Below are 72089 nucleotides of genomic sequence, written 5' to 3'. Positions count from 1 at the left end.
CTGAAAACATAGTATAAAGAAGTCAGATTTTCCTGAAAAATAAAGCTGACCAAAAATGTCTTTGGAATCAATATAGTAAAATCCAAGAAAGGCAGTATGGCTTAATGGCAAGAGACTTAGGTATCAGAAGAATTGGGTTAAAGCTCCATGGCTTATGAATTGGACAACCATTTGCAAGTCACTTCTCCAAGGCTCAAGTTTCCTCACTTGTGAACTAAGGAACGACAAAACCTAAACTACTTACTTCATGAAGTCACTCTGAGGGTCAAAGGAGATAATGTGTGTAAAGTGCTTTGCTAACCTTAAAGCACACTTTAGCCCTGTAGTGCTGTAGAAATGAGGTGTGGGTTACCTCTGGCTCAGAGCGACACCCAGTGGTCCTGCTTTTCTCTACCACAGTTGAGTCACAGCTACTAACCCAGAGCACAAATTGTGGGTGAGATTTTGGATAGGACAGATAGGCTCTAGGGGTATCAATTATAAGATATCAGCAATGCTCAGTGTTTAAGTATTGTAGGTGCAGGGCATATGTTCTAACTCAAATAGTGAGGCAGGGTGGAAAGAGCACTTAGATTTAGTCAGAGGATCTGGGTTCAAATCTTAATCCTGCCACTTGCCTTGTGTGACCTCCCTGGGCCTCGGTTTCTCCTCATTCATATGAAGGGGTTGGCCTACAGGGCCTTTAAGGTCAGGACTTAGCATAGTACTGGGCATATATCAGGCACTTACTAAGTGCTTTTTGATTTTAAGAGCCCTTCCAGTTCTAAATCTATGATCCTACGAATCATTCTGCTGTCATTAATTATATGTTCAGATAGTAGACAATTTGTACAAAACAAAACCCTTAGTTAATATTTATCTTGCCAGATGCAACAATTGGTTTGATAGTTGTGCCATTATTCCTGGTAAGGCTACCCAATGTGATATGATTGGTTGATTTGACAACGTCTTGAACTACAGAATTTGGTTTCAGTAAATGTATTTTCAAGAAAAGGGACTTTTGTGCAGTTTATTTCCTGAGCTGTCCCACCAACAGCGTCAGCTCTTCAGTGTAGGTGGTCTGAGGGGTCTTGTCAGGCCCTATTAGAACGCTCTATCTCCATAAGACTACCTCCTTTTAACTGGTGAGAAATACAAAGAGAACATAAATGCTCATTCTTCAATGCCAACTGTGTCCCTGGCCTTTATAAAAATATATTCATGTTATGCCTGGGAGTAGTCCCTTGCCCTTAGCAGTTATCAGATGAGCTAGCAGAAAAGATGAGTCCAGAACATATTACTGTGGTGACATTGCCAGCTGGAATAAACCCTGGTGGGGATACAGAATCAGGTTCTGGGAGTTGGGGTGCTGAAAATGGTAATCAAAAGATGAAGGGGATAATAAAGAATAATTTTTCCTAGGTCAGGTCTACCTGAGACTGACCTGCATTGCAAATTATATGGATTGTCGGCCATTTAAGATTCACTCATAGATCAACTAGACTGATAGAGTTGTCATGTTTTAGAATAAGCTTATGCAATAGATAACAAGAGTTTTACTGGCTCTATAAGCATATAAGTGTGCGGGGGCTTATATGCTAAGTATAGTGTTACCACAGAAGAAAATGCTTTTTAAAGAATATGGTTGATGTCCATAAAATTGGGGATTGGATGAAAAAATTATGGTATATGAATGTAATAGAATTTTTTGGGACTATAAAAAAATGACAAAAGGGATGGAGTCAGGGAAACCTGGGAAGACATGTTTGAAGTATGTAGAACTAGAACTATTTATACAGAACTACAACACTGTAAAGAAAAACAGTGAAAGACTTTGAGGACTCTGATAAATGCAATGATGAACTGTAACTCCAGAGGACCAATGATGGAACCATGCTCCCGAACCCCTGACAAGAGAGGTATGCAGCCTTGGTGTATAGATATATTTTTCAGATATGGCCAGTGCATGATTTGTTTTGCTTGACTACGCTTACCTGTTTTAAGGGTTTGTTTTTTCTTAAAGGGGAGGGGGGTTATAGGGGAGAAGGTGGGTATTAAGAGTAGCATTAAAAAAGACAGAGGGAGAGAAGGATTACAGAGATAGTAAGTAGGGGGAAGGAAATAAGCATTTACATAGTTCCCACAATATGCCAAGCATTGTGCTAATCACTTTATAAATATTATCTCATTTGATCTTTACAACAACCCTGCAAGATAGGTGGTGTTATTATCCTCATTTTATATTTGAGGAAACTGAGGCAAACAGAGATTGGGCACAAGATCACATAGCTAAGAGTGTCTAAAGTTGGATTTAAACTCAGGTCTTCCTGACACCAGGGACATTGCTCTATCTACTAACCACCTAGCTGCCTAAAAAAGAGGGTCACTGAAGCTTTAAAAAAAATGAATAGAACAGAGCAGAAGGAAATTCAGAAGGAAACATAAACAGAAGAATTTTGAAACTAGTCTGCTGAATTTATGACATGCTTTTTTAAAAAGCAAGTTGTATGTAGTAAGAAATACATGCTTTCACTTACAATCCTTTTTCTGTTCTTTTTTGTATATGTAAATGCTCATGTTAGTTGACGTTTGTCTAATTCAGAACAAAAATTTATCCAAAATATTTTAAAAGGAAAAATTGTTTAAAAGGAAAAATTCATATTTTAACTATCATGTTGTACTACGTTGTTTCCCATTAAACCTAATTTTTTGCTTCTGAGTTTAAGACAGGAATGTTACAGAATAGCCTGTTCTCTTCTCTCTGGCCAGGATTATACCAAATATGAACTGACAGCTGCCATATGCTACACTTCAATGGTGCAGCTTTGAAGATGAGTGGAATGCCACCATAAGGCACCCCAGAGATTTCATGGGATAAGACCTTAAAGCTTAAAGGTTAGAGGTACTCCTACTGGCCAACTCTCCCAAGACTACCCTATGAGTGGGTAGAGGAGTGTAGCACAGCTGTGTAACAGAGCTCTATGTAAGTATGTAGAGAAAGTGACACACTGGCCTGGGTTAAAAAGGCCTTTAATATTAAAGAATGGGGCTTATACAGTAAAGGCCTTAATATACAGAAAAAAAAATTCACTATAAAAATGGAAACTTACGAGTAAAGGCCAAAACAAACATTTCAACAGTAGGTCAAGTCTTAGTATATACAATACTATGAAAAAAACCACACTGATGGCCTCGAAAGCTGTGATTACTATGTATGGTTCAGGGGCTTGAGCAAGAATATATAAGATCAAGGCTATTACAATCAAAATCTGTAAGAAAAAAAAAGGATTTACGTCAATATAATTTTGTTTCAAGTTGTAAACATTTCTAACTATGATTGTTTTCTAAATACGTAGGCATGAGGGGTGACTATGAAGTATTAAAACTGATTTCTTCTTTTCTTTGCTGAGGCAAAGTCTTCTAGTACCTGTGCCCTTTTTATCTTTTTCCTTTCTTTCCTCCCTCCAGCTCTTTGCTTCTCCAATTCTTCCTCTCTCTTCAATCCACAGGCCCTCCCATTCCCCACTTGGTGGGGTATGCCATAGCAAATTCCTGCCACATACTATAAATCTTCATAAAATTACACACACACACACACTGCTTCTACAGTGTGAGAGGGTGAGGGAAATCACTGAAGCTTTCATCCTCAGATTGCCAGGAACACTGATTAAGTGATTTGCCCAGGGTCAGAGGCACTACTTGAATTCACATTTTCTAAGGCCACATCTCTTGTTACTATGCCAGCAGTTCTCAGAATATGGTCTGAAATCCTTTCAGGAGGTCTGTGAGGTCAAAACTTTTTATAATAATACTGAGATGTTATTTGCCTTTTTCAATCTCATTCTTCTACAAGCACAGTGTTTTCCAGAGGCTACATGACCTATGTGTTAGATTTTAGCTGTGAATATGGAGACTGAGTTAATTATTTAATCTGCAGAATTGTACTTTTGCCTTACAAATGGAGAAATCTATAGACATGTAAATGGAGTAGTGGGGGTGAGGAGAAGGGGAATAAGCATTTCCATAACACCTACAACGGCTGGCATGGTGCTAATGGTGCTACTACTCTGCAAGCTAGGTACCATTATTATCCCCATTTTATAGTTGAGGAAACTGAGGCAAACAGGTTAGAGTGATTTGCTCAGGGTCACATAGCTAGTAAGGGCGGATGTGAACTCAGATCTTCCTGACACAAGGCACAAGGCACTCTGTCCGCTGAGAGCAATAATGACCAACAGACAAACTTCAGTTATTCAGACATAGATATGTGATAGACATTTTCTCAAAAATGAAGTAAACCTGTCACTTCAAGGAAAAAAAACAGTATTTGCTGCCAGTGACAAAATTTAAGCTTTCAAGCAAAAATTGGAATTTTGGAAAACTTGGATCCACCACCATAAGCTTAACGGTTTCCTAAATACTTAAAAAAGCTTTTTTGATGATGGGTGGTGATAGTAACAAATGTGATTTTTGTACTGTTTAATGAAATGTGTCATTATTTGGGGAATCTGCAAAACACAGTGGATACATTTTTTTTTCCACAAATGACCAATGCATGTTATAGAATTATGCATGGGTAAACAATCCATTCAAAGTACAAGATAAAATCAATGAACTTTAAAATAAGAGTACGAAAAGTACATTGATATGGTTTCAGATTCCATACTGCTACTAACACTTATCAAGTTTCAATCAACTAGTATCAAAGGATAGTATTCACAATTATCTGAAAAGGTTATTAAAATACATTTCCCTTTTCCAAATACTTATCTACGTGAAGCTGGATTTTCTTCATATACTTGAAACAACATATTACAATAGACTCAATGTAGAAGCATATTAGAGAATATAGCTGTTTGAGACAAACATTCAAGAGATTTGCAAAAATGTAAAACGGTAAGATGGGTTTGTTAATATTATTTTAAATGAATTAATAAACATTTAAAATATTTTCCTTTTTAATTTCTAATATGGTAGAGATCTACAGACCATCACCCACAAAAACAAAAGCTCTTCAGAGCTCTCAATAACTTAAATTTAACAGTATAAAGGGGACCTGAGACAAAAAAGTTTGAGCACGACTTCACTCATAAAAATACATAAATGCTTATTATTATTTTTATATATATCATCACTAGCATGTTATAATGGAAACTAGTATATCTGGGCTTATGTCGATAGACTTGAGTTTGAATCCTGCTTTCAACATGTACTTCTAGTTACCTATAAGTAAGCTGCTTATGTATATTGCTAAATTCCTTTTAAAATAACCTACATTTACACCTCGTAACTCACCCACTTTAAATGCTTATAATCTGACTTCTGGCCCCACAACTCTGGCAAATGATTACTCCAAAGTCAGGAATGACCACCTAATCACCGAAGCCAACAGCTTTCTCTCAGTCTTCATCCTTCTAGATCTGTCTGCAGCCTTTGCTACTGTGAATCACCCTCTTCTCCCGATCTTCTCTTCTAGTTTTTGGATACTCCTTCTACCTGCCTGACCACTCCTCAGTCTCCTTTGCTGCATCCTTATCCAGGTCACACTCACTAACTGTGGATGTCTCTCGAGGCTTTGTCCTGAGTCCTGTTCTCTTCTCCTTCTCTACTATTTCACTTGGTGATCTCAGCTCCAATGGATTCAATTATCATATGTATGCTAATGATTCTGAAATCTATTTATCAAACTCTAACCTCTCTGCTGACCTCCAGTCTCACATCTCCAATGGTCTATGGAAGCTCTTGAACTAGACATCACCTGTGCTCTGGACAGCCTTTCCAGCTTCTAAATCTCCCTATTACTGTAGAGGGCACCACCATCTTTCCAGTCACTCAGGCTCACAACCTAGGAGTCATCCTGGATTCCTCTCCATCCACCACTCGAAAACTCTAGCAGCTCCATTATTACTTCTAGGATCAAATAGAAACTCCTTTGCTTCACATGGGCGCCTTTCTTTCTTTTTAGTGTTCTTACACATTACTCCCCTCCACTCACTCAAAGGTGCAGCCATACTTGTTGCCCCTCACAGGACTTCTACCTTTTTCACTGGCTGTCTTCCATGCCTGGAATGCTCACTCTCTATTTCTCTTCTTGGAATCCTTGGCTTCCTTCAAGATTCACCTCAAGGGTTGCCTTCTCTAAGAGGCCCTTCCTGCTTCTCAGCCTTAGTGCCTTCTCTTCTAAGGTTACCTTCCAATTACTCTGTAATGTAGAGGTAAGAACTGAACCTGCAATTTCATCAGTACAGGAAACTCCTGAATAAGAAAACTTCCTCTAGGGTACAGAAAGATTGTGACTTGTCTGGGGTCATACAGTAAGAGACAGGACTTGGGAACCCAGATATTCCTGGCTTCCAGGTTCTCCATCTTGAATGTTTTCTCTATATACCTGCTGTCTCCCTCATTAGAATATAAGGTCCTTGAGGACAGGGACTATGTTTTTTTTTTTTTTTTGGGTATCTCCAGTAATTAGCATAGTGCTTGGTACATAGTAGTTTATATAAATGCTAACTAGTTGGTTTATATAAATGCTAACTAGTTGGATCACTGCCAAGTCTTCTTGAGGTGCTTGCATAGCTCAAGGAAACTATGAGGATGAGTTCCAAAAAACTGTTTTTCTTTACCTATTCAACCAGTGACCCTTGCTAGGCCTTTCAAGGACCTCTTTCCATACTCCCTTGGCTTCTATTTCGGTAGCACAGGTGAGATAATGTACCTTGGGGCCAAAGGAAAAAATGATAATTTTTTCCCCTGAAAAAAAGAGCCCTGAAGGCTCTATCACCCAGAGCTATCCAGCTCAGGTCTATGAATCATTCCACAAGCCTCATCCCCTCAGGGCAATGGTTTATTAGAATCCAGGTTCACAATATGAAAATCGGTTAACATATAGTAAATAACAACAAAACAATGAAAAACAGGAGGATGGCACCATAACCAAATCCAATACATCCAAAGACAACTCATTATTTTCAGTTTCTTCCCTTCCCTTACTCCAACTACATTCTCCTTCTGATTTCTCTATTCCCTTCCATCTATTTCAACAGCACCACCATTCCTCTCTCTCACCCTGGTATGAGGCCTTAGTCTTTCACCCTTTTCCTATCAGTCATATTTCTTCCTAATCCCTTTCCCTTTTCCATTTCCATTTCCCTCATCACGTCTCACCAAAATTCTCAAGAAAATCTCAAAAGGTCTGATTGCTGTTTCTGCTAGTGAGCAAGTCGTTTCAACTCTGACCTTCAGTTTTCTCATCTACAGAATGGAGATAATACTTGCTGAACCTACCTCACAGAGCTGTGAGAAAAATGTTTTGTAAACCTTAGAAGTACTACATAAACAAATGTGAGCTTGTATTATTATTACTTCAAGGCTCAGTTCATATGCCCCCCCTCCTCCATGACACTTTTTCTGGTTGACCCAGCGGGAGATGACCTCCCCTTCCTTGGAGCTCCACAGCACTTTTTACCTTTCCAATGGTACTTATTATATTCTATGTTATATTTATGTTATCTGGATAGATGCCTCTTCTCCCCTACTGGTTTGCAAATTCCCAAAGGTCAGGGGCTTTGTCTTATCCATCTTTGTAACACCCACAGTGCCTAGTACATATCAGGTGCTCAATCAATGTCTGTTGCCCGAGCATAGGAAAATCTGTTATATTACTTCATAGCCACACCTTACAAGTACCTGTAACTTCTATTATTAAGGTCTTAAGGTCTCAACTTCCTTAAATCTAATACTACTTTCCTGATGTTTCAAGTTAATCTCAAACTGTACAGTCATGATCTCACCGTCCCAAAGTATTCCAACCACCCACGCCCTCGAGTTCCACTTCCTAATACGCCCGGGCATACTCCGCCATAGAGAGTGAGGCGCATTAGGAGCCTGAGGTTACTTTCTCCCCTTTGGCTGTCAGGCCCTCCTCCCTTTCCCGATTCCGGCCCGGTCTCCCCTGCCCTCCCGCCTAGAGCTGACCAGTCCAGACTCCAGAAACGGCCGCATGGGGCGGCGGAAGGAGGCCCTGCTTGTGAGGCCTCCTTCTTCCGGTCCCTGGACAAGTCCTCCTGCCTGCTCATCTGGAAAATGGGCGTGGAGGGACTTGATCCAGATGGCCTCGAGGCCCCGACCCCGGACGCGGAGGCGGCTGCAGGGCACCCCGTGGTGCCCAGCCCCAACCCGGGCCTGAGGCCGAAATGCGCCCCCCTTCACGGACACCCGCTTCCTAGGCCGGACCTCCCCCTCACCAGCCGCACTATCTTCACTATGCCCTTGACGGAGGTCAAGAAGTTGACCAGAGTCCGGGCCTCCACCTCCGAGTCAGCCTGGGAGTCCATGGCACAAGCTCGAGCCTCCTAGGCGGCTCCGATCCCGATCCCGACCCCTCCCCAGCTTCCTCTGACTCGGATCCGGAACACCCCACCCGCCTGTGGCTTCAGTCAACGGCAGTGGCCGCGCGATCGCCCTCCGGTCCCTCCCCCTCAAACCGCCCTGGTATCCGCCTTCCCGATTTTGGGATGCCGCCCCCCTCCCCCCTCGGAGCCTCACTACGCATGCGCGCCCTCCTCGAGACGCGCGCCTTCCCAGCCTCGTGACGCCCTCCAGAACTTCAGATCCTCTGGACTCACGCCTCCTCTTGACGCCCTCCAGAGCCTCAGAGTCACGTGAGGGCCCTGTCTCACTCACTACGCATGCGCGCCCGCCTTGTGGCGCCCACCTCGTGACGCCCTCCTCCCCGGCCTCGTGTCTACCTCCAAAGCCTCTCGAGGGCCGCCTTTCGTACCTCACCACGCATGCGTGCCGGCCTCCCATCGCCCACCTAGACCACTTGTTTATTGGGAATATATTGTTTTGGTTCATATGTGCATACGCCCACATATCTATGCATATATGTTAATTGTAGATCTGGGTATGAGATATTTGATAAAAAAAAGATTTTTTTTTTCCCATTTGCTTGCTTTTTTATACTAGGTTGCATTGATTTTGTCTTCAGAAGCTTTTCAGTTTGATATAATCAAAGTTATCCCTTTTATCTTCTGTAATTGCCTCTATTCCTTGTCTGGTTATGAATATATTCCCTACCCTTAACTGTGAGAGGTATATGATCTGCTTTTCTTTAAATTTTTTTTTTAATATGCTCTTTAATTTAATTAAGGTCACATATCCATTTAATATTGTGGAATATGAGGTAAAGTTTTTGTTCAGACTCAATTTCTGCTTTCCAGTTTTCCCAGCAGTTTTTTTTAATCAAATAGAGAGTTCTTTCCTAAGTAATTTATGTTTTCTATTTTATTAAACACTAGGCTATTGAGTTCCATTGATTCTGCTTCTCCTTTGTCTAGTGTGTTCTATTGATCTACTGTTTTTTAACCAATACCAGATGGTCAGTCAGTCAATAAACATTTATTAAGTAACTACTATGTGCTAGGCACTGTTCTAAGAGCTGGGATACAAAGAAAGGGGAAAGTCCTTGTTCTTAAGAAGCTCACAGTTGAATGGAGAAATGAGTTATATGCAGGATAAATTGGAAATAATCAATAGAGGAAAGGCACTAGCATTAAGGGGGGTTTTGGACGGGATTTTAGCTGGGACTTGAAAGAAGTCAAGGAAGCCAGGAGGTAGAGATGAGGAAGGAGAACATTCCAAGTTTGGGGTTCAGCCAGTGACAATGCCCCAGGAAACTGAGTGTCTTGTTTGAAGAATAGCAAGGATGTCATTTTCACTGGATGGAAGAATGCCTGAGTTGGGGTGGGCTGGGGAGATAGAACATGTAGAAGGGGGTTGTAAAGTGTAGGAAGATTGGGAATTTAGGAGGGGGCAGGTTATAAAGAACTTCAAACCCCCAGCAGAGGATTTTATATTTGATCATGGAGGTGAAAGGGGGCCAATGAAGTTTATTGGGTGTGTGTGTGTGTGTGTGTGTGTGTGTGTGGGCAGATCTGTGCTTTAGGAAGATCACTTTAACAGCTGAGTGAAGGATGGACTGGAGTGGGGAGAGACTAGTGGCAGGAAGACCAATCAGAAGGCCATTGTAATAATCCAGGTGTGAAGTGATGAAGGCTAGAACTAGAACTAGAATGGTAGCAGTATCAGAGGAGAGAAGGAGTTGTATAGGAGAGATGTTAGACAAGTAAAATTGACAGGCTTTGGAAAGAAGGAAAGGAACAAGCATTTATTAAGTGATTACAATTTGACAGGCAATACTACAAATATTATTTTATCTTCACAACAATCCTGGGAGGTCAGTGCTATTGTTATCATCCCCCTTTTACAGTTGAGGAAACTGAGGCAGATAGAGGTGAAGTCATTTGTCTATTGTCACATAGCTAGTAAGTATCTAAAGCTGGATTTGAATTCAGGTCTTCCTGATTCCAGGTCCAGCACTCCATCTATTGCACCACAGAGTCTACTTCACAAGGTTTAAATACCATCATTACCATTCTTAGGCTTTGCATTAGCTATGTGAGAGGATGCTTCCAAGTGATCTTTTCTTGGTACACAATGTTGATGGTAAGCATGAGCACATTTAAAATCTTATAAATTTGGCTTATAGATAAGTGATCCATGGGAGGAGGGGGCTAGCCTCCTCCCCTATTAATCAAAGAGAGAATTGTGGGAATTGTGTGAACCACGCTGACTCCATTTTATACAACTGACTCCATTTGGAGACCTAAGTTTCATTTTCCTGTAAATTCCACCTGATTGCTAGTCGTGGGAATTAAGTGACATCCTATTTCACAACTGGAAAAGTCCGTTTGCTCACTCTCCCCGCTCCCAACTCTCAAAACTCACTCATCCCCCTCCCAACTGGAAAAGCCCATAATCTTTCCTCCAATAGAAATCAGTTTACCCGATTTTGTATCCTGGTTTATATACTGTTAACTGTTTTCTTTTAATGCATAAATAAATCTGTATCCCCCTGTATTCAGGGTCCAATGTTAAACTGAGGAGGCAGTTGTCATGCAAGTGGCACTCTTTGCTTAATAAATTTGTGTGTTTGGAAACTTGAATCTTTTGTTTTCTCGGTCATGTCAGATTTCACCCATCACACCAGAGACTGAGGTGGTGCAAAGGGTGAGGGAGATTATACCTCCCACATATGGGAGGGAATATAATTGTATATTTGTTATTATACCTTCTGAAGTAAATATGTCTTTGTAAAAGCTCCATTGTACTAAATTTAGAACTCCTATAACAGCCATTTATAGCACCCTACGAAGATGAATGGATGAAAAAGCATTGATTAAGCACTTACAGTGTTTCAAGCACTATACTAAGCATACAAATACAAAAACTATACAATCACTGCCCTAAAGGAGACTTTATTCCAATAAGGAGAAACAACACATTTTGAAGAGTAGTGACCAGGGAGTGATATTTTGGTTTGAAAAGTCACAGGGTTAGTACATGAAACCAAAGAAGGTAAGTAGATTAACATACTTTTCCATTGGCAATGGCAGTTCCTGATTTGGTTATGATTCCAAAGCTGGAAAGCTGGGGAGTGTTTGGTGGCTGGGTATATGGCGAGAAGATGCCCAAGGTATAAAGTGAAGCATGACTGGGGCCAGCCAGTTATAATGCAGATATGTGCTGCAGTTATTTATTGGCCTTCAGCTCATTCTCCCCTATTTCTTAAATAGTTTGGTAAGTATTTGTCCCATAGTCTTCTTCCCCTCCCCAAACCCTGCTTTCATTCTTGGGGACATCAGTATCCACATTGACATTATCTCAAACATCCTAACTTTCTATTTCATCAACCTTCTACACTCAAATGACATACATAGTACTTTCATTTCATCTCAACCACACACTGGACTATATCCTTGATCTCATCAATTGCTCAAGTGTTCTTCATACACCAGAGCTCTGGAATTCCTTTTTCAGATCACACTCTCCTATCTTTCCTTCTCTTCTTCTGCATTATTCTTCCTTAGTTATTGTGTCAGTCTGTTTGCTTCACTGTACTTTATTGTTACAAGGAAGGTCAATTGTGTGTGTGTGTGTTTTTTTTTTTCAGCAATAATACAGTTACATAAAGAAAGAAAAAAACATTATGACTCAACTCACATTACTTAAATTAATTTTCATGTTTAGAGCTATGCCAATCAATTACCAAGGAATTACTTTATAGAAATAGAAAACATAACATTTCATTTGGAGGAAAAAAAGACTTAGATTTTTTTTAATCTAAATCTGAGTGGGCTTATCATGACCAGATTTCAAACAATATTACAAATCAGTAATCATCAAAACTGTTAATTGTTAAAAAAGAATTACATCACCAGTAACAGGAACAGGACATACATCATCAAGAACAGACTAGATGAGCAAGAGCCAAAAGAAATTGAACATAGTAACCCAGTGTTCATTAAACCCAGGAACACAAACTAACGTAGGAGGGACTTTCTATTCCATAAGAGCTGCTGGCAAAATGGGAAAACAGTTTAGCAGAGATTAAATTTAGCCCACTATCTTGTACCAAATAACACTTTAAGTTCTAACTGTATATTTGACCTAAATATAAGATGTCATGTCATTTATCTTTTACAACACTATGAAAAGAATTCTTAAATAAACCAGGCATAGAGGTGGTCATGAAATATAAAATGAACAATTTGGTTATGTAAAATTCAAATCTTTTGCACAAACAAAAGCAATTCGATTAGTACTAGGAAAAAAAAACTGTCAAATGAGAAAAAAAAATCTTTACATCCAAAATCCCTGAGAAAAGTCTAATAATCAAGATAGGTAGGAAATTGACCTAAGAGGATTCCCAAAAGAAAAATGGTTAAATATCATGAATAGTTTGCAAAGAAGAAATGCTAATGATCTTATAAATATAAATAATAATGACCTTATAAAATAATACATATAAATAATAATGATAATAATAAATATGATAAATATAAATAATGACATTATGAAAATTTGTCAAATCACTAATTATAAGAGAAATACTTTTTTAAAAAAAAACCATAGGATTTTACTTCAAACCTAGCAAATTGGAAAAAAAAATGATGAAGAAATAGTCAATGTTGGCAAGGCTCTGAAAATATAGGTGTACTAATACAGTGTGATTGGAGCTGTGAATTAGTATAATCATTTTGGAAAACAATGTGGAACTGCTTAAAAATTACTAATTTTTTCATAATTTTTGATTCACCACTACTAGACATATACCACAAGAAAGTCAAAACAATGAAAGGTCCCATGTATGTTAAAATATTTCTAGTGCTAGTAAAGAATTGAAAACAAATTGCAGAATGTGACTGTAATGGAATATCATAAAATGGTGACTATAAGAAATTCAAAGAAACTTGAGAAGATTTTTATGAACTGATCCAGAATGAAGTAAGTAGAATCAAAAGAACAAGATGCTCAAGGAACACAATAATGTAAAGGAAAATAACTTTTAAAAATATAAGAACTTGGAATATTGTAAAGGAGGTGGTACCTCAATATATCCCTGATTTCTGGGATGTTTCCTTAGACACTGGAGAAGGAATTTTCCCTTGATTAACACTGGGGACACTCTTTCTCTGTGGATATACACATAACCTGCATGGAAAACACACATGCCCCTATATACAGTATAACTTACATATAGTATAACTGGCAGTGCCAGTCCACCTGCTTTCTTACTTCTTTTCCTTATTATTTTCCTTGATAGTACAAACCTTTGTATAGTCTGGGAGAATCTACATTACCCTCTTCTTTTGTGGAGATTCTCTAGACTCAAGGAAAACGTGAATAGAAACTGATGGAACAATTCTTGATGATCTTAGTTCAGGAAGAGAATTGCCTGTTACCTCCAATTATTCCCAAGATCTTTCCTTTTTTTTTTTTTTAAACAATAGAAGCAGAATCCAGCACAATAGGATAAAAAGGGTGATGGCTGTGCTTTGGGGTCTCTCTTTCTTTTCCCCCTTTTAAACTCTTCCTGTGAGAAGACAACAAAGGAGATCAAGACTGGCCTCAGGCTTTTGTGGCCTGAGCAGCAAGTGCATGTAGCATGCTAGTGCATTCAGGCCAATGCAGGCTGGGAAGACTGGAACCACATCAGCACTGTCTGGTACTAACTGAAGTCTAGCAACTTGTAAGGCGAGGAGGGAATGCATCTTCTTAACTTTGTTGACTAAGCTGGGGAAAGTGAATTCCCCTCTCCACATTCCTTTTCTTCATGAGCCTTAGATATGTGCTTGGTCAGGGGCAGGGGCAGGGGCAGGGGGGTGGGGGGGGATTTACCCACCAAATAACCTGGAAGAGGATGGATACACCTGATAGGGCTTTCTGTATTTACGTTACATTTTATTCCATGTTTTTAAAAACTATATGATCATGACACACTAAGTGAGTTTATGTGGAGGAGACAATGTTGTAATTAATTTGTACTCATTTTGTATCTTTTTCTATGCCTGCATGTTGTTTCTTCTCCTCTCCAAACAGAGTGTAAACACCTAAAAGCAAGGGTGGTTACATTTTGATGTTTGTATCTCCAGTACCTAGAGCACTGTACCTGGCTCTTAGTACAAATGCATAGAGTGGGCAGATATGTGGCACAGTGGACACTCTGAATTGTAAACAAAGATATCCATGAATTGGGGACTGGTCAAATTGTGACATGAATATAATGAAATATTACAATACTGGAAGAAAGGCTGAAGTTATGAATACAGAGAAATACTGAAAGATCTATATGAACTGATGCAGAGTAAAGTAAGCAGAGTCAAGAAAACGATATATACGACTACAACAATGTAAACAGAAAGTACAACCACGGGGGTGGGAGGGATTAGATGTTGTGAAATTATAAAGAACAAACATGACTTGAAAGAAGAGATATGAAAGAACAGTCCTAGCCCAAGGATGGTGGAGGTTTATTGGTGTTGAACATTGCACATGCCTTCCAACTTTTTCAATGTGTTGATTGGTTATGCTGATTTTTTCCTTCTTTGTCTTTTATTGTTTTTGTCTTAAAAATACTATTTGTTATATGGGATGTCTCTCTGGGAAGGGGAGAAGGAGGGATACTAGGGAAAACTATAAAGATGTAAAAACCCAAAAGATCAATAACATTTTTAAAAAGTGCATATATTTATCAAATTTCAAAGTTATTCTGCTTGTCAGTGTTTCGTTCTGAACATTCTTCTACACACTGTAAATGGTTCAATGATGTCCCTCCACCACCCTTTTTTGGCAACACACTGGGGCACAACGAATGTCCCATGTTTTGGCTAGTTTGTCTAGTCCCCATCCCCTGCTCTCTCAACACTGAGAAAAACCCCCCAACAACCCACAATCCTTATAACAAATCATAATAGTCAAGCAAAATAGATTCACATATTTGCCATGTCCAAAAACGTATGTCTCATTCTGCATCTTTGGTCCATCACCCCTCTGTCAGGAGGTAACATACTTCATCATCAGATCTCTGGAGTATTGGTGATTATTGCATTGATCAGAGGTCTTAGTATCTCCCAGGTCATTTTCTTTTTCTCTTTTTAAATTTATTTTCATTCTGAACTTAACCAATACCAAATAAAATGAGTACTCTCACATACATGGTAGAACAGAGGAAGAGGATTTGGGGGGAGGGGTCAGAGTCAAGATAGTGGAGGAGAAGCATTAGAGTCTACGTCACTCACTGCACCTTCTTGACACAGATCTAGAAAACTCACCAGATCTATTTCTGCTCCGAAAAGCCAAGAAGATGGTATGCGTGTGATGGGAATTTTTGATTTTTAAATTTCCTTTTATTAGTCTATTATCCTGGGGTCAGGGCCACTCCTCCTGCAACTTTTGGCTAACTGAAAGCCTGTCTTCTTTTAACCTCACCTAAACAAAAACTGACTCATGGAATAGTGTGAAGGGAAGACTGATATTCCTCATACAGAAGCTAAAGGGAATTTTGACCTTCCCAAAATGATACGTTATATGAAGAAGAATCTCAACTCTCTCCAATTTCTTGGTTATCTTGTTGACATGAAAATCCCCGTCCCCTTTAATCAGCCCATTGTGATCCCTCTAAATGTAGTTTAATCTTTAACCTGACTTAGTTTACCTGTAGAGTCTGTTTAATTACGTTTGTTTCCTTTAGGGATGTATGAGATCATGATTCTGCTTAACTAAGTTTGTTCAACTTTTATATTAAAGGAGGTATGGCATTATGAATCTATCTTTTAAAACTTTTATGGCCTAAGAGAATATAAGAGATTGCAATATGTAAAAGAATAATTTCTCTGTCACTCTAATGTAATTTTGTCTGAAAAGTCTTCTTAGAATTCTGATTTTTGTTCAGGGTTATTTTTCTCTGAAGCTTGAACCTATGCTTAAGCATAATACAAAATAGATTTTTACCTTTATAATTTCTGCATTGTGGTAGATCTACTTTGGCAGTAATAACCTACCATGTGAACTCTCATAACATGAAACTGCAGATCTTTATTATATATAAAACTTGCTTTTCTTTTTAAAGGTAGTGTAGTGTGTGTGTGTGTGTGTGTGTGTGTGTGTGTGTGTGTGTGTGTGTGGTGTCCATGTAGGTTATGTGTACCTGCATAGGTTTGTTTAGCTGTAGCTTGAAGGCATGAATAGATCTAGAGACTCTTCTGTCCATTTCTCCATGGGAGACTGATTCAAAGTCTCTAATGAGGTAATCTGGGGATAGAGAAATGAGAAAAGTGTCAGTTCCTCTGCATGTTAGCTTTTTCCCAGAGTCCTTCTCTTTCTTCAAAGACCTTGCTGAAGAGAATCTGGAACTGGGTGTCTTGAAGCTGGAAGCCAGAATCAAAAGCATCTCTTTTCTCCTTAGCTTCAGACAACTTTGCCCTAATGCAGGCACAGAGCACTCCAACAACAAGTAGTATCTTAAGCAATTAAAAAAAATACTCAGTGACTCTGATTCCCACCCCCCCAAAGGAAAACAAGCCTTTGTAACATATAAGCATTATAAAGTAAAATAGATGTGCAAATGTTCCATGTCCAAAAATGTATGTCTCATTTTGCACCTTGGGTCCATCATCCCTCTGTCAGGAGGTAACATCATCATCATCATCATCATCATCAGATCTCTGTCCAGTCATTGTATTGATGAGAATCCTCAAGGCTTTCAAGGTTGTTTTTCTTCCTAATGTTGCTATTGAATAGTTCGTTCTCCTTGCTCTGTTCATTTCACTGTGCATCACTTCATATTTCCCAGGGTTCTCTGAAACTGTCCATTTCCTCATTTCTTATGGCACAACAATATTCCGTCACAGTCATATCTCACAAGTTTTTCAGCCACTACTCAGTTCTTTGCTACAAAAAGAGCTGCTATAAAATCGGGACTGTGTTTTATCTAAACTTTTGGATAGCTAGTGCCTAGCACAGAACTTTGCATACAGCAAGTGCATATTTACTGATTGACCTGACTGTGTAAACCTTGTGGAAGGTTCCTATGCTGAAAGGTTTCAGGAGTGACTAGTTTGACTAATATCACATTGGTTCAGTCTGAGTCAGAAGGCCTGGACTCCAATCCTAGCTCTGTCACTGCAAAGAACTCTTGTGTGTATTCGCTTAGGATCAAAGAATCAGAGATCATCTAGACCTCGAACTTGGGTGTTTCTAAAAAAATTATTTTGACAACTGCATTTCATTATAGTCCTCCCCTCCCCCCCTCCATTAGAATGTTAGGCAGGGATTGTTTTTGCCTTTCTTTGTAAACCCAGCGCTCAGCACAGTGCCTGGTTCATACAGCAAGCGCTTAATGAATGCTTTCCGACTTGATTCTCCTTTGCAATCCTATATATTTTATTTTATCCATTTAAAAACATTGCTCTTTATGGTCATTTATTTTTATTATTTATTAATCGCCTAAAGGGGAGTCAATAATCTTCACCAGACTGTCAAAGGGGTCCATAACGCTATAAACTTCGGATCTGGTTCAACCCTGAAAGATGCAGCCAAAGACTTGCGGCGGAGGGTGGGGTAGGGTGGAGTGGGGTGGGGTGGGCATTGCGATGGCTGGCTAGCTAGTAGCAAAGCTAGGATCTGAAATGTGTTCCTTTAAGTCTCTGCCTTTTACTTTTTCCCCTGAATTACTTAAGCTGCGTCTTTGGGGCTGAAAACCTCGCGCGGCTTTTAGGTGGAAAAAGCCACGGAAGTCTCGGAAGCAGACAAGCCTGGGCTTGCTTTTCCTCCAGCGGGTGAAATAGGGAGGTGCGGCCTTAAGAGCCCGCCCCTCGAACGGCCCCCACGGCTGCCGCCGGCCACTGACAGTGGAAGGCTTGGCCCTTGGCAGCATCCCCCTCCGCCTCTCGCAGGAAGCCAAGCCCGCGTCAGGAGACTCTTGCGGAAGCATCGAAGGCTGGCAGCTTATGCGCAGGCCACTGGGGCTCCATGGTGCCAGTGCGCGCGTGGGTCCGGCTGCTGCTGAAGCCCCTGCATCCCCTCGGGCCCCAGCTAGCTCCTGCACCAGGCCACGGGAGGCTCCGCTCCCTGGCCCCACTGGTCCGGCTTCAGCACCTCTGGTCCCCGGGGCTGACCATGGCATCGGGCTCCGAGGGGAAGCTGCAGCGCGCTCCGCCCTATGGTTGGCCCATGGGTAATCCCCCTGTTTGTTTAGCTCTTTTACCCTGCTGAGGAAAGGCGACTCCCAGGCTTTCTCTGCTTTTTAGATTTGGAGCTGGAGAGGGCCCTTAGAACACAGATGGTTGGAACATAGAATGTTAGATCTGTTTGGAACCTGGAAACCGGATTTGTTAGAACTGGAAGGGCCGTTGGAACAGGTGTCGCAGATATAAGAGACGTTAGAATATAGAATGTTAGCGCTGTAAGAAACCTTACAACGTGCATTGTTAGAGCTGAAAGGGCTCTTAGAACTTGAGTGTCCCAGGTAGAAGGGACTTGACCTGTTCTAAAAGTATTAGAACATAGAATGTTGGAGCTGGGAAGGCCCTTAGAACAGGTGAAAGTATCACAGATATGAGGGACTTAACCTGTTCTAACATTATTAGAACCATAGAATGTTGAAGCTGGCAGGGCCCAAAGTGTCCCGGGCATAAGGGACACCGGCTTTATAGTTCTGGGCAAGTCACTTAAGCTGTCTCAGTTTTAGTTTTGTCATTTGTAAAACCTGCCTCAGGGCTTTTGTGAGGATCAAAAGAGGTGACATAGAAAATGAACTATGAAAATGTTAGCCATTATTATTATTAGTGTAGAAGGTTAGTGATGGAAGGAATCCAATCTTCCTCCTTTTTCTTGATGGTGCAACAGGCTTAGAGAGGTTTTATGGTTTGTCCGTGGTTACAGACATAATAAGTAGGAGGAAGGAAATATGCATTTATATAATGTCTGCTATGTGTCAGGCACTGTGCTAAGTTTGCAAATATTATCTCATTTGAACCTTACAACAATCCTGGGAGGTAGGTGCTGTTATAATCCCCACTTTACAGCTGAGGAAACTGAGGCAAACAGAGGTTAAGTTATTTTCCCAGAGTCACACAGCTAGTAAGTGTCAGAGGCTGGATTTAAATGTTGTAGAACCTATTTCCTGTTATATCTGGGCCAGGTTACTTAGACTACAGTTGATTCGTTGGTGTGGGTGCACCTTTTGAGTGCATATGGCAATCCCTTTGTGCCTTTTTGGCCTGTTCAATTCTTGTCCATACTCTTCTCTAAATACTTAAGAAAGAACTTATTGAGCGTGCTAGATGCCTCCTTTTTTTTTCCCCTTAACTGTAAAACCCACTTTACAGATGACAAAATGTGGTTGAGTTTTGCCTGAAGCCCCATGGTGTTACAGATGGAGCTGGAACCCCAGTTACTTCATATTTGTTCCAGCCCGCTTTTGAATGTATCACTGTCGCTTGTCCCTGTAGTCACAACCAATTTCAAGTTAGTTTGAAATGAATACTGTCTGGTGGAAAGAACACTATACAGTCTTTTGGGTGTGAGTCCTGGGCTTGAGTCCTAGCTCTTTTTATATGCTACTTGTATTACTTTCACTAAGTTATTTTTCCTCTCTGAGCTTTATTTTCCCCATCTGTAAAAAGGGAATAATAATAATTGTTTTATCTACTTAAGAGTTTTTTTGATGATCAAATGATATGAAGTATGTAAAGCTCTTTGTAAAAATGAAAGTCACCATGTAAATGTAAGCTATGACTGCTTTTTCCTATTCTCTGTACTCAACAATTCACTCACTGAATTGAAGGGGGTGAAGGTAGGGAAGGAAATAAGTATTAAGTGCCTCCTGTGTGCCAGGCACTGTGCCAAACACTTTACAAATACTATCTAATTTGAAGGGAAGAATAGTATAGCCTAAACATATAGTTCTGTCTTTTGAGTGCCTAGAATAGGCCCTTGTACACAGTAAGTACTTAATAAATGTTTATTGAATGGTAAAACTCTCTCCTTAGTTTATTTGTATTTTTAATGGACCCCAGCCTCTGAGTGGGGAGAAAGGAAGATATTTGGGTCTCATGGAGTCCAATAGTTTCATTTTATAGATGAAGAAAGTGAGGCCCAGGGAGATTAAGTGACTTGCAACTAGTCTGTAGTAGAGCAAAGATTAGAGCCCAGGTTCTGGGACTCCAAGGCCAGCGCTATTTCCATGAAACCATAAATGTTTCATGGTCTGTATTCCTGGAGCAAGAGTGATTATTGTCATTAATCATCATTTGGCAGTTTTGTTGGGTTATTTTCATGCTCCCCTTTTGAAGCATATTTTGCTTTACTCATTGGTGTAAGTTTAAATTCTGGCTTCAAAAGTAAAATGTTGCCAAGTCATGCCTTTCATGGGCTAGAGCAGAGGTTCTCAAACTTATTTGGCCTTCCACCTTCTTTAAAAAAAAGTACTCAGTGTACCCGTGGAAATCTACTTTCTTTAACCCTTTAATGGTTTTAAAAAATGTCATTTCAAAAAAAAAAATAATTTTTAAAAATGCTGCATTTTAAATTTAATGATTTTGTTAATTTGTGTTTTTCCCTGCATTGAAATTTTGATGATGCAGTATTACATCATGTAACCATATAGTTTTGTATTGTAAACAAGTAATTACACACACACATTCCTGCCGATGCATGCTGGACTTCCCCAAGATACACTTGCCTGCCAACACTTGCTTGTTAAGACCTGTTGTCGGACTTGACCACTGATTGGTTATAACTTGCATTTTGTGTGTTTATTTGGAAAATAATGTAATCACTACAACTTGACTCTGTTACACAGCACGGTTTTTCAAATTTTTCTTCTCTTCTCTTCTTTCCTTATGCTCCCACTGCCCCCTTATTTTTATTCAACATCCCTCAATTGGCGTGAGGCTACTACGACTCTGGGCGGGGTATCACCTACTTTGGGAACCTCTAAGAGTACTTCTTCAGAAGTAACCTCCTTGGGTGCTCTCCTGCTGAGCTGCTAAGTAGTGCCTGTGGTTTCAATGATAAACTGCTACTTGCCATAGTGGTTAAAGTGCCGGCCTTAGGCACTTATGAGCTGTGTGACCCTGGGCAAGTCACTTGACCCTTTTTATTTCAGTTTTCTCATCTGTAAAATGAGCTGGAGAAGAAAATGGCAAACCACCCCAGTGTCTCTGCCAAGAAAACCCAAATGGGGTCACAATCAGACACAGCTGAATGACAGCAACAAGGCCATGCTGGAACATGGAAGGCCATGTGTAGTTTTACATAGTTTTTCCAAAATTTTGATTAGGGAGGTGAAATTTATTATTATTACTTTAATAATTTGTTGTTGTTGACTCATGTCCAATTCTGTGACCACATGTACCACAGCACACTAGGCCAGGGATGGGGAACCTGCAGCCTCGAGGCTACATGTGGTCCTCTAGGTCCTCAAGTACGGCTTTTTGACTGAATCCAAACTTCACAGAACAAGTCCCCATAATAAGAGGATTTTATTATTTTAAATAAAAATAACTTAATTTAAACTCAGGTCCTCCTGACTCTAGGGCCAGTGCTCTATCCACTGCACCACCTAGCTGCCTCATTTCGTGTAGACTTCATGATATAATAAGATAAACCCAAATACAGTGATATTTAGCCTCCTTGAAATAACTGTTTCAACTATGATTACTTCTTTTCTTTTTTAGATAAACATGAGAAAAATGAAAGGGACCAGAAGTCAGTGGTAAGTACTTATTTATATCCACACCCTCTATTGTAGGGGATATGTTTATACTTTGTCTTGAGATTTTTAGAAATGTAATTCAGTGTAACACACATTTATTAATCATCCACTGTGTGGAAGGGATACAGAGATACAAATAAGAAAGTCTTTGCCAACCAGGACCTTATAATTTTACTGAAGGAAATACAACATAAACACTGATAAGTAAATCCTAGAGAATTTGAGGAGGAAAGCATTAATGAGGGCAGGGAGGTGGGGAGGAATTGGGTCAAGCTTCTCTTAGGAAGCTCAGGGGGATTCTCAGAGGTGGAGGTGAACAGAGAGTGCATTCTAAGCTGGAGGCCATCTTAGGGGAGATGCACTGTTAAGTGCCAATTTTTCTGGAACGTAATAATGTGAAACGAGTTTACAGATGTGAGTAGGGGCCAGATTGCCAGGTTGGTGAAAAAGATTATAAAATAATTGATGAAGCAAGAAATAACACTTTTTAAGGATTTGTGGAATTGACATCTTGTATTAGAAGCAGTTAGTTAGAACAGTTCTAGACTTGGATTTAGGAAGTCCAGAATTCAGATCTTCTCTCTGAGGCTTACTAGCCAGGCAGCTAGGTGGTACATTGGTTTGAGTGCCTGCTCCTGAGTCTGGAGGACCTGAGTTCAAATCTGACCTCAGACACTTCCTAGCTATGTGACCCTGGGTAAGTCATTTAACCCTATTTGTCTCCCAGAAAAAAAAAGTGAGAATGAGGCTTACTAGCTATGTGGCTCTGGTCAAATCAATGGGCATAATAATAGCATCTATCTTACAGAGTTGTGAGAATTATGAGGTTATTTGTAAAGCACTTTGAAAACTTTATAGTGCTACTTAAATGCTAACTATCATTATTACTACTACTAATACCCTCATATCTTCACTTTGTATCAGAGCTGCTTTAACAGAGTTATTTTTCACCTTTATCTCTCTCAGAAGGCAGAAAGAACGTAGGATTGGGAAGCAGTAGGCCTTGGTATCAGTCCTGGTCCTACTACTGACAGACTGTGGCTTTGGGCAAGTCACTTTCCTTGTCTGAGCCTCATCTAGAAAAATGAAGGCATTGGACCAGATCTCTTTTAGCTCTAAAGCTATGATCCTGTAGGATACTCATTCCCTTTTGAGCCTCAATTTCCTCTTTTACAAAATGGAGGTCATAATACTTTCACACTGTCTACCTGTCAGTGTTGTTATGAAGAAAATGCCTTGTAAACCTTAAGTCTTGTGAGTCAAGTCAACAAGCATTTATTAAGACCCTACTATGTGCCAGATGCTCTCCTGAGCAGTGGGAATACAAGACAAGGCAAAAATGTCCTGATTTGCTAAGAGTCCACAATCTAATGGAAGAGACAACATGCGAATAACTTGTTACAAGTAAGATAAATATAGGATTAAATAGGGATAATCACAGAGGATAAGGAACTAGTTTTTTTTTTAAATCATTTGGAGACAATTGGAAGTAAGTGACTTGACTAGGGTCTAAGACTAAGTATCTGAGGCTCGATTTGAACTCGGATACTCCCAACTCCAGGTCTGGTGCTGTATCCACTGTGCCACCTAGCTCTTTTTTTTTTTTAATTTGGAGGCAGTCAAGGTTAAAGGAATTATCATTGAGGGGGACTGGGGAAAGGTTTCTTGTACAAGGTGAGATTTTAGCTAGGACTTGGAGGAAGCCAGGAGGCAGACAGAGGTGAGAAGGGAAAGCATTCCAGGCCTGGAGGGACAGCCAGTGAAAATGAAGAGTCAGGAAATGGAGCGTCTTGTAAGAAACAGCAAGGAGGCCAGTGTCACTGTTACTGTCACTAGGGTACATGGAGGAGAGTAAAGTGGAAGAAGAGTGGAAGCGACCAGGCAGTGAAGGGCTTTGAAAACCCTGGGAGGTGTCTTCATCCTCCTCCTCCTCCTCCTCCTCCTCCTCCTCTTTCTTTCTTAGCTCTTTCACAGGAGCATTCTGAGAAATTAGAATAAATCATCATAAATACAAACATCAGTTTGCTTATTTTTATCCATAAAAACAAATGCATTGTTTGCTTATTAATCATCTCAATGACTGTATGTTCACTGTATGGTGGTTATTATTACTCCACTAAAGCCTTCTTCTAATCCCACCTCCTATTCTGACCCTGGGTTCAAGGCCATGCCAACACAGCTCCAGTTCGGGTCCCTCCCACCACATAAGAAAGGCTCATGGATGGAATATGTATGTCTCTTATCTCAAGACCAGTCTGGCCACGTGCAGGAAGCCTCATCACTAAAGGGCTAGCCATGAGTGGATCAGTTTTCACATCAGCTCAAAGGGACCTACTAAAGTATGAAAGGGTTTCCCTCTGCCTTCGTAGAGGGAGTAGCAACACTGAGGAAATCAGGAATCCTTGAACTACTGAAGTTATAGTTGTTATTTATAGATCTAGCTGACACTGTGGCTCTTTGTTTCCCATCCACCCCCACCATGACTGTTATCCTGATCCCTGATATTTCTGGGTCTTATATCTAATAACAATTTATCTTTCATCAGATCTGTATCGAAGGTAACATCGCGAGTGGGAAAACGACATGCCTGGAGTACTTTTCTAAAACCACTGACATTGAGGTACTGATCCAGAAGTATTGTGCAAGATTGTATAAGAAGTATTGGATAAAGCTGAGAGAGTCTAACCGGATGAGGCAATTGTGAAAACATCATGGTCTTCCAGGGTCTAGTTGGGATCTAAGTATGATCATTGCCTACTGGACATTCAAGGTCTTTCATAGACCTTCTCCAAATCAATCCTTCAAACCCCTTACAAGTGAATTGTTGTTGTTAGTGTTATTATTAATCAGTCAGTAAGCATTTATTAAGTACCTGCTACCCGACAGGCACTGTGCCAAGCCCTGGGGGATACAAAAAGAGGCAAAAGACAGTCCCTGCCCTCAAGGAGCTTACACTCTAATGGGGAAGACAACAAGAAAACAAATATGGACAAGCAAACTAATCATACAGTATTAATAAGAAGTAATTAACAAACAGAAGGTACTAGAATCAAGAGGGCTTGGGAAAGGCTTCCTATAGAAGATGGGGTTTTAGTTGGGGCTAAATTATCTATTATTTTTATCATTATTATTTTGTTGTTATTTTCTCATTCTTATGTTCAAAGGTTCAGGTAGAAATGGTTGTGGGACAAGTCACTATCCTGCTATTTAAACATATTTAATGTTTTGTGGACTGTTCCATAGATGGATAAAATAATTACTTTTTGTAATTGAGTACAGGCTTTAAAATATAAGTTCATCCTCTATAGACTCACTGAAATAGCATTCAGTCCAATAGCAGACAAGGCAACAGGGAAGAAAATAACTGAGCCTGTTCCTATATCTCTTCTGTGTCTTCTAGACATTGTGTTCTGAATAATTTTATTATTATTATTATTATTATTATTATTATTATAATCATCATCATCTCATAGGAATTTTCAGACTTCCTGCATTCTGGGCAAACTGTTCTGCTCCTTGCTTCCATTCTTATTCTGCCCTCTCCTGTCCCTGGGTTTTTGCTTCTCCCCAAAGCCTGGAATAATCTCTCTTCCAATTCCATCTGTTGGAGTGCCTTCTTTTCTTCAAGGCCCCCCTCCAATGCTGCCGCTTCTATGAAGCCTTCTTGTATCCTTCCCTCTCACCCCACAAATGAATGCAATTTCTCCTTTCTCAGTTTTCTAATAGCATTTTGTCTGAATCAGTTCTTAACCTTGGGTCCATGGATCCCTAGAGTGTTTGTGTGTAGATTTCAAGGGGTTTGTGACCTTGGATGGGAAAAAAGTGACATAATAATAGCTAACATTGATGTAGGTTTGCAAAGTGCTTTATAGATATTAAGCTCACCAGATCCTCACCACAACCCTGGGAGGTAGGTGCTGTTATTTTAATAATAATAATTATAGTAGCTAATGTTTATATAGTGTTTGCTATGTAAACTGTGCTAAGTGCTTTACAATTATTATCTCATTTGCTCCTCACAACATCCCTGGGAGGGAGACGGGTGCTATTATTATCCCTGTTTTACAGTTGAGGAAACTGAGGCAGATGGAGGTTAAGTGACTTGCATTCACTGAAGACTTCAGTGGATCTGTGATCTTCAATGTGGATGATTTTCTCCCCCATCACAGCTTGTAATCCCTCCACACCCTCTCATCCAATAGGATTCTTGTTATTCATGCCTGTGGAATTATTGTGCATTAGAGCTGGAAGGATCTTAGATACCAACTTGCTAGCTCCCATGCCTTTATTTTGAAAGAGAAAGTGATTGCCCAAAGTTATACATATAGTAAGTGGAAGGGCCAAGAGATTAGGATCCAGGTTGTGAGCTCTCCCTGTCCCTCCCCACTCTGCCAACTAGACAATTCTTGACCCCGTGAAACCAGGGGTGATGCCTGCCCTGAGACTCAAAGGAGAGAATTCTCTCACTTCACTTTGTGAATGTAAGCAGTAAAGCAAATTCTCCCTGATGCTGGGGGCTGAGAAGCAAGGGTGTGTAGGGAATAGAGGGCCAGTCTCAGAGTCCGGAAGACCTGGGTGCAAGCCGGGATAGATCCCTTAGGACCACAAGGCAGTTAATTCTGGAAGGCCCCAAGTTACAGGTGAATTCCTCCTTTGTATCAGAGGATGGAGTTTCTACCTTGGGAGTTCTTCTCATTGCTGAAATTGCAGGTCCAGAATTCCACCCCTTCCACAAAGACCCCAAAACAATTACTTGAAAAACAAGGATATTTAATCTGCCCCCACTTATTTGCTTGCTTTGCTATGAGGAGTTTGTAGGATCACAGACCCCTCAAAAGCCAACTGGTCCAACCCCCTCATTTTATAGAGAATAGCTAACATCTCTATAGCTATTTAAGCTTTGCAGAGTACTTTGTAAATATGTTCTTTTTTTGTGCTTCCAACAATCCTGGGAGGTAGGTGCTGATACAGTTATCTATTCCATATCTTAACTGTCCCCGTCTTGGTTTTGATACACTGTGAGTCTATATAAGAAATTAAATGGGAATTTTTTGAGAGTTTCGTGGAAGCTGCAGATGACACTTGAGGGTCAGCAGATGACACAGAAAAAGTTTAGAAACTTAGAAATGCTTAAAATATGTGCATAGCATCGTATAATATTGACATATTTTGTCTTTTAATACCATAAATATACACAATTTCTTTTTTAAAGTTAAAATACGACCAAATACTTAACCCAAATTTTACAATAAGGTTCTGTAAACATATACAAGAAAAAGAAAAAGAAAAAATTCGGACTTCTTCTCTGGAATGAAGGGAGGGCCAAAAAATTTGATGCAGATTTTCCAGGTTGTGGGGGCATGGCAGTCCTAACCCTCGTGATATGGAAGGGATAACTGTATTATCCTCATTTTCCAGAAGAGGAAACTGAGGCAAACAGAAATTGACTTTCCCAGGGTCACACAGTATAAATCTGGTCAGGCCAGATTTATACTCAGGCTTTCTTGTCTCCAGGTTCAGCACTCTATCCATTTCACCTGGATAGCATTACTACAGATGACAAAACTGAGACCCTGGAGGGCCAAGAGTAATATGTAATAAGCCTCATGGATGGTATTGAAACCCATGTTCCAGGACTCATTTTCTTCTTCTGCTTCCCTGAATCTTCTCTTTTTCTGTCAGGGATTCCACCAGTCTTCCCATTTATCCAGGGAAATTTAAGCTCTCAGTGGCATTCTCTAGTCCTCACTCATCTCACATATCCACACTGTTGTCCTTGGTGTAAGTCTCTTGCCTCTACTCACGTAACAGCCATCCTGATTCAGGTTCTTACCACCTCTCACATGGACTATGGCAGGAGCCTTCTGGTTGGTCTCCCGCTTTGGGTCTTCCATCCCTCCTCTCCAGGCATCTTCTCTGGCTGATCCCCCTGCCTGGAACCCTTCCTTTCTCTGGCTGTGAGTACTGACCTCTTGACTTCAAGTCCCTGCTAAAATCCCATCTATAGGAAGCCTTCTTCTAGAGGAACCCCTTGGATTCTAGTACCTTCCCTCTGCTGGTTATTTTCTATTTATCTTGCACATAGTTTGCTTTGTACATATTTGTTTGCATGTTGTCTCCCCATTAGATTGGAAGCTCCTTGAAAGCAGGGATGTCTTTTGCTTCTTTTTGTATCCCCAGTGCTCAGCACAGTGCCTGACCCACACTAAGCCTTAATTAATAAATGCTTGTTGACTGCTCCTTCCATGATACCACCAGCACTTTCTGCTCTATTTCAGCCCTAGTTGATAGGGATTAGATAAATAAAAAGTGTTTTATTATTCATTTCTCCCCAGGGGAAAGGAGCTAGGAAACCTGTTGCTAAAGATTGCTGCCAGCTACAATTCAGCTAGCCAGCTCTCCATGTACTAACAGGCCCTCGCTGAGGCCAGAGCCCAGTTAGAGACAGAGTTCTCTAGGGAGGTGTATTAATGGCAAAGCCTGAGGCATTCCCGGAAACATTCCTGAGTGTGACTAGGGTGCCCAGTACTTCAAAAGGAACTCTGTGCCCTAATGGGATAAATAGTCATTGACTCGTGATGTTTCTGATTTCAGTAGGTGTGTGTCTTGCCCAGTAAAATACCAAAGGAGGAAGGGAAAGAAAACTTGAAGATGAATTCCATCCCCTTAGGGGAGGCATAATAGCAGCTTAATCATTCACTTTGCGATCTGTTGTGCTCTAGGGGGCAGCGAATTTATAGCGGGAGGACCTCGAATTAGGACTTTGCCACTTATTTTGTGACCTTGAACAAGTTAATGTCTCTGGGCTTCAGTTTTCTAATTTATAAAATTCATTAATGCTTATATGTTCCACTTGTGGATCAGGTACTTGGTACTTGGTGATGGGCATGCAAGAACAAAAGTATCACTGTCCCAGCCCTCAAGAGCTTATTGGAGCTTGGTGGGGGTGGGGTGAGGAGAGGGACACGTACACAAATAAGTCAATACAAAACATACAAAATAAACGTAAGTTTTTTTGTGGGGGAAGGGCACTAGCATATGGGGCGGTATTGAACTGATACTCTAAGGAAGCTTGGGATTCTGTGAGGGGCAGGTGAGAAGGGCAGGTGTACATTCTAGGATGGAGAGGGGGGAACCTATGAGAAGGGAGATGGGATGTCATTTATGCGGATCAGCAAATTGGCCAGCTTGGTCGGACCATAGAACTATGTGAAGGTTAGTAATGTAGCAGAGGTGTCAAATGTGCTGCCCACAACACTCCTGAGTGGGTGTGAACCAGATTAAAATATAATTGGGAAATATTTGACAAAATGAATATATACAGTAAAATGCAGATATTACATTTTAAAACCAAGTCAATATGCAGCCCCCAGGGGTCCTTATGTACAGTATAGTGGCCTCCTATTCTTTTTGTACATCATTGGTATACAGTACACTTGGAAAGGTAGGCCAGAGGCAGACTGTGAAGGTCTTTAAATGCCAAACAGAGGAATGAGCATTTTATCTACTACTCCTTGAAAAAGCTGTCTGTATTCCTTTTCTCTACTTCCTTTCCTTTCTCTCCTTACTTGCCTCTTAGGAGTCTGGTGTCTGATGTTATCATGCAAATGAAACTGCTATACCATAAGCTAATTTGGAGAACATGGAATAGTTTATTTGTCAGATCTATGGATAGGGGAAGAATTTAGGACCAAATAAAATATAGAGGGCATTACAATATATAAAACAGGTAATTTTGATTATATAAAATTAAAAAGTTTTTGCACAAACAAAACCAGTACAACTAAAATTAAAAGGAAAGCAGAAAATTGGGTAAATTTTTTTTTTTTGCAACAAGTGTCTCTGAAAAAGGCCTCATTTCTCAAATATACAGAAAACTGAATCTAATTTATAAAAATACAAGTCATTCTCCAATTGATAAAGGGTATGAACAGGCAGTTTTCAGACAAAGAAATCAAAGCTTTCTATAGTCACCAGAAAAAATGCTCCAACAATCTCTTAATTGCCACATTTGACAGTATTTTCTCAGTCCTTGTTCTTGATTTACCAGCTTCATTTGACACTGTTGACCCTCCTTGCCTCCTGGATATTCTCTCCTCTCTAGGTTTCCATGACACTGCTCTCACCTAATTTTCCCTGAATGTTCTTCTCCATTGTCTTTGCTGGCTCACTATCCATATCATGTATCTTAACTGTGGGTATGCCCCAGGGATGTGAGCTGTACCCTCTTCTCTTCTCTCAGTAACCTCATCGTCTTCTGTGGGTTTGTTGGGTTTAATATGATTCATAGATATATCTGTATCTACCTATAGTTGTAGATATTGATACAGATGATAAATACTGGTATAAATACATTATATGTATCTAGAAAGAGATAGCTATATGTAGATAGAGGTTTCTATCTACATACAGCTATTTCTTTATCATCTACCTGCCATCTATTATCTATCAATGTATATATCTATGTATAAAGGTATGTATGTATGTATGTATGTATATATGTATCTATTATCTATCACCCCAGTGTCTCCCCTGAGCTTCAGTCTTGGGACACCAGTTGTCTATGGGATATTCAAGCTGGATTGCCCTTGGACATTTCAAACCATCACCCATTGCCTATTAGACATTTCAAACTGGATGTCCCAGAGACATCTTAAAATCCACATATCCTAAACTGAACTCATCTTTTCCCCCAAGCCCTCTTTTCTTCTAAACTTCATTATTTCTATTGAAGACACCATCACCCCTCTACCTTCCCAAGTTTGTAGCTTCCCCTCTATCCTTGATTCCACACTCCCCCTCATCACATATGGTCAGTCAGTTTTCTTATATTTCTGTTTCTACCTCTATGACCTCTTTCCTAAATGATCCGTCATCCCTGCCCACACACATAGCTACTAGCTTAGTTCGGACCTTATTACCTCTCACCTGGATTACTAAAGCTGCCTCTGGACTGGGCTCTCTGCCTTAGATTCTCATCACTGTAGTCTCCCCAACACACTGTCAAAGTTGTTTTCTTTAAACTCAAGGATAGGGGCTTCCTCCTCCAGGCAAACACTCACCCAGAATGGATTCTATTTATACTCCGAACAGAAATTGGGTTTTCCAGTTAGGTAGGGAGCATGTGCTTTGGGGCCTAGGAGTAATCTCATCACCCCGCCATGCCCTTCAGATACTGCCTGACCTTTTCAGAAGTTGGATCTTAATAGAAATAGGAAGAAAAGGGTAGATCAAAAATTAATAATAAGTTATTAATGTAATAGTAAAATATTAATTTCTCTCAATAACTGGCCCAAATTTATCTTTCCAGCCTAGTTGGATGGACATTGCTTGGACATTACTCTCCTGTACACACTGATCAGCCAAACTGGCCCACTCTGTGTTGCTTACACACCCTTCTCCATGCCTCTGCATTGGCTATTCCACAAGCCTGGGATGCATTCCACGTTCCTTCTGCCTCATAGAGTACCTACCTCTCTTCCTTCAAGAAGACTCAGGCACCTTCTGCATGAATGTATCTTCCTACTGCTATCCCCCTCCCCCGGCTTGCCTACCTTCCCAGACTACCTTGTATTTAATAACTCTTTTGCATTTATTCTCTTTAAATTTATTCTGTATACACACATACCCCCCCACATATATATGTATATATGTATGTGTGTATATATATATATATACATATAAATATAAATATTCCCCCCATTAGAATGTTAGCTCCTATGACTTGGGAATTGTTTAATTCATCATTATACTTATGTTCCTAGCACCTGGCACATATTTGGCCCTTAATAAGTGCTTGTTGATTATTTTTTTTCTTGGGTAGGGGAATTTTATCTTCAGACTTGTGTTTTGGGAATTATATCAATTTCACCTATGTGTGGAGAATGGAGAGACTGGAGGAAGGGAGACTTAATTAGGAGGATGCTGCAGTAGTCCAGGTAAGAAGTGATAAGGGTCTTTTTAGTGGAAAGGAGAAGACTAAGAGAGAAATATTGTGGAGGTAAAACTTACAGTAGAGTTAGTGTTTGCAGCCAGCTGGCCCTAAGCAGCCCACAAACTAGCCGACCTAAACTAGATTAAAATGTAATTGGGAATTTTTTAACAAAATAAGTAAAAATATAATATAACACAGGTAATGTTAATTTGTGATTTTCTAAGCCAAGATACTGGCTTGTGAATTGTGGACTTTTGAGAGTCCTTTGGACAGCAAGGAGATCAAATCAGTCAGTAATTGGTTCAAACTATTCACTCAGAGGTCAAATACTGAAAATTAAATACTCTGGCCACATAATGAGAAGGTGGGACTCATTGGAAAAGACTCTGATATTGGGAAAGATTGAAGGCAAAAGGAGAAGGGGATGGCAGAGGATAAGATGGAGAGATAGGGTCATATGAACTTGGAGAGACTTCAGGACATAATGGAGGATAGATGGGTCCATGGTCCATGGGATCATGAAGAGTCAGACATGGTTGGATAACAACAAAAAACAATATGCTGCCACAGGGATCCATTTCCATTTGACTTTGACGTAACTGCCCACAGATTGGGCAACTGATTGAAAATGGGGAGTGAGGGACTGTGAAGGGTCACGGATTACACCGAAGCGGTAAACGTGAGACAGAAAAAGTAAATTTAGAAAGGTGGAAGCTTTGGAGGGAGAAGATAATGAGTTCTGCTTTGTGAATGTTGCAGTTTAGATATTTATAGGGAGGCCAGTGGGCAGTTTTGTCCATCCTTCATCCTGCAAGCTGAGAGGCACTAAATTCAAGAGGGAGTGAGTAGAGCTTGGACTCATGTCCCTTACAGTCTCTCTCAGCCGTAAATCTGTGTGAATATGTGTGACATATGATGTAATCTGAATTGGATTTCCGAGGCAGTTGGTGAGACATGATTGAAGATAGACTGTAGCAGAATAAAAAGGGTGTCCCAAAAGTCTTCATGCAGGTTTTTTTTTTTTTTTAAAGCAAAGAAACCTATTTCTCCAAGTCAATAGCAAAACCAGAATGAGAGAGTATATATCAGACAATACAGTGTGAAGGAGCTTTCCCATTGGGAGCGAGGTAACTCTGCTGGAACAAGAGAGAGAGTCCTAGATATCATCTCAGGGGACATTGCCTGAATCTCTAGTGTAGTCGCCTGGGGACATAGGGAGATTGCCAGCTCCTCTCATGACATTTTCTTCCCAGTCTTTTCCTTTCAGCAACCTGAAATGGAACTGACAGCTGTCCTTCAGCTTGCAGTGTTGCCTGGGATACCAGGGTTAAGTGACTTACCCAGGGTCACTTACCAAGTCTTTTTGACTCCAAAACCAGCTTTCTAACCACTCGCTGAGATAGCTCTCTTTCTTAAGTAGGTGCTTTAGAAGGCTTATGAAATCTTCATAGAAGACCCAGCCTTGAAGGAGAGCTTCAAAGCTGCACCTCATTAAATTTAAGACAGTATGGGATGAGTTGAAATACTGAGGTGGACTAACAGGCCAGCTAACAAGGACAGAAGGGAGTTTTGGGTTGAGTTTTAAAGGAGGTGAATGACTTAGATTGGTAGAGAAGAGGAGCCCCCTTTGGCCACGGAGAGGAATTATTACTGCAGTAAAACACAAGCTCCTTGAGGGCAGGCTCTATATCCCTAGGATTTAGCATAATCCCTTAAGTATGGGTTAGGTGGGTCAGGTCTGCCCGTGCTAAGGTGGGAAATGCCTGGAGGCCACTTCTCTTTCTCTCTTAACTAGGGCCTAGCAAGGACAGGGCACTCGGGAGCCCCATTCCCAAGTGGATCTCTGCTCCAAGATGGCACAGCTGGACAAATCAGAGAGATTGAAGCCCAGATTAACTGAAAGGAAAAACTCAAAGTCTTTTGCAGTGTGAGCCAGTGTTCTGAGGGGAAGGAGTCTGGACTCAGCCACTCACTCTCTATCTTCCCTTCTCTGGGCCTCAGTTTTCTTCCACTTCGAAAGTGAGGGGTTAACTGTAATAGTCTTTGCTGTGGCTTTGACATTTCATGTATCAAGGCCCATTAACCTTAATCAGTCAACAAGCATGTGATAGGTTAAGTGCCTATTCAGTGCCAGGTTCTTTTCAGTTCTGATTTTTTTTTTTTTGGTTGGTGATCCTTGGTTTCTGTTTTCCATTTTCCAGGTTTTGACAGAGCCCGTATCTAAATGGAGAAATGTCCGCGGCCACAACCCTCTGGTGAGTGAGCTGGGGGGGGGGGGGGGGGGGCCGGCGGCCCGGGGGGGGGGGGGGGGGGGGGGGGGGGGGGGGGGGGGAGCCTGCTGCTAGCCTGGAGAGACTAGAGCGTCTCAGAGCTGTGCCTTAGCACACTGTATGGATGTTTGAATGAAAAGAACAGTGGAGGACAGACAGGCGGCCGGGCAGAATTCTACCCATGGATAATTTGGGACTATCAGGGCTGATGGGAGGGGCAGGAAGTAAAATAAGCTGCAGATAGTACTCTCCAGTGGATACTTTGGAAAACCACAATTTGCTGTTTGCAATTAGGAGACAAAGCAGATTGAACACTGGACCTGGAGTCAGGAAGACCTGAGTTCACATTCTGCCTCAGACACTTAACTAGTTGTGTGACCCTGGGCAAGTCACTTAACCTTTCTCTGCCTCAGTTGCTTCATCTGTAAAATGGCAGTAATAATAGCCAACCTCCCCTCTAGGGTTGTTGTGAGAATAAAATGAGATAATATTTATAAAAAACAAAACAAAACCCAACCACTTTGCAGAACTTTTGCAGCTGTTGTTAGTTGCTTGTTCAGGGATGATGTGTTAAAATCCATAATTATTAATATAGAGTCATGGATTTTGTGGGGATTGCTGGCCTGGAGAAGGTGAAGTTCAAGACTGTGAGGCTTAGATTTTTTTCAGAAGGAGCATTTTAACATTTTCTTTATGACTTTGAGCAATCCCTGTCCTCTCTGTGGACCTAAATTTTCTTATCAGTACAGTAAGATGAGAAAACTGGTCTTTGGACCTAAATTTCCTTATCTATCCAGCAAGATGAGAAGACTAGACTAGAAAATCGCCAAGGTCTGGGCCTGCTATGTTCTAATATCACTTTCAGCTTTGACAATTTTTTCTTTTTTTAAATTAAATTCAATTTTTGTTTTTTTTTTGGTGAGGTAATCAGAGTTAAATGACTTGCCCAGGGTCACATAGCTAGTAAGTGTCAAGTGTCTGAGGTCAGATTTGAACTCAGGTCCTCCTGACTCCAGGGCCAGTGCTCTATCCACTGCACCACCTAGCTGCCCCTTAAATTCAGTTATTTTCAATGAACAAAAATCTTTCTTCTTTCCCTCTCCCACCCCAATGGAAAACAAAAGAAATTCCTTTTATGACATTGGTCATGACATTTTATTTTCTAAAAGCCCTTTGGGCTTGAACATTCTGTGTTCTGTAGTCCCTTATAGCTCTAACGTTCTGTGTTCTGGAGTCCCTTATAACTTTAATGTTTGGGATTCCAGTTTGCCTTAGAACTCTTAAGACCCTTCTAACTTCAGTATTCTGTTTTGAAAGTGCCTTGTGGCTCTGATGCTTTATATAAGGTCCCGTCTAACTCTAGTATTCTTAGATCTCTTTTTGCTTTGAAATTCTGATCCTGTGTTTGGCTCTGACAGTAGGAGCTTATGAGAGGGCATATGTAGAGGGGGAATTTTTCCAAGGAAGCCAGAACTCATCTTGCCTGTGTTGCCTTGGTGACAGGGAGCGGAAGAATTGGGGAACAGAAAGAGACCAGCAGACCCCCCTCCCTTGGGCTTACCACCAGAAAGCCATTGGACGGGTATCAGTATTATCCTGACTGACGATTACCAAGGAAAAATTGTCTGCCTAATTGAATCCAAAGCAAGTCTTTCTTCCTTTGCCCTCTCTATTCCTTTCAGCCCAGATAGGTATTTGCTAGTCACTGAATAGAAACAAGACTTCTTGGTGCTACGAGCTTGGGGAAGGGTTATTTTCATTTTCAGATCCTTCCCCACCTTTTTTTTAATATCATCAAGAATTATAATAGGTTATCGTATATGATGACAGTTGCTGTGCAATTAGAATTGTAAAATTGGAAGCGCCCTCAGGAATTGTCTAGTCTGACCCTCAACCCATTACAGAAATGTATCACTGCTTACTAGCTGAGTGACCCTGAGCTAGTTACTTAATCTGAGTTTTCTCATTTGGAAATGAGAGTAAGACTCCTCCTACCTACCACTAGCTCCCTGAGTTATCTTGAGAAAAATGTATTATAAAGTATGATAGGAATGTGGGCTGTCATTATTATTAGGTTAGGGCTCGAATAGTATAGACTCTTAGAGTTGGATGGGACGTGAGAGATTGTCAGGATTGGGGTCTTCTTCACCTTGCCCCTTTGGCAATATCTGGGGGAGCCCATTGGTCCCATCTCTGTTGTTAAATGTATACAACAAAATACGTAGATTACAAAGGAAACCAATTGTATTAAAATACAGTTATCAAAATATTTTTTAAAAAACTAGCTCATGGTCCCCCCCCCCAGTTAAGAATTCACAATCTCGTCCACCTTCCCCTTGATCAGGAAACTCCTCTATAGAAGCCTTGGAAAAGTGGTCATTGAACCCTACTTGACGCGCTTTGGTGATGGGAGAGTCACTGCCTTTTGAGGTGATCCATTCTGCTTTGGAAAGCTGTCACTGTTGATTTCCTTTATATAGAGCAGAAACCTGCTTACTCCTAACCTCTTCTCCCTGGTCCCATTTCTAATAGGTAGCTTGCTAGCTCTACCTCATCCTACCCTTTGGGGCCAAGTAGAAAAAAGATCCAATCTTACTCCCACATGGCAGCCCTTCAAATATTTGAAGACAGTGAATGATCAAGGGTCATCTAAGCATCCTATTAACTGGGCTAGGTATCCTTGGCCTCTTTGTTCAGTGCTCCTTTGGCAGGGTTTAACAATTTTTAAATTGAGCTAGCTAGGTGGCTAAGTGAATAGAGTGCTGGGCAGGAAGACTCATCTTCATGAATAAAAATCTGGCCTCAAACACTCACTAGTTGCTTGACCTTGGCCAAGTCACTTCACCCTGTTTGCCTCAGTTTCCTTATCTGTAAAATGAGCTGGAGAAGGAAATGGCAAATTACTCCAGTATCTTTGTCAAGAAAACCCCAAATGGGGTCATGAAGAGTCAGTCACAACTGAAACGTCTGAATGACAATTTTAAAGAAATATAAATAAATAGAAAATATAATTAGCTTATTTGGGTATTATTAATAAGTTATTAAATTATGTATTATTATTACATGTAATAACTGTTGCTCTAATCTGACATTTGAATAACGTTTTAAAACGAAATCATATCCAAAACTATAAGCTGCCAATAGTCTCCAAATTGTTTTAAACAATAAAAGGTATCTATTAATTTTAACCAAACATAGTCATATTTATATCAGAGTTTGGAGTCACTTCTTTGTCCTTTATGCCCTTCTTTTGGATTTTCTAAAAGTAGTCAGTGGCCCTCTTAAAACATGACCTGCTGAACAAAATACAATCTAAAGTCATGACACCTTAGAGCTGAATGGGACCGCGAAGACCATGTGGTCCAAATCTCTCATTTTATAGATGAAGCAGACTATGTTGAGAGGGGGCAAATGATTTATCCAAAGTCACACAGTCCGTAAGTGGTAGAGCTACACCTTTTGATCTCTCCTCTTCTAAGGAGGGAACTCGAACAGCAGAGAACTCGTGCCCTTTCTCAATTTAGATACTATATTTCAATGAAGGAAGCCTTGAATTAACTTTAAAAAATTTTTAATTCAAGAAACATTTATTTAGTACCTACTGTATGCAAAGTCCCGTGCTAAGCATTGGGTATATAAGATTGAAAAACCATGGTCCTTTTCTCGTCATTGAGTTTAAAGTCTGGTAGAGGGAATACATTGTGTATACAAGTGAACTTGATAGAATAAGAGAACTTCTCCAGAAAAGTTTGAGGAGAGATCCCTTTTAGCTGGAGGGAATCAGGGAAGGCTTAATGGAGGAGGTGATTTAGCCTAAGCAAGAAGCTGAAGAAAGAAAAGGATTTCAGGAGGCAGCAATGAGGACGGATTATGTATTGGGTATAGAGGACAGCCAGTGCAAATGCTTGAAGGTAGGACATAGCAACTAAATTTATGGAATAACAAGTAGTCTAGTTTGCTTATAATGGAGAAGATATATATTAGGGACTGTTAAATGTGGTAAAATTGGAAAGGTAGGCTAGAGTCAGATTGTGGAGGGTTTTCAGTGTGTAGTTTGTGTATTGTCCTAAGGGCAATAGGAATCTGTGGAAGATTTTTGAGCTAGGGAGTGTCATGGCTGATTTAACCCACATGTTTGCCACACATTTAACTCCTTGAGCTTACTTATAATTTCTGGAACCCTTCTGGCCCTTTTTTTTTTTTTAAACATGAACAGGCAACTAGGTGGTATAGTAGATAGAGGGCTGAAACTGGAGTCCAGAAGACCTGAGTTCAGATCCTGCCTCAGAGACTAGTTGTGTGACTCTGGGTAAGTCACTTCTCTCATTCTCAATTTCCTCATCTGTAAAATGGAAATAATAGTAGCACTTGCCTCACAGGGCTGTTATGAGAGTATCAAATGAGATAATACAGGTAGAGGACTTTGTAAGCTTTGTAGCACTATATTAAATGTTAGCTATTACTATTATATATGTAAAACATCTTGCAAATCTTAAAGGGTTGTATAAATGTTAACTATTATTGATGTTTTTGTTGTTGTTAATAGCTTTTTAACCATAGCACTCCCATCTTGTTTTTGTGTAGTTGGTTAAAAAAAAAATTCCCTTTAATAAAAATATATTCATATACCCCAGGTAAAAGTAGTCTCCAAGATGATTAAAAACCCCAGACAAGGAAATTAAAAGCGATAGTCTAAGAAGTTCCCAGAGAGGTCAGGAGCTCACTGCTAGAGGCTTAGAGTTGATTTTATTCTCTCTTTTGTGCAGTTGATTTTATTTTTTTATTTTTTACTTTTAAAAAAATTGCATTTTTAATTTATGGAATAAAACAAGCATCTCCATAACATAGTACAATAAAAAAATGGTTGCATATGAAACTGCAGATCTACTATGCACAACTTACTGTTCTTTCAAATATACAACAAAATTAGCATGTAAATTTCTTTTTCTCTCCCCCCACTCCCTAGAGATGGCTACCATTAGATACAAATACGTGTACATGTGTAAAATTATTCTATACATAGTTCTGTTTATCAGTTCCTTCTCTAGATGCAAATAGTGTCTTTCTTCATATGTTCTTTATGACTGATTTTGGTATTTATAACTGACAAAATAACTTATTCGCTCAAAGTCGTTCTTAAAATACTATTGCTGTTACAGTATACAATGTTCTGTTGGTTCTGCTCATTTTGCTCTTCATTATTTCATGCAAGTCTTTCCCTGTTTTTCTAAAATTATTGAACTCATCATTTCTTATAGCAAAGTAGTATTCCATCACAATTATATACCACAACTTGTTCAGACATTCCCCAATTGATGGGTCTCCCTGCCATTTCCAGTTCTTTGCCACCATGAAGAGAGCTGTTATAAACATTTTAGACATTCTTTTCCCTCCTCCCTAATTGTCTTTGTAAGTAGACCAAGTAGTGGTATTGCTCTGCACATATTTAGGGTTAGGGTTAGTAGATCAAGTAGTGGTCAAAGGGTCTAGGTAGTTTAATAACTCTTTGGGCATAATTCCAGATTGCTCTCCAACATGGGTGGATCAGTTTACAATTCCACCAACAGTGAATTGGTGTCCCAGGTTTTCCACATCCCCTCCAACATTTATCACTTTCCCTTTCTATCATTTTAGCCAGTCTGGTTGGTATAAAATGATATCTCAAGGTTGTTTTAATTTTTGTGCAGTTGATTTTAAAGGGGTGTGTGTGTGTGTGTGTGTGTGTGTGTGTGTGTGTGTGTGTGTGTGTGTGTAGGGAGAGAGGGTGTCTGTTTATAAACATCAGGTCTAGGTAGTGCAGTGGATATAGTCTGGACCTGGAATCAGGAAGACTCATCTTCCTGAGTTCAAATCTGGCCTCAGACACTTTTTAACTGTGACCGTGGGCAAGTCATTTTCCCCTGTTTGCCTCAGTTTCCTCATATGTAAAATGAATTGGAGAAGGAAATGGCAAATTACTCCAGCATTTTTACCAAGAAAATCCCAAATGGGGTCACAGAGAGTCAGACAGGGCTCTACAATGACTACAACAACTAGTTTGACATCTGTTCCGGTTTTTAGGTCAGTGTATTGTAGATCTTGTCCAAAGGCACAGACGATTTTCACAAGCATGTGTATCAAGAGATTAAGGTTTATCTTTCCTTTCACATGCAACAATGTACCTTGTGTTTTGTGCCTGTATCTTCTGCTGCAGAATCATCTGGACTGGGCTGTTCTGCCCCCTCCCCCCAAGTAGTGGTTACCTCTCTCCTATCTTATGAGGGCAGGGGTTCTCAGAGCATAATCTGTGGACCCCCTGCAAGTCCTCAAGACCCTTTCTCCGAAAGGCTTCTAGGTCAAGATTATTATCACAGTAATACTAAGACATTATTTGCCTATTAAAATACTCCTTTTTCTGATTGCTTATCTGTGTGAGGCTAGATTTTCTTTGCGTATTTCAACCAAAGCAACATATCACAACAGATTGAATGCAGAAGCCGTTTGAGAATCCAGCTGTCTTCCATTAAAATAGATTTGCGAAAATATGTAAAACAGGACCAGTCTTCTCACCAAACTTTTTATTTTGTTTTGGGAAATCTACTTGTTTTTCATTAAAAGCTTAGTTATGTTAACATGTAATGGGTTTATTATAATTTTTGATGAATCAATATGTATTTAAAAAATTTTATCAGTTTTAATTTCTTATATAGTAAATATCAGTAGATTGTTGTTCAGTCATGTCCAACTCGTTGTGATCCTACTTGGGATTTTCTTGGCAAAGATACTGGAGTGATTTGATATTTCCTTTGCCAGTTTATTTTATAGATGAGGAAACTGAGGCAAACAGGATAAGTGACTTGTCCAGCATCACACAGCTAGTAAGTGTCAGGCTGGGCTTGAACTCAGATCTTCCTGACTCCAGACTTGGTGCTCTTTCAACCGCACCACCTAGCTGCCCAAATATCAGTAGCTATCACTCACACAGACAACAGCTCTTTGGGTTGTTAAGAGTGTAAAGGGGTCCTGAGACCAAAAGTTGGAGAACCACTGCTGTAACCACCATTTTTCCTTTGGGAGAGGAAAGACTTGTCTAAAGCCTTGGGATGAGCTCCGGATTTGGAGTTAGGACATGGGTTTATTTCTGCCTCTCTACCTTGCTGGCTGTGTGACTTTGGCGGAGGCATTTTCCCTATTTTAGTTTCCTTCCTTGTAAAATCTCAGGGGAATGTGATTCTTTCCTGCTCCCAATCCTATGGAGTTTTGCCATTCTTTTACCTGCAATGTAAGTGAAATGTTTGTCTCCCTTTGCCTTCTAGGGCTTGATGTATCAGGATGCCTCAAGATGGGGGATAACCTTGCAGACTTATGTGCAGCTTACCATGCTGGAGCAACACACCAAGCCTCTGGTGAGTTTCATGCACTTAATTTTCATTCTTTCTTTCTAGAACTCTTTAAGAATAAGCTTTTAGGAAACCTTTCTTTTTTATTTTTTTTAGTAGGAAGAAAGTCTTACCTGTAGTTAGTTACTATACAACATGGTATAGTAGAAAATCTGTCCATTAGACTGGAAGGAAGACCTTAGTTCTAGGATTGACCCTATTAGCTATATTAAGCCATCTGTTTTTCTTCTCTGGGCCTCAGCTTTCTCATCTGAAAAATGAGAAAATGAAGGAGGTGATTTCCTTTTACCTTTCTCTATAATTTTACATCCATTCTAGCTCTGCATTCTAAGGTACTGCCCAGCTCTGACGTTTTCTGTTCTAAGGACTTTCCCACAGCTCTGGCATTCTGTGTTCTAAGGTCCCTTCCAGATTTGACTTTTTCTGTCCTTTTACCCCTTCCAGCAACATTATATATGCTAACTAATGAATGTGAATGATTCTTCCCATGGTTACATAACTACACCTCTATAAAAATTAACACTTAGAGTAAGGTACAGGTTCATATGTGTCCTTGGAAAACAAATGCTTTAATTTTTTTTTTTTTGCAAGTCTGAATTTCACTTTTCCCAAGTTACATTTCTTAAAGTTAACAGGTCGGGGAAGAGTGGTATAGTCTGACCAGAGAGCTGGTCTCAGGGTTGAGAAGTCATGGGTTCATTTGCCACCATGACACACGCTGGCTATATGACCCTGGACAAATCATTTGACTTCTTAGTGCCCCAAGCAGCACTCAGACATAAGTTGCTGTGTAGTTGTGGGACTGCATTGGTGGAGTTTCTTTCCTGGGGGTTCCCATCACTCATGAAATCCCAGGTCCAATGAAAAAAAAATATTTGGTCAAGAATCAAAGTAGATGATTCCCTACCTTTGTCCCCCAATTGCTAGTGACATTTGGTTATAAATATGCACTGGAAGGTTATTATTAATAATAATATATAATGGAATATATTATTTTATATAATGTAATAAATAACAATATACAATAATATATAATAATCATAGCCTGGGTTTAATAGGAGTAATATATAATAATAGCCAACATTTATATAATGCAAAGTTTGCAAAGCATTTTATGTATGTTTTTTGGATCCTAACAACACCCTAGGAGGTAGGTGTTATTATTATCCCCTTTTTATAGATGATGAAACCAGGGCACAGAAAAATTAAGTGATTTGTCTGGGTTACACAGCTGGTAAGTTTCTGAGATAGGATTTGAACTCACATCTTCCTGACCTCAAGTCCTAAACTCTATAAACTAGCTGCAATAAACCTGTTTCTACATTTGAGGAAATCTTGATGGCCCTTCTGGTAGGGGACAGAGAGAGAGAGAGACAGAGACAGAGACAGAGACAGAGACAGAGACAGAAGGAGGGTCACAATTTAAAGTGTACAAGTTCTTTGTTCCTTCCTTCCCCCTATTCACAGTACTGCAGATATTAATCTAATGTATGAAATCTATTTTCAGGACTTTTAGGGAAAGGAAGAAATGGAAAAATGCCTCAGTATCTTTAGAAGTGAATTTTTACATGTTTTTTTTTATATATAGAAACACATTTTGCTTGTAATTTAGGAGTATGAAAAGACTGCATAACTCCTAAAATTCCAAAATTTCACTTTAAAAAAGTGCCTAATGGTGAGTTTAAACTAATTTGTTTCTGCATTACAGAGGTTAGGTATGTGCACACCATTTAAAATCTGTTTTATCTTTTAAATGAGGCTATAACTTTGTATTTATCCAATAAACTATAATGAAAGATGAAAAAAAAAACTATAGTCAAAGGATTTTAGAGGTCTTCTAGTACCTGTCCCCTTCGTTTTATAAGAGGAGGTGACCAAGGCCAGGAGGGATAAGAAAGACTCATCTATGGTCATGCAGGTAGCAAGGAACAAAGCCATGTCTTCTGATTTCAAATCTTCTCTGACTTCTTCCGCCACACCTGGCTGCTAGGTGGTGCCATAATGCATAGAGTGTTGGGTCTGGAGTCAGGAAGACTCATCTCCATGAGTTCAAATCTGACCTCAGATACTTACTAGCTTTGTGAAGCCAGTTAGGCCACTTAACCCCTTTTGCCTCGGTTTCTCATTTGTAAAGTGAGCTGGAGAAGGAAAGGGCAAACCACTCCAGTATCTTTGCTTCACTGACAGTGTTCTGGGCCCCATCTTTGGTCACACTGCTCTCTACTAGTAGTGATTTTCATCGAAGTCAACTCCTCCAACTATGAAAATGGAAATCCTTGGGAAACCCACCCTCATTAACTACCATCCTGGGGAAATATGGGGTTGATGAAGGGAAAGCCACCATCCAGAGCCAACAGGGTGGAGACAATGAGGGTCTTCTTCAGACTGGTGAAAAGATCAAAATTAATATTACTTTGAGTTTCTACTGTATTGATTGTACAATATAACTGATTTTATAATGTATTAATTTTATAATTGAGTCTGCATCTGCTTAAAGCCACCTTTCTATGTCCTTGAGTGGAGTTCAGGAATTCTACTTTCTCTCTGAGTTAGTTTAAAGTTACAAGTTAACTTGGTACCACCCCAAAAAAAGAGATGCTGTCTGTCCTTGCCTGTCCTTGTGCAGTTAGGGGAGTTTTTATCTCTTCCAAAGAGACACCACGTCTGGTAGTTTTGATTTCCTAGCACAGATTACAAGAGACAGATGGGTCCCATAAAACAATGAACATTTCTTAATTGTTGGAAAGGGGTGGTTACTAGCCCCACGTGGGTGCTCGCCAGCTTTTCTTTGATGTAACCAATCATGTTGTCACCACCCCAACGATGCTGTCTACCCTATAACCAATTGCATTGGCTTCCCCGCCTACCCAACTCCGTACTCCTCAAAATTATGTGAAGACTAGTTTGGTTATTGAGAGGTTATAGACACAATTTATTGGTTACTACTAACCTAACTAATAAATTGATCATGCTTGGACCATTGTCAAGTTTACCTTAACTTTCAGATGTAGAATAGAGAATGAAGAGAATTGGTTTCTATGTATTTCATAATATTTGTCCACATCAAGTGCAAAACTAGTGAACCGCTTTTCCTTTTTCCTCTAGATTTTACCAGTGCGGATGATGGAGAGGTCAATTCACAGTGCAAAATACATTTTTGTAGAAAATTTGCATAGAAGGTATGGTTCTTGGTTTACTGATTTTTAAAAATAACCATTGAACAGTTTTTGTTAAACTGTTTTTTCCCCATTCATTCAACATATTTATTGAGTACCTGTGGTATATGTGGTGCTGACTATGATTTTCATCCAAAACAACTCTCTGTCTTAGATATAGTAGAAAGAGAACTGGGTTTATTGTCAGAGGTCCTGAGTTCAAATCCTAGCTGTTCAATTACCTGTGAGAACTTGGTCAAGCCAAGCACTGTATTTAAAGTCAGAAGTACTATGTTCCAGCCCCTGTTCTGCTACTCACTCTGTCATCATGGGAAAATCACTCCCACTCTCCGACTTTCAGTTTCCTCATATGTAGAATTAAGGGTGATCTCTAAAGTACCTTCCAACCCAAAGTTAATTTGGTTTGGAAAGTCTGATGGAACCCCTTTAACTCTGGTATATATCCCCAAAACTGGGCAAGACATTACTTAATGTTAATGGCTTAGTGTTTTAGCCCCAATCACAGCATGGTATACTGCAGAGAACATTGGCTATGGAATCATAAGACCTATGTTCACATCCCCGATTTTCGCACTGATGAGACCTGGGTGATCTTGCTCAGTAACCATCCAGTCTCTGGACCTCTTTCCCCTTATAAAATGAGAGGTTGAGCTAGATCAGGGGTTCTTCACCTTTTTTGTGTCACGGACCGAAATGGCAGTGTGACAAAGGGACTCCTTTGTGGACTCCTCAGAATCATATTTTTAAATAAGTGAAGGACTTGCTGAATTTTAGTTAGAGGTTAGTGAAAAATAAATGTGATTTTTTTTTTAACCCATGCATTTTCATGGACTCCATGAAATCTATCCACAGATCAAATGGAGGGTCAATTTGTAATCCCCAGGTTAGGAGCCCCTGGACTAGATCACCTACAGGGACCCTTCCAACTCTGAAATACTAGGATCCCGTGAACCATGAAAATGCTTCCCTCTTCTGAACTTGTGGTTCCTCCTTTGTAAGATGAGAGGTTGAGCTTGCTAACTTTAGATGTCTCCTCTAATCATAGTCCCCCATGCCTGGAATACTCTCCCTTCTCACTTTTGCCTCCTGGCTTTCTTAAAGCCTTGGCTGAAATTCCACCTTCTACAAGAAGCCTTTCCCAGTGCCTCTTAATGCTAATCAGTCCCTTCTGAGATTACCCTCCATCTCCCCCATTTGAACGTGAGCTTCTCGAGGGCAGGTATCTTGTTTTTGCCTTTCTTTGTATCCCTAGGACTTAGAATAGTACCTGGCACATAGTAAGTGCTTAATAAATGCTTGTTGCCTGATTGACTACAATTCAATAACCCGTTATTATGGGCTATGTGATTCTCTGAAATTGCTAATCAATTCTTGTTGAAGAAAAGAGAGCAGTACTGAAAACAGGCTAGCGTTCAACATAGATCGTAGATTCTTCAATTTGTAAAGTCCCTCAGAAGTCATTGAGACCAACCGCCAGCCTGGAGCAAGAGCCCCTTGTGTGCATCTCTGATGAGCAGCTGCCCCCTTTCTCCCTGAAGTTCTTACTGAAGACTGGGATCTCACCTTCCTCTGGCAGTCCATTCTACTGTTGAACAGTTCCACTGGGTACGAGAAGACGCACACGGCAGAAAAGCTAGCATTAAGGACTTTAAAAGCAGTCACAAAGAGGAGGGGTTCGTTTTGGTCTGTTTGGCCTAGGAGGTCAGAACTAGGAGGAATGAGAGGAAGTTACAGTCCAAAAAATTTTGGCTTGATGTCAGGAAGAACTTCCTAACAATGAAGAACTATCCCAAAGTGAGAGCTTTGTAGAGAGATGGTGGGTTCCATCTTACTTTAAGCAAAGGGAAGATAACCGCTTGTCAGATACATTCTGGAGGATTGAGGGGGGGTGTCTAGTCTTTTCCAGGGGTAGGTTAGACCAGACTAACTTCCTTTCAACTCAGAATTTTGGATTCTCTGAGTCACAGACTGTCCCCCTATAGCTTTTAGCCACAGGACCACCCTTTGGGGCCAAGGAGAACCAGTCCTATTCTTCTTTCTTGTTAGCCCTTCAGACTTTTGAAGGCTGTCATCATTATCTTTATTAAATTACATCATGTTAGATTCAGTCCATCAGCCCAAGCCTACTCTGTCATCTAGCACGTCATGAAGCTATTCAGGATGCCCTGGTAGATTGAGTCTCAGACTTGGGGTCAAGAGAACTGAGTTCAAATCCCACTGCAGATGATTTTATTAAGTGTCTTTGTGAACGTGGGGAAATCCTATAGTATCTCAGAGACTTAGTTCCTTCATCCATAAAATGGGAATAATGCAACGTGAACAACCTTCTGCAGAGGATTTGTCATGAGGAAAGTGCTTTATGAATCTTAAAAGTGGTATTGAAATGTTAGTTGCTGTTTATTATCATTAGACACAATCTCGTTCACTTTGAGTGTCTACTTGTAGACTTTACGTCTAGAATCACAGAATCATAGAATGCTGGGGTTAGAGGAGACCTTTAACACATGGGCTATTGGAGTTGGAGGAGACCTTCCTTGTAAATCATCTAATCATCTTATTTCATAGAGGAGGAAGCTGAGACCCAGAAGTGACTTACCCGAGTTCACCAGCTTCTTAGTGTCAGAGTCAGGATGAGAACTCACATCTCCTGACTTTCAGTCTGCTTTTCTTCCCGGCAACTCACTGGCTTTTCATCCACATGTCTTCTGCTCCCTTTATTTGGAGAGTCCCACTCTTTTTCAGGACATGGAAAAGAGAAGAGATAAGATGTCAACTAATGCACTTTGCTGTTCACTCATAGCTCTGGTTTGAGTTTTGCTGTATTGGAAGGCTGAACCTATTGGCTGCAATAACATTTTTGGATTATCGGTTCGTTCCTTTGATTCAAGCTCTGCAAGTCTGCCATTCACAGATAACTAAAAATAATCTTGTAACCAAAGTTTAATCATCATTTTCTTGAAGCTTTGGTATTTTTGAGTGGCAGTCAGGGGCATATAAAAATGATACCTTATCCGATGGAATTTTTTGGATTGTATACTGAAGTTGAACAGCTAGGTGACAGTAATGGGCCTGGAGTCAGGAAGATTCATTTTCCTGAGTTCAAATCCGGCCTTGGACACTTATTAGCTGTGTGACCCTGGGCAAGTCATTTCATCCTGTTTACGTCAGTCTCTCCATCTGTAAAATGATCTGGAGAAGGAATTGGCAAGCCACTCCAGTGTCTGCCAAGAAAACTCTCAAAAGGGTCACTAAGAGTCGGACTGAAAACAACAACAAAAATACTGAGGTTACTTTTTTCCCTTCTGATTTTGGGGACCTTATATTTACTCCTCTGAGATCATGCCCCAGAATTTGATAGTAGTTAGGATTTCTAGTCTAAGACAACATGGACAATAAGCTACACATGTTATTTATAGTAATTGGTTTTTGTTTTTCTTTTTGGTGAGCCTGATTATTAGATGACAGCACAGTCTGGAAGAGGGAATTAAATTTATTGAAGGCTTTGGTACTGTACCAAGACTGGTTATGGATGCTCCATGGTGAAAAGAGTGTTAGATTTGGAGATTCAGAGGATCTGAGTTTTAGTATCAGCTCTGCAATTTAGGAGCCATGTGAATATGGGCACGTCAGTTCCTCCTCTCTGGACCGTAGTTTACTTCTTTGCAAAAGCAGGGATTGGATTAGATGATCTGTAAGGTTCTTTACCACTCTATTGTCTGTGTGACTTTGGGTAAGTAACTTAATCTACTTAGGTCTCAGTTTCCTCATCTGTAAAATGAAGGGACTGGATTAAGGTCCTTCAATCTCTAAATCTGTATTCCTATGACTAGGTCATCGGTAAGACCCCCTCTATATCATAGGATACTAAAGTCCGATTCAGGTGCCACCTCCTCCTTGAAGTCTTCTTGGATTCCTCCCTGCTCAGATTTTCCCAGAACCCTTTGTCTGGATTTCTCCTTTGTCCCTTTCATATTTTACCTTGTATAATTGTATACGTTCTAGATCCCCCCAGGGGATTATAAGCTCCTTGAGGGTAGGGACTGTTGTGCATCATTTTTGTATTTCCACGCTGTGCACAGAATAGACGCTTAGTGAATGTCTGTTGAATGATAGAGGCTGGTGGCTAATCATTATCTTATAGGCCAAAAACTTGTTGGAACCTGAATGCTCTTGAATCAGTTGTAACTTAAATGTAATCATAATAATATTGGAAATGTTGACTCGGATGTTCAGTTCTCTTGATAAATATACCTTTTTTTTTTTGATGCAGTTTTGGATGCAGAAAGACCAGGCCTAAGAAAATAGCTATTCTAGTTCGGAGGGGGATTTATATCTCATCAGATTTTTTTTTTCTTAGTGGGTGAGAGTGAAGTCTTAAGGGCAAACTAATGTGACATAAATTTAGTTTGACTTAAACCTTCTGGTCACTAGATACTTTTTTTGGTTAACATCTATTATAGGAAAACAGTGACTTGTTGGTAACCACAAGATGGCATACATGGTACACCAGTGATTTATGTGTTTTTCCTCCATTCCTGTCCTTGCTTTGGGGAAAAGCATTCTGAGATAAAATGATTAGGAAAACTCTTTTAAGATGCCAAGTGCTGACTTGCTGCTAATCACCATAGGGTTGACCTTTGATTTCTAGGAGCCAGGAGATCTGAATGTACCATTTCAAAGCTCTGCAACCTCGGGGAAGTCACTTCCCTCCTGGGCTTCATTTTCTTTTCTGTAAAATGAAGCAGGGGGGAGATAGGTTACATAACCTCCAAGGTTCTCTCTATGGTTCTGTGTTTCGGCGTCTTTTGTTGTAAAGGCTTGTCTAGCTGTGACATGCTGTATTTTACTGTGTGTCCTAACATTCTGTCCTCTATGATTCCTTCCTGTTCCCACGTTTGTTTTCTAAGGTCCCTTTCGGTTTTGACATTCTGTGATTTTATATTCTGATATTTTGTGTTCTAAGGCCTTTTTCTGACTCTGACATTCCATGTTCAAAAGTCCCTTTTAGTTTTGTGATTTAGTTTTGTGATTCTATTTTCTAATATTCTGTCAGTCATCAAGCAGTTATTAAGCATTGACTATGTGCCAGGCACTGTGCTAAGCACTGGGGATACAAAGAAAGGCAAAAATTGTCCCTGCTTTTAGGGACCTGCTCACGTCTAAATGGGGAGATAACATAAATACCTGGGTACATTCAAGAAATGTACAGAGTAGATAGAGGGGTAATCTCGGTGGGGGAGGCACTTGAGGCCACAGGTGACCCTCTAGGCCCTCAATTGTGGTCCTTTGAAGTTTGAATTCAACTTGAAGTTTGGATTCAGTCAAAGAGCCACCCTTGAGGACCTGGAGGGCCACCCGTGGCCTCGAGGCCCATGGGTTCCCCAGCCCTGCACTAGTAGCTGCAGGGCCTGGGTGGAAGTGAGGTGGTATAGCATTCCAGGCAAAGGGACCAGCCAGTGTAAAGGCATAAAGATGGGGGATGGAGTGTTGTATATAAGGAACAGCAATTAGTCCAGTGTTGCTGGATGGTAGAGTTCATAGTGGGGAAAAAAGTATAAGACTATGAAAGTAGAAAGGGGTCAGGTTGTGAAGAACCTTAAATAAAAAAGAGCCTTAAAGACAGAGGACTTTTTTTTTTATTTTATAATTGATCTAAGGGATAATAGTGAGCCACTCAAGCTCCTTGAGCAAAGGAATGACCATAGTTAGACCAAAGCTTTGGGAAGAATCACTTTGCCAACTATGAAGAGAATAGAGTTGAATGGGAAGAGCGTTGAGGCAAAGAGACCAGTTCTGAGGCTGTTGTAATAATCAAGAGAGAAGTGATGAGGATATGGACCAGCGTCCAGCTGTGTGAGTGGAGAGGAGGGGATATATACGAAAGATGTTGGGATAGAAATGACAAAACCTGCCAACAGATCAATTACGTGGGGAGGATGGGAGGGAGGTACTAAGGATGACACCAGGGCTGCAAGCCTGGGTGATACCAGGTACACCAGGATAGTGGAATCATGACAGTAAGAGGGAAGTTAGGAAGAGGGGAGGGTTTGGAAGGAAAGATGTTTTGGTCATGTTGAGTTTGTGATGCTTACAGGGCATCTATTTGGAGATGTCCAAAAGGTAGTTAGTTGCTGGTACAAGCCTATGGTTTAGGAAAGAGACCAAGTCTGGATATATAGATCTGGGAATCCGCATAGATTTGATAATTGAACTTGTGAAAGCTGATGAAATCACCAAGTGAGATAGTATAGAGAAGAGGGCCTTGGGGGACATTCACTGATAGTGGGCATGACGTCTTATGAAGACACTGCAAAAGCAGTGATCAGCAGCATCAAAGGCTGCTGAGAAGACAGAAAGACAAGGATTGAGCAAAGACTGTTAGATTTGGCAATTAAGAGATCATTTGGTCACTTGGGAGAGGCCATTTTCAATTGAAAAATGAGAAGAGAATTGGGAAGTGAGTAAGAAGAGAAGAAGGCAGAGAGTATAGATAATTTTGGGGGGCGAGTTTGATTGAGAAAGGGAGGGGAGATGTAGAACCATAGCCTCACAGCAACCCTCTGAGCTAGGGACTGCAAGAAGTATTATCTCCATTTTACCAAGGAAGAAGCAGGCTCAGAGAGAAGGACCTTTCTCAAGGTCACACAGCATTTTAGTATAACAGGGTCAGGAGTAAAGCCCTGAGCTTCTGATGCTGAAAGCACGCCATACTGTCTTCTCCTATAACTTTTTGTCCATGTATTTCTTTTGCCCTGTTTACATGGGTGTCCCTTCTGAAGTTTCCATGTTGATGGAATGTGATAATCTATTGGTGTCATTGTTTCTCTGCCCCTGTGTACTTCTGTCTCCCTGTCTCTCTGTGTTTTTCTGTCTCCTTGTTCCTTCTCATGTTTATGTATCTCCTCTCCTTGTGTGCTTCCCAGTGAAGAGCTGGTCCAGCTTGCAACATATTTTATCTTGGTCTGTTACTAAGTACAGGATGGTCACAGAAAAGTCACCAGCTCTGGGAGTGAGGGAACACCCTGCCTTAGTCAGCAAATTGTCAATAAGGCTGCAGTTTATGCTTCGTGGAAATCATCATGGGTGTCACTGTCAACATTCTCCCAAACTGCATATTAGCTCCTCACAGAGGGGCCTTTCTTTGCCATTGAGCAATACCTATTTGACTGTTTTAATCTGGGCATTATTGGGGTATAGCCCATTCAATAGCAGCAACTAGGTGGTGCAGTGGATAGAGGGCCAGGCCTGGAGCCAGGAAGACACATCTTCTGAGTTCAGATCTGACCTCAGATATTAGCTGTGCGACCGTGGGCAAATTACTTCACCCTGTTTGCCTCAGCTTCATCATTTGTCAAATGAGCTAGAGAGGAAAATGGCAAACCACTCCAATATCTTTACCAAGAAAACCCCAAATGAGGTCACCAAGAGTTGGACACGACTAAACAGCAACAAATTGTGGGCAGCTAGGTGGCACGGTGGATAGAGTGCTGGCCCTGGAGTCAGAAAGACTCATCTTTGTGAGTTCAAATCTTGTCTCAGATAAGTATTTGCTCCGTGACCCTGGGCAGATCACTTAACCTTGTTTGCCTCAGTTTCCTCATCTGTCAAATGAGCTAGAGAAGAAAATGGCAAATGACTCCAATATCTTTGCCAAAAAAACTCCAAATGGAATCATGAGGAGTCAGACACAACTGAAACAACTCAACAACAACAACAACCCATGAAATAAAGAAGTTCCCCCAGTTTGAGGATGAGAGTCAATGAACAGACATTACTTGCTATGTGCCAGGCATAATACTAGGATACAGAGGCAAAAATGAAACAATTTCTGCCCTCTTGGAGTTTACGTTCTAAGAGGGGAGACATGTATATGTTCTGTAACATGCACAAGACACACACACACACACACACACACACTAAATACAATCAACCACGTAACATTTATTAAACACCTGTGATATGGCAAACACCTAATAAGGTTCTGGGAATATGAGGACAATAAATGAAATAGTCCCTGCCTTCCTGAAGCTTTCATTCTAACTAGAGAGACATGTACATAGATAAGTATATATGGAACACATGCAGAGTAATGTTGAGGGGAGGCGGCAGCTGAGAGGGGCCTTGGGGAGGTCCTCATACAGGCAGTGATGTTTGAGTTGAGTTTTGGAGGGGTGAAGGGATCACTAGAGGAAGAGGTAGGCAAGAGTCTGAGGGCACGAGGGTCAGCTAATGCAAAGGCGAAGAGCTGGGCAGTGGACTGGCATGACACAATTGTTTTTGATACTTGGAGTGTTGTGGGGTTGGGCGTGGAGGAGGAGTGATGTTTGCTTCTCTCATTTCAGTGGCAAGATGCCTGACGTGGATTATGTGGTCTTATCTGAATGGTTTGACTGGATTGTGAAGAACATGGATGTTTCAGTTGATTTAATAGGTAAGAGGTGTGTCTATGTGACCTGTGGCTAGCCTAAGTTAGATCTTTATTGCTTTGAAATGCCTTTTCCCACTCTGTAGCTCTTGGAGGGAGGTGGTGGCTGGAAGTCAGTCAGCTAGCATTTCTTAATCACCTCCTGGGTGCCAGGCACTGTACTAAGTGTTGGGGATTAAAGAAAGGCAGAAGACATCCCCTGCCCTTGAGGAGTTTGTAATCTAGTGGATGAGCTTAGAGTTAGTAGAGTAGAAAGAACACTGAATTTGGAGACAGAAGATGCGAGTTATAATCCTGGCTTTGCTACTTTCTCCCTGTGTGTCCTGGGACCAGTCAAACCCACTCTTTGGGCCTCACTTTCCAACAAGTGAGGCCCTTGGACCAAGTATTCTCATTCAGGCTGTAGATCTCAGGAACCTATAGCCTTGTGGAGAAGGGGAGTTGAGAAAACTCTTTCATGTTGGATAGCCTCTGTCTTTCTAGATGAAAATCTGCCGAGAGGGAGGAGAATAAAAGTGAAGTTGGGGGCTTGAGGAAAATGGGAAAGATTTCTAAAAATTGGGGTGTGTCATAGAAAGTTCATAGGAGAAGAATAAAAGTATAGCCATGGAGCAGTGAGGGTCCTACCTGGGGTTAGAGAGCATGGATTTCTCCAGCAATACTTGACATCTCAGGAGTTAGTGTGGTGAAGGTGCATTGAGTTGGGGGGGCAGGTGGTTAGCAGGTTGGAAACAGTGGAACATTAAGGGAGGGAAGGATTCAAGGATAGAGGCAAGAATACCATTGAAATGTGGACCATTGGGTCAAGAAGGAGCATGGTGTAGGGGAGCAGGCTTTTGGATTAGGAGTTGAGAGAGTAGGGTTTCAGTCTGAATCCTTTCGCTTACTAGCTGTATAACCTAGGCCAAGTCACTTCATCTGTGAGGGCCTCAGTTTCCTTTTTTGTAACTTTAGGGAGTTGGGACCAAATACACTTCCTCTTCTAGATCTAGCATTCTCTAATTATTAGTCTGGGTAGAGAGGCAAGAGAAACCAGAAGGTGAAAGCTAAACCAGTAAAGGGAAGAGTGGGAGGCTGAGGTGATATGGGACATCATGAGGACAAAGAGTGGGGTCAGTGTGAATATTTATACATACACATACATACACACACTTGGAAGGGCAACCCTCAAAAGACTAATTTGCAGAGTTGCAGAACAGGTGCCCGTCTCCCATTGGTACAGGGCGTTTCCTCATTGGGAGTATTCTTTGCCAGTGAAATCATGGATTCCCTGGTGATGCAATTTCCTTGTTCAAACCCACATTGTGAACTAATGACCATATTTTGTATGATTATAACTTCAAATAGTGTGAATTTGAATACATGCAACCACTTCAGAGGATTCATTATTCACACTGATTAAGACCTAGCTGTATAAGCATACATTTACATCTATCCACCCTTAACTAGCTATGGGTCCCTGGGCAAGTAAGTTGAAGTGCTGTCTGCCTCAGTTTCCTTATCTGTAAAATGGGAATAAGAATAGCACCTCTACACCTAGAGCTGTTGAGAGGACCGAATGAGATCATTTGCAAAGCAGTCAGCAAACCTTCAAGCTACTTCTTAGTCTGTGGAAGAAGCCAGCCCCTATCATATGATAGCTGTTAGTGATGATGACGCTGACTCCCATTCCTTCAGCCCTTTGTCATTCACTCGTCAGCTTTTCCATAGAGAAGTCAAAGGCAGTTTTTCAATAACCATGTTGTAAACTCTTCCCAGTGATTGCACATTCAGATATTGTTTCCTAATGGCAGTTTATCTCCGGACCTCTCCTGAGACTTGTTACGAGAGATTGAAGAAGAGATGTAGAGAAGAAGAAAAAGTCATTCCGTTGGTAAGGAAACTTGTTGTACTCAGAGTCCAGCCCCCAAATCCTCTGGCCCTGCCTTCTTTCCTCCAGCCTTCTTATTTGTGCCTTTGCTGCTCCTTCTTCCTCTCCCCCTCTTCTCCAATAATTCAAGGACCTGAGAGTTGGTTGGATAGGTCACGCCATCCACTGATGGAGATTACTACCCCTGCTTGCCTTCATAGACAGTCTTCAGGAGCTGCTATGGCTAGAAGAAAATGAATGAGTGTCCAGCCTTCTGGTAATGAGCCTCTCCAGACTTATCAAGGCTGGTCCTCTAACTGCAGCTATTCAGTCAGTTAGCAGACCTGTGAAAGCCTTTCTTTTTCTTGGCATTCAAGGCCTTCCACAGTCTGGTGTACCACTTTGCCTTTCTAGTCTTATCTCTCATACAAAATTTCTGTGTCTTAGTACTTCTCCCTCCCCCAATATGCTTAGTAGGTGCTTGAGAAAAATGTATGTTGTTGTTGTTGGCCCTTCCAGAACTTCCTCTTTCCTCACAAAGCCTTTGGGAACCCCTGCCATGATGGAGCATTGGAAGAGGGCTCTAGTTTTCCTCTCTATTCTTATTTCCTTATTATAGTCTGTATTGCTCTATAATGACTGCAAAGTTAGTGTATTACATATTTGTGCAATCCTTCTTCCTCGAAGCCTCTGCCTAGATTCTAAGCTCCCTGAGGGCAGGAACCATGTCTGACAAAGCACCATTTCTTCCCCAGTGCCTAGGTTAGTGCTCTGCACACAGTAGGTGCTTAATAACTATCAAATTAATTTATTTTCTCCCTACTACCTCTACTAATAATGAAGGAGAATTTCATATATATAAGAACATTGGTTTTTCTAAACCAGTGTCACTGCTTCTAGCCAACCCCGAATTTCCCCTGGGCCTGCAGAACTCCTCAGTGGGGAACGCTCACTCTTTGAAGGGGATGCCCGACACAACAGCAAATGTTTTTTAGACCTCTGCTGTATGTAGAGATCCATGCTATATGCTGGGGAGATTTAAAGTGTTTCTAAGATGGAATCTCTGCCGTTCTGGAGCTCATGGTATACAAGGAGAATAAGACACCAGCATGCATACACTGTACAGGAATACAGTAAGTGTAATTACCATGAATTATATCACAGTGATAGTCGTATTATAAATTATAAAAGCAGAGTCTGACTCTCCTATAGGCTTGTAGCATGTATCTTCTTAGCCATTCATGTTTCTGAAAACCGAACATCTGTTGGTTCCCTTTGGAGGATCAGTTAACATTACTGAAAATCAGCTTGAGAAAGAAGCCAGTCACTCTTGAATGAATGAGTAGGTAGCTCAGTGGATAGAACACTGCACTTGGAGCCTGGAAGATATGAGTTCAAATCCTGCCTCAGGTGTGACCTTGGCTAAGTCACTTCACCTCTGTCTGCCTAGGGATAATAATAGCACCTACATCACAGGGTTGTTGTGAGAATCAGATGAGCTAGCATGTAAAACACTTTGTAACCCTTAAAGCACTCTATAAAAGCTAGCTATTACCATTATGAATGAATGAAAAGGCATTTATCATGATGTAATCTGGTGATTAAAAATCAAGGCTTTACAAAGCACTTTCATCCCTACAACAATGAGGGTGCAGAGTAGTGTTATCTCTGTTTTCTGGATGAGCAAACAGATGTTCAGAAAAGAAAGGGGTTGCTAGGGAGGAGATTTCATGCATCAGGCAGATAATTAGACTAGATTCCAAGTTCCACCCAACTCTGAGATGTGATGATTCTAGTATCTTCTCTGCTGATGTAAAATTTTAAACTAATATCCTAGTAAAGAGACTTCGGTAGTATGGCCCCCAAATTATTTGCTGTGACCCAGTTGGATTCATTCCAGGGATAAAAGGATGATTCTACATTAGGAAAATAATTAGTTGTATAAACAACAGAAACAATGATTGTTTAGTCACTTCTAGTGGTAACATTCCAAGCTCCTTGTTATGAAATTGCCGCAGCTGCCAAGTAGACAGAGACCTAATGGAGTTTGGGAGCGCTGCCTTCTCTCCCTCTTGTGAGAGTCACTGTGAAGGTGACTTTTGTTGGCAGAAAGGCCTGCAGGGTTGGGGTGAGCTGGCCACAGAGCAGCAATGGTCTCCTGGGAAAGGGGAAAGGCCAGGCAGGAGACCAGCTGCTGCTGGTGGCGTAAGAGTCAAAGCAGCAAGACAGATGGGAGTCTCATGTCATTTTGGCTGGAAATTGAATTGCAGCATCTAGGGAAGCAGATGTTTTATGAGATGAGAGCAAGATGAACTGGGTGTATCAAATGGTGTATCAGATATAATATGGTGCATAATAAATGTGGCTCACATTTATATAGTGCTTTATGTTTGCAGAGAAATTTGCACACGCGATCCCATCTGATCCCTTCACACGTTCTGGTTTCAGCCAGACTTCATCTCCCACCTCCATGTTTTTGCACAGGCTGGCTCCAAGCACAGAATATGTTCTCCCTCCTTGCCTTTGCCTCTTAGAATCCTTCACTTCTTTCCAGGCATGGCTCATGGACCAGTTTCTGTGGGAAGTCTCTCCCGACCCATTGAGTTGCCAGTGATCCTTCTGTGTCCTCAAATGATCAGTTGCATGCTTCTCTGTCTATATGTTGTGTGTGTCCAAAAGGATGCGAATTCTTTGAGAATCTTCTAGAATCTATTTCCCTTCTCGTCTCTGTATCCCAAGCACCACGTATAATCCCTTGAAAACAGCAGGTGCTTTAATAAATACTTATTGGATTAGATTGACTTGATCTTCACAAGATGGCTGGTGAAAGGAGGTAGGGCTTTCAGGAAGCAGCATCGCCCATCTCCTATGGAGAGAGCATTTGGTTTAGAGTTGGGAGACCAGGACTCTCTATGTGACTTTGTCTCTTATATCTTTGGGTCTCAGTGTTCTCATCTGTAAAATGAGTGAGTTGGGTTAGATGTCCTCTGAGGTCCTTCTCAGCTACAAAATCTCTGATCCCAAGGGTTATCAGAAGAATAACCTGAGGCGTGGAAAGAGGAAGCCCAGGATTTCAGAGAAGTGAAATCCAAGGTCACACAGCTACTAAGTAAATAGTGGGATTGCTACTCACATCTCATCTTTCTGACTCCCAGGTTCAGTGTTCTTTTTATCATTCATTCAACAAACTTTTTAAAGGCACCTGCTGTGTTTAGAGAGCTATGTTATGTCCAGGAGAGAGCTGCAAAGTTGAGCTCTGACACAGCTCCTTCCCTCTTCATATTATAGATTTAGAGATTGAAGGGGCTTTAGGAATCATCCAGTCTAATCCCTCACATTTTACAGGTGAGGAAATTGAGATCCAGAGGGTTTAAGTGATTTTTCGAGGGTCTCACAGATCTGAGATTCAAACATGGATCTTCTGACTCCAAATCCAGCTGTTCTACCAAGTCCTGTCCTGTCCTGTGGAGATCCACTGCATAAAACTAGTACCTAATACACGTGACAAATGCATCAGAAAGATGCCCAACAGAGTTCGAGGTGAGGCCTGAGGGGAAGGGTGTTGCTGATGGGGCTGAAGATCAGGGAAGACTTCAGGTGCCCATGATCCAGCAACCTCCGTACGTTGTTCTGTTGGCCAAACCCCCTCTCCACCGAGTCTGTTATCAAAGGTTGGATGACATCCGCCATTTTCCATTGCATGGTTTGTCTAAGTCCCAGCCCTGGTAGCTATATTTGGCTGTCACTTTTGGTGGCCAAAATTGGATTGCTGAAGGAGATTTTGCTCATGTCAAGACTTACCATAACTTTGTGTGTTTGAACAACTTTGCAGGAGTATTTGGAAGCCATCCACCAGCTGTATGAGGAGTGGCTCATTAAGCAAACCCTCTTCAAAGTTCCCTCTCCTGTTCTGGTAAGTATGTTTACCCCAGCTCTCATAAGAACAGCAGGCTGTCTTGGGGCTTTCCAGAAGGACACTCACCATACTGGGGATTGGAATGAGGTGCTATTCATCTGCCAGGGGGTGGGAAGTTGCAGGATCTCGAGAGTTAGTTTACAAGGGGAGCTAGCACCATCTGGTTGTAAACACGACTCCTCTTCAACTTTCTGTCTGGGGTAACATGGTTAGATTCTTCTGGGAGGGTAATAGTAGCAAGAGCTCACATTTCTATCGTACTTGAGGTACCTACCACGTGCTTGCCTCCTGAGGTGGATGGTGCAGGTGTGATTATCCACATTTTACAGATGAGAAGGAGATGATGATATGAGTGACAGCTGGCATTTCTGTAGTGCTTTTTGGAGTTACAAAACACTTCAGAGCCCTGGATTTGGAATCAGAGGACCAGCGTTTAAACCTCCGCACTAACACTGTGTGTCCTTGGGCAAATTATTTAACCTCTCTGGGACTCAATTTCCTTATCTGTAAAAATTAGGATATTGTATTTCATAACTTCTAAGATCCCTTTCAGCATTACATCTATGTTACTAAATGTGTCTGATTCTCACAACAGTCCTGTTAGGGACACAGGACAAATATATCTGTTTGATGCGAGAAGAAATGGAAATGTATGTGTGTGTGTGTGTGTGTGTGTGTGTATATGTGTATACATACACATATATATGTGTACATACATAGAGAGAGGGAGGGAGGAAGAAGGGGGAGAGAGAGAGAGAGAGAAGAAAGAAAAAAAGAAAGAAAGGGGGAGAGGGAGTGGGGAGGGAAGAGAGGGGAAAAGAGAGATGAGGAGACAGAAAGGCATAGGCCCAGAGAGAGGTATAGGTATAGGCATCTAAGCTAAGTGGCTTTGTGGATATAGCACCAAACTGGGAATCAAGAAGACCTAAGTTCGGATCTTGCCTCAGACACTTACTATCTATGTGACCCTGGGCAAGTCACTTAACCTGTGTCTGCCTCTATTTCCTCTTCTGTAGAATGAGAATAATAATAGCACTTGTCTGCCAGGGTTGTTGTAAAAATAAAATAAGATAAGGTTTATAGAGTGCTTTGCAAACCTTAAGGTTCTATGTAAAGTGCTTACTACTACTACCACCACTACTACTACCTAGTACTACTCCTACCTAGTACTACTAGTACTAATCACTACTACTACTACAACAACAATCTACTACTACTACCACCACCATTACTAGTAGTACTACTATTACTACTACCATTACTACTGCCTACAACTACTAGCACTACCCACCACTACCACTACTACCACCACCACCACCACCATCACCACTACTACTACTACTACTACTTAGTACTACTAGTACTACTTTTTGTGTGTTGGCAGGAGAGAGAGCTAAAATGATTATGCTCTTGAACCCATGGAAGAAAAATAATGATGGTATGCTTATCCAGTATTTTCAGGAAATGATGTGTTCATAGACTCATGACTTAGATTTGTGAAGGACCGGAAAAGTCTAATCCAGTCCCTCTCTTTTTCAAATTAATGAAACTAAGGCCTGTTTACTCCACATAGGAAGTAAATGTCAGAGCTGGGATTTGAACCCAGGTTCTCTAACTTCAAATCTTTCACACTTTGTACTGTTAGCTCTCACACTACCTTTTCCCCACCATGCCAAAGTGAATTGTCCAGATAGCAGAAACACTTTTTATTTTAACCCCTTTGAATGGCAGGCTTTCTGGAATCCCCAGAGGGCACAGAACAGAATTCACACATTTTTTTTGAAGATTCATGTCATCATAATGAGTGTTAGTTGCTGTTCTGTGCTGTGTCCAGTGATGGCCATAGGAGCTGTGAAGATATATCTGTCCCTCTTCACGGAATGGCCCCACGCATCTCAGCTTTTAATATGCTGAGAATAACACTAACGGCAGCTATCCCCTGTCATTTTGGGCCACCATCCGTGTATTTCTCCAGTTGTCTTCCTCACAAGTGTGTGTCTGCCACCCTCTGTGAGTGAAGATGCTAGTTTTATCCTAATTTGTTAGAGTCCTATCTAAAATAAGTCAGTAGCCTGAGTAAGGGCCCCTCTGTTAGTTTAGTGTATGAACTTAATTTACGTTCTTGGAGGCAGCTGATTAAGTTCCTCCGGAGGCCTTATCTTCTACTGGCTATATATTCCATGGGCAGTGGGTGGTGCACTGGATAGAGCGCTGGACCTGAAGTCAGGAAGACTTATCTTCATGGGTTCAAATCTGGCCTGAGACACTTCCTAGCTTTGTGACCCTAGACAAGTCACTTCACCCTGTTTGCCTCAGTTTCCTCATCTGTAAAATGAGCTGGAGAAGGAGATGTCAAACCACTCCAGTATCTTTGCCAAGAAAACCCCAAATGGGGTCACAGAGAGTTGGACACAACTAAAATGACAAAACAACAACATGTTCTATATGGATGAGGTTGCTAAATTAAATGGTTTCCAGATAAGTGAGTTGTTACAATATTTGACTCTAAAGCAGGAATTCTTAACCTGGGGCCCATGAACTTTTTAAAAAAAATATATATTTTGATAACTATTGCAATATAATTGGTTTCCTTTGTAATCCTACGTATTTTATTTTATACATTTAAAAATATGATTCTGGGAATGGGTTCATAGGCTTCATTGCACTGTCACAGGGGCAGACACAGTGATACAGAAAAAACTAAGAACTGCTAATCTGGAATTAGGGAGCTTGGCCTAAGGGTGGTTATTGACCCAAGGTTGGGAAATATTCTCTTAGTCGTTCAGTCAGTAAACATTTATGAAGCACCTACTGTGTGTCAGGCATTGTGCTAAGTGCAGGGGATGAAATAAAGGCAAAAGACTTTGTCCCTGTCCTTGAGGAGCTCACAGTCTAATGTTATAACATTATCTGTTAAACATAAGGATTGAATGAAATGGTCTCAAAGGTTCTTTCCAGCCCTGTCCTCTGCGATCAATAAAACTTGCTCCAGTGTGCTGTGATGGATTTGGCCACTTCCTTTCCTTCAGGCTCATTAGTAAAGCAACTATTAACCTCTTCCTCTCTCACAGAGAGATCCATCTGGCTAATTATAGAAATGAATTTCATCAACTACTTTTTTTTTTTTTTTTACTTCTTTTCTAGGTGATTGAGGCAGACCAGGACACACAGACAATGACGGAACTCTATGAGAAAAACCGGGACCAAATATTAACTGCAGGGAATATGAAGCATCACTTATAAAACCAGGAAATTAAATCTATGTGATCATAGTAGGAGCCTATCAGGATCTGTCAGTTTAGCCATGAGGAATAACTTTTTAAGGTCCACTCAAGTGAATTTTCTATCACATCTGATTAAAAATAAATGTGTGTATGCATATACACACATGCAACACACAATAACATACATGAGATGTGAAGGGTATACCTATATGTACGTGCATATGTATATATGTCTACTTCAATATACTAAGTATTGAAGTGTACATATATACACGTTTGTGTATACATATATGTCTTTGGTAAATTGTCATGGTGTTCATTTATTACCTGAGTGTCTGCCATGAGGCCTATTGGTGATGTGGCCCATCTGATCTTGGGATGCGGCCTGCCTGAGATTTTTAGCCAAAAAAAACCAAAAGTCACTAGCATCTAACTATGTAGCAGGCCATTTAACTGACTGCTATTGGGAGCTGTGCTAGCAGATTTGGACCAATTAATCCTAATTGAAGTTGAATGTCATTCATCATGTAATTAAATTCATGCAGCCCCCACAGGCGTATATGGTCCCTGCCACCACTGAAGACCTGGAATGCTTTTTTTCTACTACGTAGCTCAATTGTAGGAGGTATAATAGTGGACTTTCCACCTTTGGTGCTTTTACTCCCCCAAATTCCAGGGAATTCTCGTTTTGCATTTTGATGACCTAGGAATAGCTTCAATGATAGAATCAGATCTTCCTGACAACTCGATGGTCCAGCCTTTTGTTGTGAGCATGGGAACAGGAGCCTGTATTTATAGAGAGAAAGCCAGGGGGTGAATGGAGCCAAGTGTCATTATTGTCTGGTAATTTGTTTGCCAAGTCATTGAGGGGAATAAACAATTGCTGGATTTTTCTTTTTTTTTTTTCCCCCCACAAGCCAATGCTGTGTTTGGTCTCGTGAAATACTAATGCTTTTACATGCTGTTTTTAACTGTATCATGAGTCTGAGTCTGAGATGCAGCTTACGTCTACTATGAAATCATGTGACTTTTATGAGCGTGAAGGCCTTCTTTTCTAGGTGGCACCCTTTCTTACTGGTAGTGTATGAGGAGAGAAGAGATGATGATCTGGGATACCCTAAAGAAGGGATCTCAAATCTACAGGCTTGCCTTTTTGGACTGCTTGTACCCCACTGTGCTTGGAAGCGTGCCACGAAACGCTTTGGCCCTTGGCTCAGACAAGCGAAAAAGACTACTTAGCATGATGGCAAATAGAAATGTGTACATCAAATAGACTTGACATTTGAGTCTAAAGTCATTGTCTTGGACATGTTGATTTCTGAGAGCCTTTCTAGTGCTAAGGATCTATAATGGCATTGCAAATTTTCTATGGTGTTCAAATGTATTATTTTTCATTTTGGGGGAAATCACTCTTGTCATTTGGGTAGTTTATTAAATGTTGAAGAAAGAGTGGGATAGCTTGGGGCTCATTTCATTCTCATTGACTATTTTGTGCCCTTTGAGGTTTTACTGGGAACCTAATCTTGAGGACAATACCACGAGGCCCCGTGGTCTCCAAGGAACATCTACTCCATGGCTTCTGTTTTTAAAAAAATGTGTTTTTATTAATGTGTTTTTTATGTCACTGTAATTTCTAGAAACCCTCCCCTAGTTCCTCCCGACCCAGAGGCTTTGCATGTAATAGCATTTTTCAAAGAAAAAAACAGGAAAAATTTCAGCATAACTGATCAGCACAATGAAAAAAATCTGAAAATATGTACCATGTACAATCGTGGTAGACTTCCCACCTTTGCAAATAGGTGAGTTGAAGGTGTCTTCTCTATCTTTTCGAGTTGTGCTTATTCTTTGTAATTTTGCAGCATTCATTTTTGTGGTGATTCTTTCTGTTCATATGTAACCATTTTTGCATGTTGTTTGCTTTGTTTCTGCTTATTCCCCGCTGCATCTGTTAGTTCATGTAGGTCTTTGCATGCCTCTCTGTATTGATCACTTTCATCATTTCTCGTAGAACAGTCATATTCCATAACATTCATGCGCCACAGTTTCTTTAGTTATTCCGCAGTCAATGAGCATCTTCTTTATTTCCAGTTCTTACAAAAAAGTACTGCTGTAAGTGTGTTGATGTGTATGGGGACTCTCTTCTTAGCCGTGTCCTCCTTGGAGAATAAACCTAGTAGAGGAATCTCTAGGTCAAAGGGTACGGACAGCTTGGTCACTTTATTTGCATAGTTCCAAATTCTCCTCTAAAATGATTATACTGATTTACAGATCCACCAATAATATATTAGTGTGCCTATCTTCCCCTTTTGTCATCATTGCTAATTTAATTTGCAAGGTGTGAAGTCAAACCTCAGGCTTGTTTCAGTTTGCATTTCTCCACTGCTTTTAAGCTGATTCAGATTTTTTTTTTTGTTTTTGTTCAGATTGAGGGGTGTGACTTTGGAAAGAGCATTGGGATAGGAACCAGGAGCTTTGACCCTACTGTTAACTCACTTTCTGACTGTAGGAAAGTTATTTCCCCCTTTCCAGGTCCCAGTTTCTTATCTGTAAAATGAAAGATTTGGGCTATGAATTGAGAATCAAAGGATTTCAGAGTTGGAAGAGATCAGGGGGCCCCTGTAGTCTAGCCTATGTCTGAAAAAATAAATTTCCTCTGTAACATACTCAGCAAGTCTCTTTGTCAATCTCAAGTGAGGGGGAACCCACTACTTCCCAGGCAGCTCACTCCACTCTCTCATTAGGAACCTTTTCCCGACCTCAAGCTTAAATTTGTTTCTCTGAAACGTCCACCTCTTGCTCCTGTTTCTGTCTCTGGGGCCAAACAGAATAAGTTTAATCCATCTTTCCTATGACAAGATCTCAAATACTTGAAGGCATTTCTCATGCCCCTTGAGTTTTTCCTGCTCCAGGCTGTCTTGTACTGCACTAATCTTCTGTCACGGGGCCACAGGAAACAAATCATAATAAAGCACTTAAGACTTCATCTCCACATGAGAGGCAGTGGCGGGTCACGGTGTAAGGAGCTTTGGACTTGGCACCTAGCGAGATCCGGCAACGTCATTTGATTCTGCCACATCACTACATCTCGGTTGTGTTGTGGGACCTTGGGGAAGTCCCTTTTTATGTCAGAGCCTTATCTCCCTCCTTATCTATCTATAAATGGTGAATAAGAGTTGTCCTACTATGTACCTGACAAGGTTGTGAGGATCAGAGGAGATGAAGGATGTAGTGGTATGCAAATGCAAGCTATTATTATGATGGCCATTTTTTTCTTTTTCATGTAATGGGAAGTAAGAAGCTATTTTTTTTTTTTTTGGTTAGGCAGTGGGGGTTAAGTGACTTGCCCAGGGTCACACAGCTGGTAAGTGTTATGTGTCTGAGGCTGGATTTGAGCTCAGGTCCTCCTGACTCCAGGGCCAGTGCTCTATCCACTGCGCCACCTAGCTGCCCCGTGAGAAGTTATTTTGGAAAGGGTAATGAGCCCATATGTTAAAATCTGGTTGAAGGGTAAAACACGTTTTCTCTTTTAACATAACATGTAACAGCCTTTGTCCTAAGGTCCCCTAAATTCACAGGGCCTGGGTTCCAATTCTAGGTCTGTCAAGGTTACCTGTGGGACCTTAAGTTCCGTGGGCCTTGGTTTTCTTGTCAGGAGAATGAAGAAGTTGGACCTGATGACCTTCAAACCTATGAACCTATGATCCTAGAAGCTGACGTTATTTACAGCAGCGTAAGGCTCTTGAAGCCTTTTACATATACTTTCATTTGACATATAATAACCTATAAAGAAGGTATTACAGCTGTTGCCTCCAAGAAGATTTGTGACTTTCCCATGATCACCTGGCTAGTGAGTGTTCTAAGGTGGAGAACACAATTTAAGAGAGCTGGGATCTTTTAACATCTTCCCTGGTTCCAGGTCTTTTCCAAGCTCACGGAGCTGCTTCTCATGACATTCTGTGATTTTAACTTACACTATGGAACCTAAAACACTCTCAGTTAGTTCATGTGATCATTTTTCTTTGCCAAACTGTTGTAATATTTTGGGGACTCTTTTTTTTAGCTTGCTTAACTTTAATTGGGGAGAAAAAAGAAAATTCTTGTTAGTAGGAAAGGTAGGATGAGCAGGTGGAGGTTTGTAGACAAAATCAGCTGTAGCATTTTATGATTCTGTTAATTGGATCACAACGCCCTCATGAGGATTCAGTGAGATGATAAAGCACTATTAAAATGTCAGCTGTTACTGTGAGAGGCAGCACGGAGGGAGGGCCGGCCTCTAGCGCATGCTGATTGTGTGACCCTGGATGCCACAGGCCTAAACTCTCTAAGGTGATATGTTGCAGAGGTGATATATTGATCTGTATTGATAGGAAGAAGTTCCTTACCAAGAGTTCCCTATACTAATGAAACCACAGGTGTGGGACCCCTCCCCACCAAAAATGTCATTTTTGGGAAACTTTCCTAGCCTGAACTAACTCTCATTGGCTAAAGTGCTGGACCTGGAGTCAGGAAGACCTGAGTTCAAATCCTGTCTCAAACTCTTACTAGCTGTGTGACTCTGGACAAATCACTTAACCTCTGCCCCAGTTTCCCCCTCTGTAAAATGGGAATAATAACAGTACTTACCCCACCCCCCAAATTGTTGTGAGCGTCAAATGAGATCATATTTGTAAAGTGCTCTGCAAACCTTAAAGTGCTATATAAATACTATTATTATTATTACTATTATAGTGATTATTCTCACTTTCCCATTCTGCAGACAGGCCCAACAAGGAATAAGACAAGGAACTAGGTGTCACGGTTGATAGCTGGCCCAAGAGTCAGAAAGACCTGAGTTAAAATCCGACCTCAGATACTAGCTGTGTGACTCTGGGCAAGTCACTGGACCTCTTTGCCTCAGTTTCCCCATCTGTAAAATGAGAATAGTAGCACTTCCCTCACAGGGTGGTTGTGAGGATCAATTGGATAATAATTGTGAAGTGCTTAGCACAGTACTGGGCACGTTGTAGGCACTATTTAAATATTAGCTGTTATTATAGGAGGAAGGGGGAGAGAAACCCTTTGCTATGTGAAATCTTAGCCCCTCTCTCCTGCCCGTAAGAGATCTGTAGACCCAGCACTAATATAAATTCGTTGATTTAACTTGATGGGGCTGGTCTGTTTATCAACAGGTTTTTTTGTTTAAGGATATTTCTTTCTGAACTAAGAGCTGCTTAGAATCATAGTAACAGAATTGGATTCTGATTTAACCCCCTCATTTTACAAAAGAGGAAGCTTAGGCCCAGGAAAGGGAGATGTGACTTGTCTAAGGCTACAGAATGAGTTTGTGAGTGAATGGATGAGAAAGCATTTATTGTGCTTACTATGTGCAAAGCGCCAGGATAAATCCCGGGGATGCAAATAGAAAAAGAGCAAGCCAGTCCCTTCCCCCAAGCCCCCACATTCTAAAGGGGTGACAACACGTGGAAGATTTCAGCTGGGAGTCAGATGGGAAGGCCCCATGGGCACAGTGGCAAAGAAGATAGAAATACATCCACAGTGTCATTTCCACTGACAAAACCTTTTCCACTTTTGGTGTTGAATCATTTGACAGTGCCAGGGACTTTGGTGGCGTGAGTTTTCCTTTCCAGATCAGTAGCTTTGACTGGTGAGAAAGATAGGGGGTAGCGAGGTCACATCTCCATTAGGGTTAATTCCCTGCATGGTGGCTTCGGGGATTGAGCTGGAATTAGGGTTGGTGATCTTGCGGAAGAAGGGAATACATTGCTACTACCAGGGCTCTTGGGCTCAGATCTTGGGCTGACTCCACTGGGATCTGAAGGGACATGATGGTGGTCATAGTGGTTTGGCTTTTCTGGCATTTGCCACCCCTTACCTCTTTTGTGGTCCTTTGCTACACCAGCTAGTGCCAAAACCAGAAAAGAATTCTCTGAACTCCCTCTCCAGTGTTCTTTATATCATACCCTATTGCCCCTGTTTTCCTCTTATTTGTTAGAAAAGGATAGTAATTGCCCAAAGTAGACCTCAGGGATGGGCTGAGCTGGACTGGGGAAGCCAGAACGAGGCATCAGGGCAAATGTTTGGGGTCAGGCAGGGATTGGAAAGTTGGTTGCAGATTTTATGAAGCAGCAGCTGTTAATCTCGGGATGACCACACAGCAAAGTGAGTTTAGAAAGCAGATTCAAGACAAAGGAAGGCAGAAATCATAGGGTTTTGAACTGGAAGGAAACTTAGGAAACTGCAATCCAACCTGCTTATCAGTTGCAGGCAGAACGGAGCTCTAGCTCTGAATCCTGAAGTTGGAGCAGAGTCTGGGATATGGGATGTCAGTATGGGCAGTGGCAGGGGTGGAGGTGAGGAAGGTTTGAGGCAATGAACATAGCACTGGGATAGCCAGGTGGTATCGTGACAATTGCACAGAAGATGTCGGGAGGTCTAGACCTGTAGCACGAAGGTTCAGGGTTCAGACACCTGGAGATGAGGACTTAAAGACAAAATTTCCAGCCACTGGGAAACTGCATCAAGGGGGGACCAACCTTAAGAGTGATGATGCTGAGCCAAATACCCACTAGTCCTGGGGCTCCTGTACTAACCAAAACCAAGACTAGTCTCAGACTATGCAACAATGCATAAGATCAAAGAATATTGGAACTGGAAGGGACCATAATCACCATCTACTACAACTCCCTCACTTTAAATCTGAGAAAATTGAGGTACAGAAGGTAAAGTGATATCCATAGTAATAGTTGGTTAAGAAGCCAGGCTCTAGACCTAGTTGTTTGACTCCAAAGTCAGGGTTCCTTGATGCCTACAGGTGGCAGAGGAATCACCCCTGCTACAGGTAGGAGAATGGAGGAATGGAAAGTAGACAAGTCAGGAAGCAGCAGCTACCACGGAAGGGTCCATGATAATGTCAGCTCCCCAGTGATATTTACATATTACCTCACAGCATCCTGGGGGGAGGGGCAGGGATCACCATCCACTTTTTGCAGATGAGGAAAGTAAGGCACAGGAAAATATCACGATCTTCCCATGGTCACGTGGCCAGTTCGTGACAGTCAAGTTTTCCATGGTAATATATTCCTAGATCTTTCTGTGGTAACCCACCATCTTTGTGCTTGTGGGAGTGAAACTTCTCTGGATTCTCTTGGAGAAATCTCTAATCTATGTAAATTCTGTAACTCTCCTTCCTACCCAAACTAGAAGGGACTTTAGAATACAGAATATCACAAATTAAAGGGACCTTAGGACATAGAATGATAGAACATAGAAGGTCAGAGCTAGAAGAGATCTTAGAATATAGAATGTCAGCTTGAAGAGATCTTAGAACATAGAAGGTTAAAACATAAGAATGTTTGCATTAGGATGCGTCTTAGTCTGATGTACTTGTCTTGCATGTAGCTGAGGAAACTGAAGTCCAGAGATGGAATGTGATTTGCCCTTGGTCATAGTGGATGGTAGGACTGGGATCGAAACCTAGGTCTTTTGACTCCAGGCCTCACATTCTATGCACTTTTCCAGATTTCTGCTTTCCTGTCTTCTTTTCCAATGACGGAGTCCTCCATGTCCTTGCAGGAATAAGATTGAATGTCCTTGTGACAGAACCTAAATGGGGAATGGGAAGACATGTTGTTTCCAAGTTCCCTTGGCCCTGTCCCTATTCAGAAAGTCAAGTAAGGAGTATAAATACCTTGCCTAGCCCATGTTCCTGGGAATGTTGCTTCCCCCTCCTGATAGACACAAAGCCTTGTTACCTAGTGGGTTTTAGCCAGTCATTGACAGTCATCCTGTTGGTGTGTGCTGATGGTGGTATCTGAAGGAAGCACTTCTAGACTTCTGGGAGGAATGTATGTAATGTTTGGAGGCTCCTGGACGTGTCGAAAGGATGGTTTAGCTCCCTGAAGCTGCTTCCTCCTGCTCTCAGAACAGCCACTGTTCTGGGGTCCACACACTAATTCTGATACTGGCTGCGTGGTAGGATGTATTTTACCAGTTACGTCAAGACACTTGGGCCCTCCTTCAGCATGGTTGGGGCTTCCGGTAGCCTGATTCTTCAAGGTCTCTTCAACAGGATATTCAAGGCTTTCAGTACTGTGAGCTTTAATTCGGAGCCTGCTAAAGGAAGAGGAAAGGTCGTCAAGGTCATCCTCACTGGACCAGTTGTCTTCCCAGGGAGTGCTGTCACAGAGGGCTAGGGCCATGTTGGTTGGTTGGGACTCTGGAGCTGTGCCTGGTTGGGTGGGCCTAGTGGTTCTGCCAAGGCCTGCCACCTCTGCTGGCTTAGGCCTTACCTGTGGGCCAGGGTCCTTACTGTTGTCAGATGTTGGATCTGCAAAAACTGTTAGGGCCTGGGGGCCACTGCATGCCAGAGGGGGCAGAATGGAGGCAACTCTGGACATAGCAGCCTTGTTGGAGACCAAGATACCTTGGTCAGCCCAGCCATGTTGGGACTGGCGCTTCCTCTGGCTACTTGGAGGGAGGTCCTTGGGGAAAATGGGCATCTGGCCAATGAAGATGTCCCTGTAGCAATTCAGGAACTCATCACTGTCTGAACACTTGCTAACATCTTGGACTGCTTCCTGATCATGGGTGAGGACATCTGTGGGAGATGTTCCCCTGGGCAGACTTAGATCTGATTTCAGATGACAGCCATCCCCTGTTCTCCCACTCCATGGGCTTTCAAATTTGCCTTTGTCTGCTGGGTCCTGTGCATCCCTTAGGTTGGAAAACAAATTGCCTGTCTCCTTCTTGCCCAGGAGCCTGGACACCTGGTTGGGATGAGTCTCCGTGTCTTTCAAGCATTCTGGAAGCCTGGGTGGCTGGGCATTTTGTAAAAGGGTGCCCACCTCCTCCCTGTGACCTGACTCAGGAGATATTCCAAGGATGGTTTCACATTCAACTCTGGTGAGGAAGATTTCAAATGCTGTCTGCATGGCTTCCTCCTCGTTTATTTTTCTGACAAGTGAAAATTCCGTGGCTGTTAAGGCAACATAACCTATTTTCTTCAGGATCATTTCCACAGTGTTTTCTGAAAGCACAGACCGAACGGAGTAGACAAAATTACCTGTAAATGTCTGAAACAAAACAAGGCGTTAGGAGTGAGGCAAACCTTTGAGGAAGACCGAACATTGGAGGGAGGAGGATCCTGCTCACTCTGATAACTAGGGGTCCCCAGGGTTTGATGGACAGATGTAGAATCATGGGACTGGGGACCTTGAAGTTAAAGAAACCTAATAGAGTTGGAATGGACATTAAAACAATGAAAAGTTAGAGTGGGATGGGTTCCAAGAACGTAGAATGTTAGATTATAGATAGAGCATAACAATGTTAGGATAAAGATCGTAAAATGTTAAGGTTGAAAGGGATATGACAAGAGAAGGGTATTTGTTAGAACACAAAATAGGTCATGGCTGAGAGGTACCTCCCAGTATAGAATGTTAGAACCAGAAAGGACCTTCAAATGTACAATATTAGAATGTAAGACTTGGCAGGGAATGTAAAGATCATCAAGTCATTTTACAGATAGGGAAACTGAGGTCTATCCAGAGAAGGAAAGTTTTTTTTTTTGTTTTTTTTTTTTAGGCAATCGGGGTTAAGCGACTTGCCCAGGGTCACACAGCTAGTAAGTGTCAAGTGTTCAGTCTGAGGCCAGATTTGAACTCAGGTCCTCCTGACTTCAGGGCTGGTGCTTTATCCACTGCACCACCTAGTTGCCCCAGGAAAGTTATTTTCCCAGTTTGGTATAGGGAGTAAATCTGAAAGCAAAGGACTTCAATTTAGTCCTCACTTTTAGTCCAAGGCTCTTAAAAAAAAAACCAAA

At 41.1% G+C, this 72089-nt stretch overlaps 2 protein-coding genes across 2 annotated transcripts in view; one reads left to right on the top strand and one right to left on the bottom strand.

Annotated features, from left to right (window-relative positions):
- Positions 1-18302: 18302 nt before the first annotated feature.
- On the top strand, positions 18303-64935 carry LOC114027903 (thymidine kinase 2, mitochondrial-like). Its single transcript, XM_027842079.1, has 10 exons — positions 18303-18556; positions 22062-22099; positions 24645-24719; positions 34235-34288; positions 41599-41688; positions 44788-44861; positions 53201-53289; positions 55077-55156; positions 58965-59045; positions 62193-64935. Exons 1-10 carry the CDS (start codon positions 18352-18354, stop codon positions 62289-62291), a joined length of 885 nt encoding a protein of 294 aa, XP_027697880.1. The 5' UTR covers positions 18303-18351; the 3' UTR covers positions 62292-64935.
- A 2326-nt stretch (positions 64936-67261) lies between these two features.
- Positions 67262-72089, bottom strand: part of LOC114027869 — a 7068-nt gene continuing 2240 nt past the window's right edge. Inside the window, exon 2 of the mRNA XM_027842053.1 lies at positions 67262-71343. Within this exon, the coding sequence (XP_027697854.1) occupies positions 70042-71343 (1302 nt within the window). The 3' untranslated portion in view covers positions 67262-70041. The remainder of the gene's footprint in view (positions 71344-72089) is intronic.

Source organism: Vombatus ursinus, unplaced genomic scaffold (genome assembly GCF_900497805.2).
Source record: "Vombatus ursinus unplaced genomic scaffold, bare-nosed wombat genome assembly UNPS02014864.1, whole genome shotgun sequence".
Lineage (NCBI taxonomy): Eukaryota > Metazoa > Chordata > Mammalia > Diprotodontia > Vombatidae > Vombatus > Vombatus ursinus.
Note: the sequence above shows the minus strand (reverse complement) of the source record. Positions and strands in the feature narration are given on the sequence as shown.

Coding starts and splice junctions, on each gene's coding strand:
- LOC114027903 (XM_027842079.1), top strand. CDS start 18,352: ATGGTGCCAGTGCGCGCGTGGGTCCGGCTGCTGCTGAAGCCCCTGCAT. Junction 41,689..44,787: donor AGCAACACACCAAGCCTCTG/GTGAGTTTCATG, acceptor TTTTTCCTCTAG/ATTTTACCAGTGCGGATGAT. Junction 55,157..58,964: donor AAGAAAAAGTCATTCCGTTG/GTAAGGAAACTT, acceptor ACAACTTTGCAG/GAGTATTTGGAAGCCATCCA.